This window comes from Akebia trifoliata, chromosome 5, assembly GCF_017979445.1.
Source record: "Akebia trifoliata isolate Shusen 1 chromosome 5, ASM1797944v1, whole genome shotgun sequence".
NCBI lineage: Eukaryota > Viridiplantae > Streptophyta > Magnoliopsida > Ranunculales > Lardizabalaceae > Akebia > Akebia trifoliata.
Window position 1 is genome coordinate 9,943,793 of NC_141379.1, and position 72,089 is coordinate 10,015,881.

A 72,089-nucleotide genomic window follows, 5' to 3' on the forward strand; every position below is an offset into this window, starting at 1 on the left:
ACTCGTATAAGGATCAAAGTTGGTGGTGAAGGAGTTGGTGTTGAGTTGAGTTTGATGCAAAGTGAGCTAGGGTTTGCAATCCCCTTTGACGACGGCACTCCTTTGTTTCTACAATGAATGGTGGACCTAACTCTCACTCGATGGAACCCTCGATGAAGATGTGTTAAGATTCACTCGAACCACCCGACTGGATTTTGATGGAGGATGGGGAAAACAAATGAGAATGGGTTAACAAGGAGGGTGAGGTTGTGGCTCTCGTCGCCGTCGACAACTTTGTCTTCTTCGTCAGAGTTCAACGGTCATTCGTTCTTAACGGATCTTGAGGAGAAGAGAGGAGAACCCTAGGTTTTGGGAAAAATCTGAGCTTTGGATCTTTTAGAGAAAAGGGAACAAATGAGAATAAAAGAATATTTACATTCTTTTATAAGAAGGCTGATGGCATACTTGTAATTTCCTTATTATTTCTAGTTTCGACCGTAACTTGACTATCCGGACTCGAAAAATGACAAACGAATATACCATTTCGAATAATTTTTCGTTGCGATCCTAATGGTGTAGTCGAATCTTCCTGATTCTCGCTTTAACGAAATTTCACTATTTTGGGGTCCCACTTAACGCGAAATTCGAGGATTTGTTAACTTTTCTACCCGAACTTGAAGCTTTCTTATAGGCTAAAGTATATATTTCGATCATTTTGAAACTAATGGCGAAGTCGATCTTCAATAAAAATGAACATAGCATAATCCGAGTACTTGACTCTAAATTTTCTTTCTAAAATATTCTTCAAATAAAAACTATTTAATCTCCTCGAGATACGAGTTAAAAATACGGGGTGTTACAGTTGCCTCTTTATATACCTAGATCGTGTGAGCCAATTTATAGAATTTCATAATGTCAATGTTGTTGGCATGAGCCTGAGCCTGTATAGAAGGGATGATGAGGAAGGAATGATGATGATTATAAGTAGCAGGATCATGGGACTAGAGAATAGCTAGATTATGAGAATAGAGAGCAATAGGATGAAATTGATCATGTCCAAACCAATCAATGTGATTATATTCCAATGCATGTTGACCAGGATGAGGATATGGTACGTGCAAATCTCGGGGCAAATTATTTTTCATCTTTGTTGGGTCCTCCTTATGATGTTTCACACACAATTGTATCATCACATAGATATCATATGCAGTACCCACATACTTCCTATTATGATATGCACTCATCATTTTTCCTTATAGAGCTATATCAACCTACATATGGATATCACACGCAATACCCACATATTTCCCATTATGATATGCACTTATTATTTTCTCTTGTTGAATCATCTCAGCCTTTATTTGTTGAAGATTTGGATATCGTTTTACTTAGATGTAATTCAGAAAGAAACGTGTCTAAAAAACTTACTCGAAAGCTATTTAAGGGTGATTGTATTTATTATTCATGAATTAAAATTTTCATTTGCATGTGATCTTATTATTCTAAAACGATGAATAAAAGAATGATTTACTACTCAATGAACTAATACATGTGTTAGATCTTCTTTGATATAATCGAATTATATATTTTGATATTTTCTCTTTGTAGACACCCCATTTTTGCATCCGCCTGATTAATCAAGTCGTCAACCCGATCGCAAAGGTTCCCAATGATGGATGTCTATTCCAATGCTTTATTTTGTTACTAGATATGTTTCAGAAATCCGGATGAGGTATCTCGAACTGAAAAAATTTAGAAACCACGCTACGCTAGGAAAATACTACCCCAGAAACATAGAAATCATCATCCTACAAGCCAAAAAAGAAGCTTCACGATAAAAATCACTAAAAATGATCAAATTACCAAAATACCCCTAACATCAAAACAACCTTAGAGCCTACATTACGCTTAGAAAAATCTGTTCAAATACATAAAACGACAAATCGAAACCAAATAAATCATTTCGCCAATTTTCACAAAATTTGACAAAATTACGAAAATACCCCTCATAAAATTCAAGATCATTTCACGTAAAAAATTTCATAAATGACAAAAACCAACATTCCCATTGAATTCCTTACGAAAAACTGATTTCAAAACATCCTGGAACATTGAAAAACGACTTAAAACGTAAAAAATCCTCTCCGAGGGCAAAATGGTAATTTCACAATTTTAATAATTAAAAATTAAAAATTAATAAATAAATCATTAAATAATGTAAAGTGAAACATTAATGAAATTAATTATTAAAATTTAAACCAAAAAAATTTATCAATCAGGTTTTCAAGCAAAATTGTTGAGGGTTCGCAAGATATTTCTTTAAGGACCCCTCCACTTGGGGGTCCAAAAAATTAAATATATAATAGAGAGGGGTTCTCCAAAATTTAAATTCAATCAAGCAAGACTAAGGTCAAGATATTAAAGTCAATCAAATAAGACTAAAGTCAAAATTAAAGTCAATTAAGTAAGACTAGAGTCAAGTATTAAAGTCAATCTCATAAGACTAAAATCAAAATCCTAAATCAAAACCCTAATCTAAACTAATCGAGTCAATCTCATAAGACTAAGGTCAAAACCCTAATCTAAACTAATCAAGTCAATCTCATAAGACTAAGGTCAAAACCCTAAATCAAAACCCTAATCTAAACTAATCAAGTCAATCTCATAAGACTAAAGTCAAAACCCTAAAACCCTAAAGACTAAGTCAAAACCCTAATTGAAACCCTAAAAGAAACCCTAATCAAACCCTAATGCTTCTAAAAACTTTATAAATAGGAGCCTCCACACCCTATTTTCGTATCAAAGAAAAAACCCTAGGAAAAGTAGGTAAAGAAGCCTCCATAGCCTCCCCAAAACCCTAATTTTGGAGTCCCAACTCCTTCCCTAATACCCCTACTCCGATTTTAGCCTAGAAAACACCCAAAAACCTCTCAAAAATATCCCAAAAATCCACAACAAATTCGAAGCACCCAGATCCAAGAAGGAGATACCTTACCTCGGAGATCAGGAATCCGATCCGGAGATAGAACGAAGTAAGGAATACGGTACAAGGAGCCGTTTTCACCAGATCTGAGGGAATAACACTTTTGCAGATCGAAGGTAAGTTTTTTTTTTATTATTTTTTTAATCTAGGTTTGTCATTAGCGATGTAACTTTATTTAGGATAAGTAGAGACCAGCAATGGCCGGGCGGGGTTGGTGCCTAACACCTTCCAACCCCGTAACATGATCCCCGGATTCGGATTTTCTGTAGTAGATTAGTTTTTATCCATTTTAGAGTTAGTTTGGTTCCTAGACCACAATAACTAGGTGGCGACTCCCAAACCTCAAGGGTCAAAAGCGGATCTGCGCACCCCGCGGATCGAGGGCGCTTTCACTCTTTTAATTAATTTTAATTTTGTTCTACAATCAACTTCAATGTAAGCTTTAACTGCAATTTTTTTTCAAAGTTTACAAAATAAATATAATTTCTAAATTCTTTTTAAATTTGCTTGAAAATGTTGAATACAAAAAAAAAATGACGAAGGAAAATATTTATCAACTGCAATTTTTTTTTGTTTATTTAAAATAAATGAAATATTTTTAAAATCACAAGGTCTATCTGACATTTCAAAATAATTTAAAAATCATTATCAAAGATCTCTTTTTTGTTAATCTGAAATAAATGAAACATTTTTAAACTTATAAGGTCTGTATGACATTTCAAAACAATTCAAAAATCATTCCCAAGTATCTCTTTTTTTTATTATCTAAAATAAATGAAACTTTGTTAAAATAATAAAGCCTAAATGATATTTCAAAATAATTTAACAATTATTTTCAAGTGTCTTTATTTTCTTGTTCAATTATTGAATATACAAGTGGAAAAATATCATAATTTTGGTTGTGAGCAACACACAACAAACAATATATCTTGATATTTATTTTTTAAAAATGTATCATCTAATCTTATAATAAGTAAAAATCCATTTTTAAAATAATCTATGTATGCTTTAAAGAAAATAAAAATACATAGGAAATGACTATTTTGGACTAATTTAGAAAAAAAACAAAAGTTTCCTGAATTTATTTTTAAAATAGTTTGGCAAAATAATTTAATATTTTTATATGTATTAATTTCACAGTCATGTATTTCACGATTGACTTTTTCTCTTGTTTTTCAAAATTTATATGTGATAGATACATTTTATTCATCTCCAATATCAACTATTATGAATTGGGGTGAATACAATTGATTATTCCTTACGCGAATTAAAATTTTCTCCTTTATCCAATTACTATTAGTTTGAGGATGAGGTCATGAGTCTATTCTACTCATACATGTGTGAGTTGTGTTAAACCTGCGTATTACAAATAAGTTACATTTACAAAAAAATTTAAAATATATATGTTAGTCACTGTTTGGAACATCACATTTAAATATAATCTTTTCTTTATTATTAAGAATATATTTTATTAAAAAAATTATTTGTAATAGCTAATTTTTTTTTTTAATTCGATTACATTAATGAAAATTTTACTAATATAAATATCGAATATATTTTCATCATCGTCAAACGATGAATTTAAATTGTTATCAAGAAATGCATCTACATTATTATCATAATCATTTTATTTTAGACCATTAGGTTTAGTTGAATCGTACGCAACATTATGATTGACCTTGATATTTAGTTATTAATTCAATGAGTTAGAGCCACCTTGACCATAATTTGATTGATACACTCCAAAAATTTTATGTTGTATCACAAAAATATTTATAATTTGATAATTTTGATTACTATGTAGTATATATTCTCAAGTTTTTTAGTCAAAAATATTAATTAAAATTTTTTCATTATCTAGATTGATAAGTAACCTTATCTAAAATTTTAGTCTAATATTGTAAATCAAAAGAATACGAATTTGTAATTCTGTATATGTAATTTGTGATGAAGTCTATAAAAGTCGCGTATTTCCACTAATATACGTGATACCTTCAACATAACTTCTATATCAACAAATAATTATTCTTGAAGATATCTTTGATTTAATTGAATTATAACATATTTTAAGAAAATTGTGAGTGAAAATTAATGAGAAAATTGTTAAAGAATATGAGTTTGTGTGATATGTATATATATGCAAAGAATTCAACAGTTCAAAATTTGAAAAGTATAAAAAAAACCCGATACTCTAAGTGTCGTTTTTTATTTAAAAAAAAAAAATAAAATAATTTGTTGCATTGGCATTTCAGAAAATTGTAAAAAAAATTCGATACTTTAAATGCCATTTTTTAATAATAAAATAAAAAATGATATTTTAAGTGTTGTTTTCAAAATTTTATTATTAAAAAAATGACACTTAAATTGTCGATTTGGATAGTTTTTGATAAATTTTAAAATTTCTTTCTTTTTTGATAAGTATTATTTTATTTGGATTTTATATATATATAATTTCCCCTTAAAATCCTAAACCCAAAAAATAGGAATCTAACAAAAAAATAAAATAAAATTTGAGAGTGCTAATATTGGCACCCCAACTTTCACTTATTCACAACCATTCACTTATTTTCTTTATTGGGATTTTTCCCAACATGTATACAACTTATGTGAAATTTTCGTTTTGGGCACATTGTTCATTTTAATTCCCAAAACATGTTTTCCCTATGAATTCATCGCTTTTATAATTAACAAATTCGTTGATAAAAATTACTAGCATGATCGTTAATTTGGCAAAATCGCTAGTATTTTATTTATGAATTTGTTAATATCAATAGTGACAAACTCACGAGTTTCAAAGTTTGTAGAGTATTAAAGTGGCGAATTCACTGAAAAAGCATGTTTTGGGAATAAAAATGAACAGTGTACCCAACTTGTAAATTTTCATATTCAACCCATGAAATGGAGATTCACCTTTCTTTATTTTTAATCACAATGTAACAAGTAAAACTTGGGGTGCCAGTAGCAGCTCTTTGAAAAAAATATAAAAATAAAATAAGAAAGCACATGTGGCTGCTGGGATTCGAGCCCAGGTCTCTACGGCCACAACGTAGAATTCTTACCACTAAACTACAGCCACGATTCGTGCATGAAATTTGAAAATAACAGTAATGAATAAAGTAAAGAATCTCTATTGTAGCTAAGAAAATGTCCACTTTCTTACCGTCAAAAAATTCGTAAAATTCTCCCAATAAGGGACAAATAGATTAATTTTATGAACTGATGACTTATCAATTAAGTCCAAAATATGATAACATTGTTTCCCTTTACTCTCAAAATTTTATTTTGATCAACATTCAAATCTTAAGAACTATAGGTTTTTTTTTTATAGTTTGGGGTGGGAGGAGTTGAAGATGATAGGCTTGGGTAAGAAACCCAAAAGTATCATTCGTATTTTTTTCATTTTTTTACTAAACTTTTCTAGAATTACACAAATTAATCGAATTAAAATCTAATAATTATCAACTTGAAATTTTAATATTATGAGATTTTGAAATCTTTCTATAAATTATTTGGTCCACTACGATCAAGAAGAGCAAATCCATGGACTAATAGGGAGGGCAAAATCACCACGTGGCAAAAAAATATGGTTGGAGATGGTCAACTTCGAGAAACCCCTATAGCATAGGATGCCAAATTTTACTAGGATTAGGAATCCTAACTAATATGTTTCACGTCAACCACATATAAATTTTATGATCGATCATCCAAGAATAAGTTTTAATTTAAGTTTATTTTAGGTATTTTATTTTCTAAAAAGTTTTATTAATATATTTTACTGTGTTCAACTTTCTTATTTGATAATAATTGACTCGAACGAGTATTGTTTTAATAAAAGTATAAGTGGAAAAGGGGTTGGATGTTAAATTGAATACAACTTGAGAGTTGAAAAAAAAAATTAAAATTAAAATTAAAAGTTACACAATTAGAATAGAGATTCGATTCCGATGGAAACTATAATTAGTTAAAGGATGGCGTCCGGAGGCCCTAAAGTAAACCAAGTTTTGCGCCAAATTTTATAGACTGCTAGATTTGGACAGATCTGACGAACTTGATTCTATTTTACAACTGTCGATCACTTTTAGTAAACAAAAGTTCGGAATTAAATCTAGTCCCTAGAAATCTCCAAAAATTGTCTCGTACGCAATATAGAACCCTACATGTTTCGTCTCTCTCTCTCTTTATTTTGAATTTCATTCAACGATGGAATAATTACAATGAACATCTTTTTTTTTTAAATATCAAAAATGGTACATACTAAATCTAAGTTATCTGAAAATTATTTATTTTGATTTTTTTCATGGATCATCTTGTTGTAGTTAATGTTCTTCTATGAATTCTACTACAACTAGAAAACAAAAAATCAAGTTTTCCAAATAAATTGATATTCTCCTTACAAACTGCTAGGATGATAAAGAAAAGCATGTGCCCAAATTTCATGTTCATATCAAACCAATAACATTAAAAACCTCCCCACTTTGAATTAAATAAATTTCAGATTATATCTGTCAATGGTAGTATTTGATGATAATGTGTGCTTCCTAAGATTCAACATCATAATGGAAAACATGTAGATGAGGGTAATTGGATTGGAACACTCAATATATGAGGTCCATATATATAGGAAATGGTACCCCAACATAAGTTTAAACAGATATATTGATAGGAGACCATATTTTTTATCTATCAAATAATTAAGCTATTATAAATCAATAACACCTTACATTGGCAACAAAATGTATAAATGATTCAAACTTCTTTGATTTGACGATTTGGTGAAGATCTCAATAGCATTGAAACTAGTTGGCAGATATTATTTCCTTCAAATCTAATAAGAACTTGACACATTTTTAAAATTATGTAAAACAAGCAGATTTTATTGTATTGTTCCTCTTATTATAGGAGATCCCAAATCTTTATGGAGATAACACCACAAGACTATTCACCTACTAGACTATAAGTCGTCCCATATTTATTTAGTTATCCTTCTAGTTTCTATTCCTATTTGTCAATCCTCTAAGGGGGTTCAAATCAACAATCACTCCATTTTTATTTGGTTCTTTTTTCTAACTAGTTTATTATTTGAAATTGGTTAGCCTTTTAATGGATGTTTATTATATTAGAAACTATCAAATGTCGTGTCTGATGGATGTGCACTTAATTACAACACTATAGGTACACCATCATTTACATGTTTAAATCAGATTTTCTCCATAGGAAGAACCACATTATGGGTAAAAAATTGTTACATAAACATTGTTGGTTAGATCAACTTAACCCCAATCTTGATCCACAGAAAAATAGAGAGTAAATGACTAAAGGTATTTTTTTTCCCCACTAAGTCTAAGATACTAGTGTCTGGTTGGTAAACCTCAACTTGAATTAATAATAAATTCTTAATTTAGATTACTTATTGGGGTAATTTGGATTGCAGTTATCTTGTATTAGAAAGCTCTCGCTCATTACGATGACAATTTTTATTTTTGTTAGCTCATCGAAAATTGTGTTGGTCTTGCGGAGCCAACATGTGGAGGATTTCTATTGCGATGGAGGGAAATTGTTGGAATTTGATATACCTGGTGAAAGGCCAAAAACCTGGTAAAAGCTACTACAAGCTCTGAATCTTGACTATAATGAAGACTAGTAATCTATAATGGCATGAATTCTTTTAAAATAGAAGATTTTATTTTTATTTGGTTTGTTAATCTAATTGTACATAAGTTTTACCTCAAGCAACTAACAATTACTGGAGAACCTTTTTTAGCCTATTTTTTTTGTGAATGGTGTTCTTTTGTAAAATGTAGAATCTGATTTATATAAGATTAAGCATCTTCTAATGGCAATTGAATCGATGAAGCTAGTTTATTTTTGTTTTGTCATCTCTTTGATTCTTCAAAGGTGATACATCTTCATGTTTACTATTATTATTATTTTTAAAAAAGTGTTTTGAAAGTTTGTAGTAGGAAACAATGTCTACATTCACAGAATTCTTGCTCCAGTGTTCACAGACTCCTCAGAGAGTGCCACGTCAAGCATTTAAGGGTAGTTTTGTAAATTAGGAATGCCACTCAACACATGTGGATTCATGTGATTGGTGGATCCTGAATTTTTGTGAGCAAACAATTTTTCATTTAAGTTACTATAAAAAAAGCAAACCCTTGTTTGTTTGTTTGTTTGTCTTGGGAAATATAACAATGGTTAAATGGGGAGGTAGCAAGAGTGAATAAACATCTTCTCTCAATGTAGCTAAGCTTGTGAGTATTTTCAAAATCTGTAAACAAGATTTCAAACTTTAAGTCCATTAAGAAAAGTTATTTTCATTTCGTACCATTTCCCCAAGATTTCCATCTTAAAAACATGAAAATTGGAACCTAGTCTCTCTTTACAATAAAGTAAGACCAAGATAAACTAATGGGTCCAAAGGATACCATTTTACAGTTCTAACTTTAAACCTTTTTGTAGCATTGTACTTTGAAGATGGGATGTCACTATAATAAGACCAATACTTGCAAGGATAATGATATGCCCTAGCTCCAAATTTATGCATAATACAATATAACCTCAAGAGACATGTATTGGATACGACAACGATAATATCACCTTGCCTGGTTACGACAATATTATTCATCAATTTTTGTTGTGGGTTAAGTCATTGAAAACAATTAGACAAAAAAACAATAAAACAAAAAGACCACACTAAGAAGGTGTTCACTCTCAATGCCAATTTGCAAAAGAGATAACTGCAATTAATGTGTGCACAATGGGGAAACATTGGAAACTAATAAATCCATTTTCCCTTTACCCTACTTTTCCAAAATTAGAAACGTTGGAAACTGGAAAAAAAAATAGATATAAAGGGGAGCCTTACAATGGGTCCACAATTAGTCTTATGTTTCTAAGGCAACATGTAGAACAATGATGCCATTCATATTACGAAACTTGATACATGCTAGATCAGTCAGACACATAAAATTCACTCATTTCTTGTAAGTTACAAGCCATTGGGTAGAGTTGTGATAGAGTAACATTGTAGGGGACATTGTGGAGGACATTTCTGGCATGAATGTGTCTCCACCATAGATGCTTTTCATCGAGATATCATTAATAAAAATAAAAACTGCTTGCAAGTATGTAAAATACATTCAGATAAAACTAAGCAACTCGGATTAAATGAAGAGATGACAATTTGCAGTTTCAAAGTTCACAAAGCCTACATTCATTCCCTTTTTTTTCGTAGTCATTTAAATAGATTGTCTACTCATGAATAACCAAATAACAGTGGAGTCAATATCTAGTATTCATTCACAACAAACACATTACAAGAAGAAACCTCCTCTAGAGGATGTTAGTATGTTTCAAGTTTAGAAAAAAAAAAAAAAATCAGGGTATGTTAGTATGTCACGATGTTTTTTTTTTTTTTTTATTATATAAAAATAATTATGGGATCATATTCTAACACAATCTCAAATCTTTATTAAAAATTAGGCGTTTTGTACCCATTGTTCTAGCAATAATTGTTATGGATAGTTATTCCCTTATAAAAATTTATGCTTTTATGAAGGAAAAAAAAATTATTCAAAGCCTTTTCATAAGATAATTTTAGTGGGGAAAAATCAAGAAACTGATATTCAAAATCTTTATTAGAAGATCTACTAGGCAATTGATCAAACAACTAGCATGCATTATTTGATTGTAAATTTAAAATTCCAATAAATAGATTATACATAATAAAATAGATAAATCTCTCTCGAAAATAGATAGCATGCATAAAAAATATTCAATGAAGGTCAGATAACGGTGTTGGGCCTGCAATGGTCTACCCATTAAACCTCCCTATTCAAAGAATCATAAACATCATTAACCCATAATGAAAGAAGCTCAAAACCAATAAAAAATTTTGATTAAAAATAATTCAATAGACGACAAAATGAAGAATTAGAGAGAGATACAAATCGTAAAAAGAGATCTTTTGCGACTGCTGTCGGTCGATGCCTTCGAGTGAGAAATCACAAAGAGTTTCAACTTCTTCGTGCAAAGAAGACAAGTGAATGCGAGAGAGAAAAAGAGTGACTACGAGACAAAGGGAGGAAGGGTTCTTTGTAAAACATGAATGTGAGAGAGAGGGTTTTGACTTCTCTATATATGTATCATGTATGTATAGAAAAATGATTCAAATTTATGCTGCCTTGGGCGCAATATTGCCCATCCCCTTACAACACTTGTCATAGTATTGGAAAAGGAGCTGGGAAAGAGCCTTCCGAATTTGTTTTTGGTGTGATCTGTGATCACACATACTAAGAAAATGTTCACTTTCCTACTGTCACAAAATTCCTAAAATTCTCCCAATAAGGGACAATAGATTAATTTTGCGAATTGATGACTTATCAATTAAGTGCAAAATATGGTAACATTGTTACCCTTCACCCGCAAAATTTTATTTTGATCAACATTCAAATCTCAAGAACTATAGAATTTTTTTTGTGTCAGAGGTGTTGAAGATGATGGGTTTGGGTAAGAAACACAAAAGCATCATTTGTATGTTTTTCCATTTTTTTACTAAACTTTCTCATAATTATCCAAATTAATCAAATTAAAATTTAATAATTATCAACTTCAAGCTTTAATATTATGAGATGTTGAAATCTTTCTATAGATTATTTGATCCACTAAAATCAAGAAGCGCAAATCCATGGACTACTAGGGAGGGCAAAATCACCACGTGGCAAAAAATATGGCTGGAGATGGTCAACTTAGAGAAATCCCTGTAGCATAGGATGCAAAATTTTACTAGGATAAGGAATCCTAACTAATATGTTGCACGTCAACCACGGACAAATTTTATGATCGATCATCAAAGAATAAGTTTTAATTTTAGGTTGTTTTAGGTATTTTATTTTCTAAAATTTTTTATTAATATATTTTCCCGTCTTCAACTTTCTTATTTGATAATAATTGACTCAAACGAATATTGTTTTAATAAAAGTATAAGTGGAAAAGGGGGTGGATGTTAAATTGAATACAACTTGAGAGTTGTAAAAAATTAAAAATAAAAATTACACAAAATACCCCTACTTGATTGATACCTATCACATAGAAAAATTCAAAGATTGTTAGAATAGAGATCCTATTCCTATGGAAACAATAATTAGTTAAAACAGAATTACACTTGTATTAATAAGCTAATTAATCTCTTTCAACTTATAGTCTATAACTACCGGTTATTACTATTATTTTTTATTTCAATTTTTAAAAAAGAGAATTGAAACCAAGGAAAATCAAAGATGATGTTTAAGTTGGTGGTAGTATTTTTATTGTCGATTTCTTCAATTACGTTTGGTCAAAGAAATTTTTTTTCGGCCTCATTGAAATATGGAAATGGACCAGAGAGTTTGGCTTTCGATTGCAATGGACAAGGCCCCTATACTGGCATCTCTGATGGACGTATTATGAAATGGGAAGGTCCCAATACTGGTTGGATCGAGTTCGCTGTCACTTCACCAAACAGGTAATAAATTAAATAACTATGACGAGTTAAAATGGACCCAAATCTGTTTCAACTGTTATTTAGATAATTGTTTTTAAACTTATTGAGTCAACCCAAACTACTTGATGCACTAACTCCCTAAGTCAATTAGGGATGGGTAATGTTCTTCCAAGGATTAGTACAGTTTTTTTTTTTTCTAGGAATGGGTATCTCTAGCATCTTAACCATTCATAGATCCAATGATAGAAGATTTCTATTGTTATTTAAGTCAAAATTGACTTTTATTTTATTTTTGTGTGTTTTAAAATTTTCAACTCTTACTGACCTTTGTTATCACAAAGTAAGTATACCCAATTTGGTATTTATTTATTTTTTTTTTACGAAAAGGGACTCTGTTATTTGACTGAATACGCCTTGTACCGTTGTTGTTATTTTGTCTTCAAGATGGGTATCTTTTTTAATAAAAAGATTATTAGATTTTTTTGATAAAAAGATTATTAAATTTTTTGATAAAAAGGTTATTAAATTTTTTGATACTTATTTTAAAAATGTGAACGTTTTCACTTTGATTTGATTATGAACAGGAATAGGACTATGTGTGATGGTAACGTTAACCCTGCATTGGAGTCAAGATGTGGGAGGGCATTGGGCTTGGAATTTAATAAGGTGACTTGTGACCTATACATAGCAGACGCGTACAAAGGATTGGTAAGGGTAGGAAGAAATGGTGGGGTGGCAATACCACTTGTGTCGAGTGCAGAAGGTGTGCCCTTTAGATTCACCAATTCTTTGGCCATCAATCCGGAGAATGGTGATGTGTATTTCACGGACAGTAGTCTTCGATTCCAAAGAAGGTATTATATTTGAGTATTTGTGTTATTTGTTTTTAATTGAATTAATGACTTAAAAAAAATAAAATTATTACAGGGAAAATTTAAGAATTGTCCAAACTGGAGATAATACAGGAAGGTTTATGAGATACAATCCAATAACCGGACAAGTAACAATATTGCTTAGAGATCTTCGATTCGCTAATGGAGTCGCATTAAGCAGAAACAATACTTTTGTTTTGTTCACGGAGACAACTGGAAATCGAGTTGTAAGATATTGGATAAAAGGTTCAAAAATGGGAACCACAGAACTATTTGCACAAGTCCCCGGTGCACCAGATAACATCAAGAGGAGTTGCAAAGGAGAATTTTGGGTCGCTCTCAACAATGGAAGAACAACTCCATCCTATACTAATGAAACTATAGGTCTCAGATTAGATAATGAAGGTAGGGTATTGGAGGCATTGCCTAATAATGGTTTGATGGTGTCTGTTAGTGAAGTGACAGAATTTAATGGATATTTGTGGGTAGGATCTGTGGCTATGCCTTATGCTAATCTTGCTCCGGTTTAGGAGATATATTTTTGGACTATTTTATACACTACTGATAATATATAAATTTTATAAAGAAATGGATTTGGTATTGTTTCTTTCCATTAAATTTTGGTTGAAATCGTTATGATTGAAGCCTTATATTACCTGTCGTATAAGTATTGAATGTTTCTGAATTGTTTTGGAGTGGAGTATTTTTTAGTCTAGATAGTCTCCATGTTTTGGTATTTTATTTTGAGTAGTAAACCCTAGCTAACCCAAAGAGTAGAGAAAGAAGACACTATGTGACAATTAAAAAAAAATTGAAAAGAAAATTCGACAGGTCAAAGTCCACAAATTTTAGAAATTGAATTTTGATGGCCCATGGCCGTAGAAAATTTTGATGTTCCCCAATTTGACGGCTTAGAGCCATCAAATTTATCCCATCCTCCATTAATTTGATGGTTTTGGTCATTAAAAAAAAAATTAACAAAGAAAAATTTGACGCTTTGATCCATCGAATTTTATGAAATTCGACGGCCTTGGCCATCAAATATAGGTTTTTTTCAGATTGTGAGAAGATGAGTGTAGTACATATTCATAAAAAGTGGATCAACTAGCATACACAAAGGTTTCTCTTGTGCTCATCTATCCATTTGAGACAAAGCTTTGTCCCAAATGTTGTTTGAGGCTAGAAAAGTTTGTTGATCTAATTTACAAGAACCAGATGAATTTAGTTACTATTTGATATCAAGAACCATGGTTATACAATCAGAAAATAATTAATCCATTATGTCTTCTTTTTAGTCAACGAAAAGATGTCGATGATTGAATGGAGAATAATAGAAAAATAGAATAAATCGATCTAGATTCACCTTATTTCTCTCTCTTTTACATGACTATTAAGGTTCTCCTTTACATGATTATTACGGTTCTTTTAGTCATGGTCAAATTGATTTTTTAAATTCCTCTAGATTGATGATCAATAATCTCAATCCCATATGTTAATATCACAACACTTTTTTTTTTTTATATTATAAAATAATGATTCAAATTTATACTACCTAGGGCGCAGTATTGCCCATCCCCTAACAATACTTGTCACAATATTGGAAAAGGAACTGGGCAAGAGCCTTTCGAATTTATTTAATTTCGGAGTGCCCTTGGTCGACCGTGTGGATCCCCCACAACCATAAAGCGCTAATGAACATCCATGATAATAGAAAAATGATTCAAAAAGCTCTGTAATGGGGACATTTTTCAAAATCCAACCAAACTTTAGGTCCGTTATCTTAACAACCCAATTAGGTTCTCTTAATGCTTCCTCATCCCTGTAAAATGTCCAATCATCATCTCTACAAGTTGAATTGTTGATCTAACAATCTGACGATTTATAATCGTTAAACTAGACAATTATGATGATCTTAATGATTGGATCAAAGGTTGATCACAGTTAGAATTATGGATCTCAAAAATAAATAAATAAAATTGAAAGAGTGTGTGAGGGGGCATTAAGATAGACAATGTTTACCACTTGGACTGTCAAATTACGATGAAAAAGTTAAAGGGTCATTTAGGAAGAAAATGTACCAAATCAATTTGCACCAATTTAAGACAGGAATGGTTGAATTCTGAATTGAAGGGTACAAAATGGGATCGTAAAATCAGTGTGTAGCTGAAAAGGTAAGACTACAAGTAGGTGTAGAGTAGGTCGGTCAAATTCATTTACAGTGGAGCTAGGTTTGAGGAATTAAGTAAGATTTAAAAACTAAATTTATTGACCACAACGGAACAATTTACATTTATGATTTACCTGTAACTGTAGGTCATCACCCAACCACTCGTTTTTAAATTAAAAAAATAAAAAATAAAAAAATAAATTATTTTTTACAATGGCAGGGAAGGAGTCAGGAATTTTTTTTTTTTTTTGAGTGAGTGCAAACTATTGTTAATTGTATAATTGAACAACTTGTAGATAAATGGTTTTAAAAAGAAATTCAGAGATTTTTTTTATTAGAAGTCGAAGAAAAGGATATTTAAGTTATTTTAAATTAGTATATGAGAAGGTCCGGTCAAGAGACAATGTCATCAACAACTTGAAGATAAATGGTTTTAAAGAGAAATTCAGAGATTTTTTATTAGAAGTTGAAGAAAAGGACCTTTAAGTTATTTCCAATTAGTATATGAAAGGGTCCGGTCAAGAGAAAATGTCATCAACAAAAAATTGAGGGGGGGAAGGAGTGCAAAAATTAGAGGGAGGTGAGGGTGAGGGTGAGGGTGTGGGTGTGGGTGTGGGGGGCAAATGGGGAGAGAGGTGAGGGAGTGGAGATAAATGGGACATAGTTGAAAATATAAGGGTGTCTCAAAGTTCTTTGGGGGCAATTGCGCCCACAAGCTCCTTACTAGCTCCGTCTATGTACAATGGGCACTGGAATTAGTTAAGAGAGCTTCTATTGCCACGGCATGGGTTTAAAACTTACTTCCACCCACTAATTGGTAATTACTAACTCGCTTGATTAGTTATGAAAAAAAATTGGCTAAGGTTTAATGACATTATCATATGTATTTAATTTATAACTTCTAGAACATTCATAAAATATACTTGCCTATGAATTGGACAGGACAACTTCATTATTTATGGGCATTGTTGAGTTAGATGTCTCGATTTAAGTTCTTCATCAAATACATAACTTTGGGTTACCAACCAACTTTTATAAAATAGCAAAGTTAATTACTACTTTCGAAAATACATAATGTGTCTATTGCTTGTGAAAAGAAGCACATTTACCGCTTTTGATATTAAGAATTGTATCCACAATGTATTTGTCGATTTTGAAAGCAACAAATTGTCATTTTTGAAAGTGCAATGTATTCTTTGGTTGAATCGGTAATGTGAAAGATCTTTATTTTGGAATATGAATTGTTCTAAAAAGTTGATAAATAACTTACCTTTTTGGATAAAAAGAAACCATACTTCATCGTGCAGTCAAACATTTTTTTTTTAAATTAGGTTGGAGACTCAAAACAAAATTTATTGATGACGACTATTTGCCTAACGTAAGTCAAGGGGAAGCTACATGATTTTTAATAAAATAGTTAGAAATAGACTATAATTTATTTCTAAAAAAACTAAATTGCTTATTACACCCTAATACTGAGTTTTTCCACTAAATGCCCTATATTTTTGGGTGGAAATTATTGGAAAAATCTGGAGAATTGTTAGATTTTTATGACCAAGTAGGTCTCTTTGAGCTACTATTTAAGTAGGTCCTACACTTTATTTGAGACGGGACCACTTGGAAACTTATTTTTCTCATTGAAGAAAATAATTTCATTTATTTAGCTGTTTAAAATCATTTTTGGGTGAATGAGAAATCGACTCCAAACAACTATTATTAGTCATGATTTGTTATATGTGGTTAGTAGAACTATTGAGTTTATTAGTGAAACTCTTTTGTCCCACATCAAATAAGAATAAGAAATTTATCTAATTCTTATATAAAACCTCTCATATCACTTAAGTGAATATGAGAGAGAGATTTGGATAAAGCCCACACACGCGCAAGGGGCCTATGGCCTCAAAATGGATTTAAACCATTGGTTCAAAAAATCCTTAATGCGTGCGCAGGGGGGTGCAAATTTTGACAATTTGACTTTACGTGGGTGTGTGCGACGAGTGCTTTTACTGATTTACATGTTGGGCTTGGGTTTAATTTAAAAAATCCTTAATGTGTGCGCAGGGGGGGTGCAAATTTTGAAATTTGACTTTACGTAGGTGTGCGCGACGAGTCCTTTTACTGATTTACATGTTAGGCTTGGGTTTAATTCACATTTTCTTTTGAAGGGCCACACCTCTTAATTCCTATCACGTTTTGCATGGGTGCTTGTTCATCCAATAAGGACACCTCTTTTGATTTTTGGGTTGTAAAAGACACATTTTCTTTTTTCAAGAGACATTATTCTCTTAGAAGCTTCTATTTTCAAGAGACACCATGTCTCTTGCTAATCTATAAATAGGTCATTTCAACCTTAGTTTTTTCATTCAAAATTTTTCTCTTCTCTTCTATTTTAACTTGCATTCTTTCTCATCTGCATTCCTTGAGAGTACAAATTTAGTGTTTGGTTCGCTAGGTGTAGATTGAAGTGCTAACTTTACACGTGTGATCGTTGTATCCTGAGAGACAATTGTTCATTGATCTATGGGTACCAAATTGCGGGAACAAGATTGTCTCAAAGACATTGTGTTCAACACAAGCCTCGATCAATCTTTATTTGTTCATTTCTCGGGTATCTAGCGAATAACAGTAATTAATTTATATAATTAGTAATTTTTTTAAACCAAATGCCCCTTTGATCTCAAAAAAAAAAAAAAAAAAAAAAAAATTTAATACAAAAAACACTCTATATTCATTTCATAGGATTATATTTTAGCTTAAGATACATATCAATAGAAATCCTTGCCCATGTTTGGGTGTTGAGTTAGATGTGCCTTGAATTAAGGTCTAGATGGATATTGTTCATCAACTATCCAACTCAAGAGTCCCAACAAAATTCTAATAGGAATAGGATGTATGGAGTGAATATAATTTTTTTTTGCATTCCATGAGAGTAGCTAGATTCGTACCAAGAATCTTGAAATTTTATAAGTTAGGACTATAATCATTCTCAAACATAAAAGTAAATAAACTGGCGAAATCATCACTATTAAACAGAGTACAACAATGATACTATGACTTTGTAAAAAAATCAAACAAATCGGTGTCCCTTGCTTTTAAGAATAAACAAATTCAGCACTTTCAAAGTAGTGAGTCCCCTTGTAATCGGAAATAATATTAGTTTTAAATAAATTAGTCAAATATATGACAGAAATGATAAACGTGTTTAGGAGATATTCTTTTTATGATTTTTAAGATACTAGCCAATTATTATACGTTGTTCATGAAGCGAAATATCTTCTTTGATCTTTTGAAGATCTTTATCACTTGTTTGCAATCATATTTTGTATTATATACTTCAATTCCATAATATATATTATTAATGTGGGATTGGTCTACAATCGTTCAACCGAACAAGTAATAAGAGCTTCAAGAAGGCTTTTTGATAAGGAAAAAGGATCGAAGCCAACCCTTTCATCCTTGATGCAATTTTTTTTTTTTTTTGAAATAATCTTCCATATTCTACCAATCAATCTGATTTGGCAATAATCTGTCAGAGAGTTGGATATTTTATCTTTGGAACAAGAGTTGTAAAAATGGAATTATGTTTTGAATCAGTGAAAGACTTTCACCAGAACACTTTGAACACCTCCATGACATTGCAGTTCAAAATGTGCCAACACCTCTTGAAAAACTCAATGGAGGCCTTGGAGCTCTGTTGCCTCCTAGCTCCCTCACCACCAAGAGTAAGACCTTCTCAACAACATTATTCTCCAACCATCAACTTTGGGTTTTACTTGTTTTTTGCTTGGCAAGTGAGGGTTAGTGATTACTATAGATGGGTTCAATGAGTTTGAACCATGGTTGTGTTAACATTCAAGAAGTATTTTGTTTTTAGTCATGTTTTATTTTTTTGTTATATTTAGGAATTCAGGATTTGCTTAGTATAGTCACATTCCTTTTGTATTCGATGGAAATTGATATTTAATAAAGTTCTTAAAACTTCTTCATTTAGTCCTCTTCTTATTGACAGGGGAATGCTTGTTATCAAATGAAAAAAAAAAAAAGAAAAAAAGATGAGTTGATATTTAATAAAGTCCTTAAAACTTATTCATTTGTCTAGTTTTTTTTCCTTTTATCATTTTTTAAGGAGGTAAAATAAGTTAACAAACCTAGGATAAACATATGAATATTGGAAATTTTACGTCATTCTTTTAGTTCGATTATCTATTTTCCACACAAACTTCTTTGTTATGCTTCTTTCTCTTACCAATAAATTAACTTCAACTCAAAATGAATATAGCAAACCGGGGTGAGGTTCGTGAAATTGAGACTCTTTGTTGCAATTGTTGATGTGATTGATTAACAGGATGTTAGGTTGATTGAGAGGTTATTTGTGTCATATAAAAAGAACCCAATTCTAACTTTCATTTCGAGGAAGTTGATGCAGTCTCAATATTTTAGAAATAATAGATTTAGATTCCTCCCCTTTAATTGACTCAAGCCTTACATATGTTTTTATAAACTTGCAAGTGCACATAATTAATCTTATTAAGGTAATGAGGTTGTCCTCTTGAAGAAGAGAAATAAACTAGACGCTTTAACTTATTTGCTCTTTTGTTTTGTTGGAAAATAAGTGTTGTGTAGTGGGTTCTATATTCTTTGAAATTAGGACTAAAAAGGGTTATTTCTTGCAGATCCTACTTACACCTACTCATCTTGGCATAGTCGTGGAATTTGTTGCTAGTGATGAGTTCTTTAAGAGGATATGCAATGCTAGTAGATTCAATGACAAGGTACATTTACGAGGGCATTATTCTGATGAAAACATTACATGTCAGGTTTACAGTAATCCTACGCTCCCCTTGTTGAAATATTGTTTATTGATAGCATTGATTGATAATGAGAAACTTGAAATATTGTTTATCTGAACCTTTTTGGAGGCTGCTACATTTGTATGATGTCAAATTTCAGGTGCTTCAATCTGTCCTATCCATAGCAGTTGAAGAAGTTGTTCTCTATGGAAACTATTCTTGATAAAGGTCAAGCCCTGTTGTTTATTCTTAGGATTCTATTTTATATTAGTTACCATTCTCTTTATTTTTTCTCCCTTGAACAAATAGTACTTCCCTTGAACAAAGATCAAGAAATGGACTTTTGTGAACCATAAACGTCATGTTGGTTTGCAAGAGCTCTAATACAAGTTTCAAGTTGCATTATAACTTTCAGCCACCTCTGAATAAATGTCAGCTTATAAAAGTATATGATTCATTACACTTCATGTTTTATCCCTTAATACCAATGCATGTTTTTCTTCAACCAATTTATTCCTTGAACAATATCTAGGATTGCATAGTACAGGCCTTTTTATGTATTACATAAATGTGATCCAATTTGCATTGAAGTATATATGATAACTTAGTACAAGTTTGCATGTCCACCTTGGTTACTTCTTGATCATGTGAAGCTCAGTGGTTAAAACATCAACATCACATATAAATCAGACGGGACACACATAGTTGTTGGAAACAGGGTTTGTTTTACCATCAATTACAAATAGTAGAGCCAATAGGCTGTGATATGTGCAGAATGACAGACTTCTTGGAGCTGTGCTACTTGCAAGGGAAAGGCTTCTTAAGAGACTGAGAGGTGTTTCTCTCAGTGGTAACAGGTTGGTGCTCACATTGTGATATATATATATCTGTTGGTTTGTTAATTTTCATGCTTCATAAAAAGTGGGCTATATATGCCCTGGGATTTTGTTTGAATGATAATGCCCTTACCAGAATTTGCAAATGAAATGAAGATATCTGTGCAAAATTATAGGTATCCAATGTACCACGACATGGTGGACATTTTTTTTATTAGTGTACCTAAGGTAGTGCCATTGCACTTCATTTTTACATATTAGAAGTGCTTGGATGCACCCCTAGTAGACTAGTTGGTGTTATTTTTCAGTTTCTGCCAATGGTTTTCCATGCTAATCACAAAACAATTCCCAATTAGTTCTATGCCGACTTGAGAAAAAGTATTTGTCCACATTGTTGGTCGTATTTCATTTTAGGTTATTATGCATTGTTGTTTCCCAAGTGAGCTCTTCAGAATAACAAGAATGGCCTTTGAAAGCAAAATAGAGATCTGTAGTCTGGGTGTTATAAGTGATGGTTACTATTTACACAGGCATGCATGTTGTAGATTTGGGCCAAAAGTTCGGCTAGATTCCAACTAGGTAATTCCCTAGGGGTTTACTGGAAGAAAAATGAACTTAATGGGATAATCAACATCATCTATTTCAAGCATTCTCTCTCTGTGACTTTCTACCAGATGCACTTAACTTGAATAGATTGAAACAGATCAAGTTATCTAATCGTGTTACTTAGCAACAAGAAGAAGTTATCTAATCATGTTCTATTTATGAGTTAGAGATATATTAGGTGGGACCTATCATATGGTCGGACAGTACTTGAACTTATATTAGTTTTTTAGACAATAATCGACCCCATGATACTAAGATTATTGAGATTACCTTTCCCCAGGTGAACAGTCCATTTGCATGAGGTGTGAAGAGAAGTCTCATGAGCTCTCTTTAGGGTGAGGTTGTTACCTTTTTAGATGGATTGGTTATAGATCTGTTATTAGTGTAAGATTGTATTTTTATTGATGAATATTTTTATAAGAAACTATTATATTTCTTAATTGCTTTATTTCTGTCTAAAGTTTGTGTAAGAAAAGACCAATTCATTGGCTGTTGGTTGGGAAATTTGGCACTTTGGCATATATTGTTATTTCTTTATCTATTGTTACATAACAAATAAAGAAAAACCTCATTTACTTGAGGATTCTCAACATTTTTTACTGGGAGACCAAGCACAAACATATGATTGAGCAATGTTTTGTCATTTTTTTTTGTAAGTTATCTATTTACATTATACTTATTTCAGTTCTTTCTCTTACATATTTAGTCAGTTAATTAGGAATTAAGCTTGGTTGCTGGTTTTTACCTTGAGTTTTTTCTCCAACCCTTATATGGTGGTCTAATTCTGTTTGATATTATAGGCAACTGAAATGGAGAAGAAAGATAAGAAGAAAGGAAGAAAGGGAGAGCGAGACAAAGAAAAAGAGAAAGTAAGTGTTCCTTCTAATCCCCAATTTCAAGTTTGAAACTCTATAAATGTCTTCAATGGGCTATAGAAACAAGAAGGGCGTGAACACCCCCGATATAAACCATATGTTGTTCCATCCAAAAAATCAGCAGCAAAAAGTATTGACTTCGATGCCAACGAAACATTACTGTTATAATGGTCCCCTTAAGCCTTAGTTTAAAGTCTACATTTTTAGGTTCTATAACTTTGGAATCTATCAATAAATATATATTTTTATAGTATTACTTTATTTTATTTATTTTTACTATTTCCAACTCTGCCTATGTAGTTTATTGTACGTGAAATGGTTGGTCTCAAGCTCAGATATAGCAGACGGGTCATGTTAGGTTAGCAGCTCCCCTAAAATGAATCTTAATCAAACATTGTCCAGGCATGATTGAATGGAGGAAGAATGTATATGGCTTTTTTTTTATTATTATTATTTTAAATATGAGAATTGGGATAAAAAATAACATTGTCCAAATAAATTAATGCCTAGACTTTGCGTAGGCTACATCTCAAATGAATATATTAACACTATTAAGTACATGTATGAAAAAAGTTGACTTGTTTAAGAGCATGTGAAGTGGAGACAAATGAGTTCTTAGTTACAATTTATTTGCATAAAGGAATGACCTTGAGTCTATTGTTTGCTCTAGTTATAGATGAAGTAATCATTCATATTCAAGAGAAAATATACCTTAGTATATGCTATTTGTAGATATGGAGTATGCAGAACAATTACTGAGTATGTTGAATGCAATTTAGAATTGATACAAACGGAGAGGAATGATACACCCGCCACCTGACCTCACTCACTGGTGGCTCATAACTTCTTCACCTCATCATTTTTTATAGATTGTTCCTCTGATCTCATTTTATGGTTGTATGACATATTCGTAATTTTTGGGTTTATGTGGCTGATATTTATTTTAGGTTTTGAAGCATTACACATTTGCAGAATCTGGTTATTGAAATTCTAGATTGCTAATCAAGTTAGATTTCACTTGCCTTTGATGTTTCATAGATGCCTTACCTTTATAAGGACTTTGAAAGTCATGGTTCAACTATTCTATTATTCTCTTATGCAATGGTGGGATATAATCAGCTCAATATCATGTTATGTTTTATCTTACTTTAAATGTGAATGAAAACAGAGTGGGTGAATGGGGCGACCATGTCATACTACAAGCTGCAGCAGATTCGGTATGAAATAGCAACTACCTTGTCCTTTTATTCATGAAATTTGAATAGTTCTTTAGTTTCTTGAGGTTTGTTTCATATTTTAGTGTGATTTTAGTAATTTGAACTCGAATCTACAAATGATGCTCTGTTTCTCTTCATCTTGAAGTTTTTCACTTTTTTCTACAGTCATTTGAGAATGATCTCTTTCTATTTCTTGAATTTAAGTTAGATTTTGCTTGAATAATAGAAATTTCTAACATGTAAGCTAATTTTATGGTGAAAAACATCTGTTATTGAATAGTCTTGTTAGTTATGTTTACATATCTTGATAAGTGGCATTGGCTTTATAGTTATTACAATTTCATGGTGTTTTAGGTTTTCTTCTGACGTTGTTGCCTTGCTTTCTTTTCTTAGGGTTTTGAACATGGATTCTCCTGGAGTAGACGAAGCAGAAGCACCAGAAGCTTTGCCACCACCTCCACCTATTCCACCAAATGTAGTTCCCTTGTTAGCTGAATTGGCAATGGATCTCCAAATGAGGGACGATTGCGATTTATTTGTAGTATTATGCGACATTTTGTAATTTTGATGATGAAGTACTTGGTAATTTTATAAATTATTACTAATTGTAACTTTTTTTGTGTATAAATAAATGTGATAGAGAGCCTCAATGTTCTCTAATTGTGAGTGATAGGTACGTAGAAAAAAATGTTTTTAATTAAATTTTTTTTAAATGTTTAGATATCAGTTTATGAAAACTTTAGATATCGGTTTGTAACCGATGTCTAAAATCTCATACTTAAGACATCACTCTTATAGACATTAGATTTTAATCGATGTCTAAACTGTTTTCTTTTGGTTAGTGCTTCCAGATTGGGAACGGTTTTAAGCTGTTCCAAATGCTAAGCTTTGGAACGGTTTTTACCGCTTCCAAATCCTGAGATCTAGAACGGCTCCTAGCCGTTAAAATCCATTAACGATGCCTCCATTACAGACAGACCGTCAACCGTTTCATATTGGCTTAGGAACGGTTATAATAATTACCATATTTGTTGTAGTGTGCATCTAAAACATTCTGTCACTTTTGTAAAATAATTAATTTGTCATTTCACGAAAGCAACGTATTCACAACTTGGCATGAAGAAAGCAATATAATTATTGTTTTTCTATAAAATGACTAGTGAAAACATCGAAGAGTTGCTTTCATCTGCACTTTATTTTTAAATACAAATTATGATCTAAAAAACAAATGTAATGTACATAAAAAGAATGATAGAATAACTATCATTTTTAGATAACAAGACAATGTATTTTACAATGAGAAACTAAATTAATTTTCAAAATGATGAATTTATCATTAATCATTATAAATTGTCAGAATATTCTGTAATAATTATTTAAAATCTTAAATAAGGTTGAAAAATTCGTCGTGGACACTTAGAACGTCCCTTTAAAAACATAATTAAGAAACTTAAAACTCATTCATGGGACCTTATAAATAAACATACAATGAAGTGTAGCTATTTGACTCCCTGAAAATTACATGCTTATATAAGCATGTAATGAGAAAATCCAACCACCTTGCACCCTTATATTTACCCTACTAATAGTAATGAGAAAATCCAAACTAAAGACCATGGAAACAATGCTCTTAAACTTCACTTCCACAGCGCTGTCTGCTCTTCTATCCTTCTTCTTCCTTGGTTTCTCACTTCCTTGTCTCACATTTTCTTACAATAACCTCATGGAAAGCTATGAACGACTCCAACTCACATTTGCTTTGGGTCCTGAGAGCCTAGTTTTTTATTGTAGGGGAGAAGGCCCCTACACAGGTCTCTCGAATGGTTACATTTTCAAATGGCAAGGTCACACCCATGGTTGGACTGAGTTCGCCCTCACTTCACAACATAGGTATGATCTCATCAAACCCCACTTATATATATACCAGTACGTGTAAGTTAAGCACTTAAGCTCAAATGTTTTAAACTTTGACTGAGTTGACTCGGTGGTTTGGTTATAAAACTCGTATTTCTATTTAAATAATATAAATATTTAAATTATTGAAAAAATAATTGATTTTATGAAGAAGAAATATGAAATCCTAGTTGACCATATATACCAATATTTTTAAAATATTAGATAATATGATGAGATTTTGGATGAGTCAATGTTAATGTTAAGTGTCATTCACATCGAAAATCCTTCAATGTGAAGGACGATTTCACATCGAAATTAAATCCTGCTCGTTCATGAAACTGAAATACAAGCATGCCTGCATGTTAGTATCCAATGACAAAACATTCATGGGCGCATGGATTTCGGTTCGAGATCCCATACGGTGTTGTCATCATGAATCAATGTTTCCACAAAAGTCCATTTTTCATAGAGTCGAGATCCCATACGGTGTTGCCTTTCTATAGATATAGGAAAGGTATCTCCGTGGCACAGTTTGAGTTTGATTAGGAATGCCATACGGTGTTCCCTTTCTATAGATATAGGAAAGGGAAAGGTATATCCGTGGCACAGTTTGAGTTTGATTAGGAATTCCATGACTTTGATTAGGAATCCCGTGTTCCCTTACTATAGATATAGGAAAGGTATCTCTGTGGCACAGATTGAGTTTGATTAGGAATCCTATAGAAAAGGGAAAGGTATATCCGTGGCACAGTTTGAGTTTGATTAGGAATTCCATGACTTTGATTAGGAATCCCGTGTTCCCTTACCATAGATATAGGAAAGGTAACTCTGTGGCACAGTTTGAGTTTGATTAGGAATCCTATACGGTGTTCTCTATCTATAGATATAGGAAAGGTATTTCTGTGTCACAGTTTGATTAGGAAATAAACATTGGGCTGCCTAAACAGCTTGATTAAGAGTCTGAGGTTTTTTAAACACCAACTAAAGCATGCTACATACCTATCCTGAAGCTTGATCAAGAGTTTGAGGTTTTTTAAACACCAACTAAAGGGTGCTACATACCTATCCTGAACAGCTTGATTAAGAATATGAGGTTTTGTAAACACCAACTAAAGCGTGCTACATACCTATCTTGTAGGAACGGGCCACCATATTGAATCCTGAGTCTAACAACTTATAATCTATAAATATAAATACAAGTTATTACACTTATTTTTTATTTCAATTTTTACAAAAAGAGAATCGAAATCAAGGAAAATCAAAGATGATGTTTAAGTTGGTGGTAGTATTTTTGTTGTCGATTTCTTCAGTTACGTTTGGTCAAAGAAATTTTCTTCTAGCCTCATTGAAATATGGAAATGGACCAGAGAGCATGGCTTTTGATTGCAATGGACAAGGACCCTATACTGGCATCTCTGATGGACGTATTATGAAATGGGAAGGCCCCAATACTGGTTGGATTGAGTTCGCTGTCACTTCACCAAACAGGTAATGATTAAATAAATATGACGAGTCAGAATGGACTCAAATCTGTTTCAACTGTTATTTAGATCATTGTTTTTAAACTTATTGAGTCTAGAAACTACTTGATGCACTAACTCACTGAGTCAATTAAAAGATGAGTAATGTTCTTCAAGGGATTAGTTCAGTTTTTTTTTTTTTTCTGCTACGAATGGGTATCTCTAGCATCGTAACCATTCATAGATCCAATGATAGAAGATTTCTATTTTTATTTAAAGCAAAATTAACTTAATTTTATTTTCATGTGTTTTAAAATTTTCAACTCTTATTGACCTTTGTTATCACAAAGTAAGTATACCCATTTTGGTTTTTTTTTTTTTTTTTCATATCAAAAGGGACTTAATTATTTTATTGAATACACCTTGTACTGTTTGTTCTTATTTTCTCCTCGAGATGGGTATCCTTTTTTGAAAAAAAGGTTATTAAATTTTTTGATACTTATTTTAAAAATGTGAACGTTATCATTTTGATTTGATCATGAACAGGAATAGGGCTATGTGTGATGGTAATGTTAACCCTGAATTGGAGTCAGAATGTGGGAGGGCATTGGGCTTGGAATTTAATAAGGTGACTTGTGACCTATACATAGCAGACGCGTACAAAGGATTGGTAAGAGTAGGAAGAAATGGTGGGGTGGCAATACCACTTGTGTCGAGTGCAGAAGGTGTTCCCTTTAGATTCACCAATTCTTTGGACATTAATCCGGAGAATGGTGATGTGTATTTCACGGACAGTAGTCTGCGATTCCAAAGATGGTATTATATTTGAGTATTTGTGTTATTTGTTTTTAAGATTCCAAAGATTGTATTATATTTGAGTATTTGTTTTTAATTGAATTAATGACTTTAAAAAAAAATTGTTGTAGGGAAAATTTAAGAGTTGTCCAAACTGGAGATAATACAGGAAGGTTGATGAGATACAGTCCAATAACCGGACAAGTAACAATATTGCTTAGAAATCTTCAATATGCTAATGGAGTTGCATTAAGCAGAGAAAATACTTTTGTTCTGTTCACGGAGACTAGTGGAAGTCGAGTTCTAAGATATTGGATAAAAGGTTCAAAAACGGGAACTACAGAACTATTTGCGCAAGTCCCCGGTGCACCAGATAACATCAAGAGGAGTTCTAGAGGAGAATTCTGGGTCGCTCTCAACAATGGAAGAACAACTCCATCCTATACTTATGAAACTATAGCTCTCAGATTAGATAATGAAGGTAGAGTATTGGAGGCATTGCCTAATAATGGTTTGATGGAGTCTGTTAGTGAAGTGGCAGAATTTAATGGATATTTGTGGGTAGGATCTGTGGTTATGCCTTATGCTACTGTTGCTCAAGTTTAGGAATTAGATTTCAATTTTTTAGTTTTAGTTTCAATTTTTTGAGTTTAAGTTCCAATTTTTTAATGAGATATATTTTTGGATTTTTATTTTATTTTATACACTATTGGTTATTTATAAATTTTATAAAGAAATGGGTTTGGTATTACTTCTTTCCATTAAATTTTGGTTGAAATCATTATGATTTGAAGCCTCATATTACCTGACCTATAAGTATTGAATGCTTCTGAATTGTTCTAGAGTGGAGTATTTTTTAATCTTTATAGTCTCGATGTTTTTGTATTTTATATTTAGTAAACCCTAGCTAACCCAAAGAGCAGAGAGAGAAGAAGATGAGTGTAGTATACATTCATGAAAAGTGGATTGATTAGTATACACATAGGTTTCTCTCGTGCTCATCTATCCATTTGAGAAAAAGCTTTGTCTCGAATGTCCTTCGATGCTAGAAAATTTTGTTGATCTAATTTACAAGAACCACATGAATTTAGTTACTATTTGATATCAAGAACCACAGTTATACAATCAAAAAATAATTAATCCATTATGTCTTCTTTTTAGTCAACGAAAAGATGTTGATGATTGAATGGAGAATAATAGAAAAATATAATAAATCCATCAAGACTCTCCTTCTTTTCTCTTTCTCTCTCTTTTACATGACTATTAAGGTTCTCCTTTACATGATTATTAAGGTTCTTTTAGTCATGGTCAAATTGATTTTTTGATTCTTTTAGATTGATGATCAATAATCTCAATCCCATATGTTAATATTAAAACACCTTTTTTTTAGTATTGCCCATCCCATTACGATACTTGTCACAATATTGGAAAAGGAACTGGGCAAGAGCCTTCCGAATTTATTTTCGGAGTGATCTACGACCACCCTTAGTCAATCGTGGGAGGCCGAGGGGTGTGAAAACCACCAATAAATGGTTGTGAAGGATCTATCTTGTAAGATGGGATCCCCCACAACCACAAAGTGCGAACCAACATCCATGATGATAGAAAAATGATTCAAAAAGCTCTGTAACAGGGACATCTTCCGAAATCCAACCTAACTTTTGGTGCGGTATCTTAACAACCCAATTAGTAATTTGTTTGTGTTCTATTAATGCTTCCTCATCCCTGTGAAATGTCAAATCATCAATCTCTACAAGTTGAATTATTGATCTAATGATCGGACGATTTATAGTCATTAAACTCGACAATTATGATGATCTTAATGATTGGATCAAAGGTTGATCACAGTTAGAATCATCGATTTCAAAAAACAAAAAAATTTGAAAGAGTGTGTGAGAGGGCATTAAGATAGACACTGCAAACTATTTGGACTACCAAATTATGATGAAAAAGTCAAGGGGCACTTAGAAAGAAAATGCACCAAATCGATTTGCACCAATTTAAGGCAGGAATGGTTCAATTCTGAATTGAAAGGTCCAAAATGGAATCATAAAATCAGTGTGTAGTTGAACAGGTAGGTCTACAAGTAGGTGTAGAGTAGGTCCGTCAAATTCATTTACAGTGGAGTTAGGTTTGAGGAGTTAAGTAAGATTTAAAAACTAAATTTATTGACCACAACACAACAATTTACATTTATGATTTATCTGTCACTGTCCAACTACTCGTTTTTAAATTAAAAAAATAAAAAATAAAAAAATAAATTATAACTTACAATGGCAGGGGAGGAGTCAGGAAATTTTTTATTTTTTTATTTTTTTATTTTATAGTGAGAGCAAACTATGGTTCACTGCATAATTGCAGAATTTGAAGATGAATGATTTTAAGGAGAAATTCTGAGATTTTTTATTATTAAAAGTTGAAGAAAATGATAGTTAGATCATTTCCAATTATTATATGAGAAGGTCCGATCCAGACGCAAAATCATCAACAAAAAATTGAGAGGGGAAGGGGGGACCAAAAATTGGAGGGAGGTGAGGTTGTGGAAATAAATGGAACATGTAATTAGTTGAAAATATTGACGTGTCTCAAAGTTCTGTCGGGACAATTGTCCCCACCAAATCCTTATTAACTCCATCCCTGGAGTGGAGGGGGCAAAAATTGGAGGGAGGTGAGGTTGTGGAAATAAATGGAACATGTAATTAGTTGAAAATATTGACGTGTCTCAAAGTTCTGTCGGGACAATTGTCCCCACCAAATCCTTATTAACTCCATCCCTGGAGTGGAGGGAGGTGAGGTTGTGGAAATAAATGGAACATGTAATTAGTTGAAAATATTGACGTGTCTCAAAGTTCTGTCGGGACAATTGTCCCCACCAAATCCTTATTAACTCCATCCCTGGAGTGGAGGGCGCAAAAATTGGAAGTAGCTGAGGCTCTGGAAATAAATGAGACATGTAATTAGTTGAAAATATTGAGGTGTCTCAAAGTCCTGCCAGGGCAATTGTCCCCACTAGATCCTTATTAACTCCACCCCTGGACAATGGGCATTGTAATTAGTTAAGAGAGCCTCTATTGCCACGACATGGGTTTAAAATTTACTTCCACCCACTAATTGGCAATTACTAACTCACTTGATTAGTTACGTAAAAAACATTGGCTAAGTTTTAATGAGATTGTCATATGTATTTAATTTATAACTTCTAAAACATTCATAAGATATACTTGCCTATGAATCGGATAGGACAACTTCATTATTTATGGGCATTGTTGAGTTAGATGTCTCGATTTAAGTTCTTCATCAAATGCATAACTTTGGGTTTCCAACCAACTTCTCAAAAATAGCAAATTTAATTACTACTTTTGAAAATATATAATGTGTCCATTGCTTTTGAAAAGAAGCAAATTTACCGCTCTTGAAATTAAGAATTGTATCCACAATGTATTTGCCGGTTTTGAAAGCAACAAATTGTCATTTTTGAAAGCAATATAATCTTCAGTTGGCTCGGTAATGTGAAAGATCTTTATTTCGGAACATGAATTATTCTAAAAAGTTGATAAATAACTTACCTTTTCAGATAATAAGAAATCGTACTTCATCGGGCAACCAAACATTTTTTAATTAGGTTGGAGATTCAAAACAAAATTTATTGACGATGACTATTTGCCTAGCGTAAGTCAAGGTGAAACTAAATTATTTTTAATAAAATAGTTAGAAATAGACTATAATTTGTTTTATAAAAAAAACGAAGAAGAAGCAAAATTACTTATTACACCCTAATCCTGGGTTTTTCCACTAGATGCCCTCTAGTTTTGGGTGGTGATTAATTTATATAATTAGTAATTTTTTAAAACTAAATGCCCCTTTAATCTCAAAAAAAAAAAAAATTTAAATACAAAAACACTCCATATTCATTTCATAGGATTATATTTTAACTTAAGATACCTACCAAGAGAAATTCATTGCCCATGTTTGGGTGTTGGGTTAGATGCACCTTGAATTAAGGTCTAGATGGACATTGTTCATCAAATATCTAACTCAAGAGTCCCAACAAAATTCTAATAGGGATAGGATGTATGGAGTGAATATAATTTTTTTGCATTCCGTGGGAGTAGATTTGTACTGAGAATCTTGAAATTTTATAAGTTAGGGCTATAATCATTCTCAAACATAGACGTAAATAAAGTGGCGAAATCACCACTATTAAACAGAATACAACAATGATACTGTGACTTCGTAAAAAAATAAACTAAACCGGTGTCCCTTGCTTTTAAGAATAAACAAATTCAGCACTTTCAAGGTAGCGAGTCCCCTTCTAATCAAAAAAAAAAAAAGAAAAAGGATAAATTCTTCACTTTTGGAAGTGATGCATCTAAAACATTCTATCACTTCTGTAAAACAATTAATTTGTCATTTCATGTACGAAAGCAACGTATTCACAATTTGGTATGAAGAAAGCAATATAATTATTGTTTTTCTATAAAATGACTAATGATAACATCTTCGAGTTGCTTTCATCTTAAAACAAATTATTCTAAAAAACAAATGTAATGTTCATATAAAAAATATGACAGAATAACTATTATTTTTAGGGAATGAGACAATGTATTTTACAATGTCAAACTAAATTAATTTTGAAAATGATGAATTTATCATTAATCATTATAAATTGTCAGAATATACTGTAATAATCATATAAAATCTCAAATAAGGTTAGAATAATCGTCGTGGACACTTGGAATGTCCCTTTAAAAACATAATTAAGAAACTTAAAACTCATTCATGGGACCTTATAAATAAACATATAATGAAGTGTAGCTATTTGACTCCCTGAAGTACATGATTATATATGGTAGTTAGTTGTCTTACCAACCACCTTGTAGCCTTATATTTACCCTACCAGTAGTACTGAGAAAATCCAAACTAAAGACCATGGAAACAATGCTCTTCAACTTTACTTCCACAACACTGTCTGCTCTTCTATCCTTCTTCTTCCTTTGTATCTCACTTCCTTGTCTCACATTTTCTTACAATAACCTCATGGAAAGCTATGAACGACTCCAACTCACATCTGCTTTGGGTCCTGAGAGCCTAGCTTTTGATTGTAGGGGAGAAGGCCCCTACACAGGTCTCTCGGATGGTCGCATTTTCAAATGGCAAGGTCACACCCATGGTTGGACTGAGTTCGCCCTCACTTCACAACATAGGTATGATCTCATCAAACCCCACTTATATATAATATACCAGTAAGTGTAAGTTAAGCACTTAAGCTCAATGTTTTAAACTTTGACTGAGTTGACTCGGTGGTGTGGTTTTAAAACTTGTATTTCTATTTAGATAATATAAATATTTAAATTATTAAAAAAATAATTGATTTTATAAAGAAGAAATATAAAATCCTAGTTGACTATATATACCAATATTTTTAAAATATTAGATAATATGATGGGATCTTGGATAAGTCAATGTTAATGTTAAGGACAATTCACATCGAAAATCCTTCAATGTGAAGGACGATTCACATGGGAAATCCTGTTCGTTCAAAATGACTCTTTTATTTTAACACGACTCTTGTATTTTATCATGAAACTGAAATACAAGCATGGGTGCATGTTAGTCTCCAATGACAAAACATTCATGGGCGCATGGATTTCGGTTCGAGATCCATGAAATGGTCACAAAATCATCATGAATCAATATTTCCCACAAAATCATAGAGTCGAGGTCTCATAAGGTGTTGTGTTTCTGTAGATATAGGAAAGATATCTACATGACACAGTTTGATTAGGAAATAAACACATTGGGCTGCCTAAATGGCTTGATTAGGAGTCCAAGGTGTTTTAAACACCAAAGCGTGCTACGTAGACACCTATCTTATAAGAACGGAATACCTTATTGGATCTGAGTCTTTTTCATATTGTTTGAAGTTTCGTAATGGATTGAACCCTCATGATCTAGAACGGTTTCCCGTTCCAATAAAAACGTTAGATGGTACATCTTTGTTTGTAGTTCAAACACATTAGCCTCTGGAGCGGATTTAGAGTGGGGGTACACGCCCCACAAGAATTTTCAAAGTTCTATGAAATAGTGAGCTATTGTGATGGATTTTAGTGGCAGATAAAAAAAAAGAAAAGGACATTATTGCCCTCACAATTTTATTTTTTTTCAATCTTAGTTGCCCCCACAACTATTTTTTTTTCACTCTTAGTTGTTCCCACAAAAAAAAAAAAATTTCTATTATTGATTGCTCCCACATGGACAAAATCCTGGCTCCGCCCTTGATTGGCCAGCTTACACAACTTGGTTAAGAACACTAGGTGTTTTAAACTTCAAAAAAATGTGAGTTATGCTAGAGTGACCTCAACGGGGGACACCTTGACGTGGTGGGGTGTGCATATTCGTAGATGTGTTACTCGCATCTCGAAGAAATGCATCTATGGGCATTCATCCGCCACCACGTCAAGATGTCTTACACTAAAGTCACTCTAGCATTAATAAAAAAATGTGACATGTAGACATCTAATCTTTATTATAGGAACGAGACACGATCCTAACTCTACTTTGCTCTCGAAACACCACACATGTTCTAAAGGGCAATGCTAAAATGACTTCCTGCAACATGCATGCAACATTGAGCAAACATAGAGTTGTGCATGGAACCATATGCGCTTTCCCTCAAGATACAAGTGAAAACATCTATGATTCCGTCCACATTGATCTCCGCATCAGCTCAGTGGTAGATAGTCAGTTTAACACTTTCCTATTCCAAATGAAGCATTTGAGATAGCCTTCTTCAGCCATAAATATATCTTACAAAGGATAACCACTACTCTTTGAAATAATATTTAATGTTCCGAGACAAAACTAGTATAGAATCGAAATAAACGTGAGTAATCCATATCACTATTTTATTTTATTTTATTTTATTTTTTTATAAATAGCATTTCATTTGAAAAAAAAAACACCAGGCCAGTCGAGGTGACCAACCTAGCAAAACCTTATAAATAAGACGCTACTCACGCGAAATACACAAAATCCCATCCCAATTATAAAGAAAATCATTGAAGAAAATCCCTCTAAACTCTTTATAGACTTTGGACCAACAAAAAATAAGACCCAAAATAGATATAATCGTATCTGTACAATCTCTCTGTTTCCCTTAAAAAATGTGCCTATTTTTCTCGAGCCACACCCCCCAACAAATTGCAAATGGTGTAATACTCCACAACAACCTTATTGAGCCACCAAATGAGAAATCAGTTGTCGACCAACAAGTGAATAGATCCTTCACTGTTCTAGGTAGGCAAGTTAATACTCCATAAAACTTAAAGAAGTGAGTCCAAATACCATGTGCAAATTTACAATGAAGGAGAAGATGATCCGATGATTCTTCATTATCCATACAAAACACACAACAACTCGTCCCGTACAGACCACGCCGCATCAAAAAGTCCACTGTTTGAATTCTTCCTAAAGACACCGTCCATGTAAAGAAAGAAATTTTACTTAGTACTTTCGGCCACCAAATTGAAACATGAGGTAATCCATATCACTATCATAATACAAAATTAAAGGCAACTCGTTTGCAAGATCCAAAAAAGAACACCAATACTCTTCAGGCTTGTTGGATAAGGAACGCCAATACACCAAAATAGAACTTCTTCTCTCGATCAAGTCAATAGGGCAAGTTGCATGATTATTGAAAGATTAAAAATCGCATTCTGTAATATATCTGCCTTTCTACTATTTTTCAATGCATTTCATTGTGCCCGAGTGATATTTACTTGATCCATCTGTTCACGTAAGTTTGATCAACAACTTCCCAAATCACCTGATATTCAAACAAGAACTTCATTTGGTTCCTTTTGTACTCGAAGCTTTTCTCGTCAAACTTCAGAAGTTATGACTGAAACGAGCCATTCATCATAAGTAATAGTTCTGATACTAATAATAACTTCCAGCAAAAGCAATTTCTTTGTATATACAAAGAAGAAAGAGAAATGAAGAAAAAGAAAAAGGGAAGAAGAAGAAGACAAAGTAATATTATTCAATAAATTAATTTTCCCGACTACACAAAAATATGGTACGATCCATACCAACTCTTCTCTTTACATAGATTTAAAAAATAATACTTTTAATCAAATAAAACTACTAAAGACCATAGAAAGATTTGATTAGGACAAAGAACTTGAAGGAATTCTACTCCTAATAAAATGTAAATTTCTAATAAATAGTACTTTAATTATTGATTTATTTGTTTTCAAATTTCATGAAGATTTATCCATTGGCAAAGCAGCTCAACATTTAAAAAAATTGATAAACATTGAGCTTGTCATCGACTAGATCTTCACAAAATAATCGAAATGCATATATAACAATAGCAAAATAGATACTTAGACCAAAACTTAGTTCTAAATCCTCAAAATTATGATCATTTTCCGTTCATCATTCTCCATCATAAATTATCAAAATAGATCACAATTATGATTAAAGAACTTACGTAAGGTAAAAGAGGTGAGAAAATGTATTTTGAATGCTTTAAACTTTTGTTAAGGTGAGGAAGCATTTAGATAGATAAAGTTCACTAACTAAATTGTTAACTGTAGATGCATAAATCTTACTCTATCTTGAGATCTGCAATATTTGTTGATGTATACTTTGCTCCTATGAAATCTCATGCGTGTGCTTGTACCATAATAGAGCCTTTGATGCCCAAGTCAGTCCATAAAACAATTTTGGCATAATTTTGGTATAGAGTTTTGCATACATCTCGTTTGAGTGTGCATACCCACTCTATAACGATTGGGATAAAATCCCCCTTTCCTAGACATTTCCTAATGGGTAGTGTTAAAGGCACTTCAATTATTACCATGGGCACCTCACACCATAAGAAATATTTTTTCTCTAATGTGGGTTAAAAATTTAGGAATGGGGTTATTTTTAATGAGGAGGATTTATATGGTGAGGAAATCATCCTCACCAAAAATCAGCCCATTCCTAAGTTTCTAACCCCATCAAATGTGGTTTATAAAAAAAAATGGACAATTTACAATTCTTCAACTTATTTTGATGGGGTTAGAAGTTTTGGAATGAACTGATTTTACCAAAAATCAACTTATTTCAAAACTTTTAATTCATATAAGACGAAACAATTTGACTATGGTGTGAGGATTGTTAAGAAAATAAGTGCAATCGAAATAAGAAAACGAATTGAAAAATCAAACAAAAAATACAATCACGCAAAGAAACATGGAGATTTTACGTGGTTCTGTTTAGATTGAGGTATGTCCACAAATCACACCAATTCCACTATGAAGTAAAACTCGCAGTTACAGATTACACCATTTCACCAAAAAAGATAAATACAAATATCCTAGGAAACCTAATTAGGATTTTACATAATATTAGTGAAATTACGAAAATACTTGAGCTCGACTAGCATGAATGGGTGGCTTGATTTACAGTGCCTCCTTGTTGACCAATGCTATCAGGCTTTACCCTAATACTACCCTTTCCTAATCCATCTTTACCCTAATAAAATAACCTTATTAAATTAATATTTCCTTCTTTAGAGTCGTTTTTTTACTTGGTAACCTTCCAACAACGGGATCCTTTTAATTACACATAAAAATCAGGGATTTGTCGTAGGACATCGTTCAAGAACATGCATTTTCCCCGACTTTATGCTTTATGGTTACTTTCTTTACTTCCTCAGGCTTTAAGCTATCCTTTCCCAGAGCTCAATACCCTTGGCTAGATTAGATTTCCTGTATCCCTATGTCACATTTCAAATTCTGGGCTTAGACCCAAAACTGGGGGTTATTTAGAAAGAAAATCCCATATTAGGATTCATTAAGTAATTTTCCATAGAATTTTTGTTTTTTTAAAGGATAATTCCACTACTTAAGCATCAAGTGCCACAAAAACACATAATAGATCATAACCCCGCTAGTTAACACCCTTTCAAAATAATCATACAACACTCTCCCTCATAATTAAAAATATCGACCTTTTGGCTTCACCGCAAACTCAATTGGTGTGACTAATTTGCATCATACCAACTGATCTATGACTCCTTAATTTTAAAGAGCAACAGTATACTTAAACTTTGATTATTATTATATTGAGACATAATTAGAATTCCATAATGATACTTAATTGAATGATTAGGAAAAAGAAATTAATATGTCCTATTGGTTGATTATAAATAGGAGCAGGGAGATGTGTGATGGGTCAAAAGACCCTGAATTGGAACATATATGTGGAAGGCCACTGGGTTTGAAATTCAACAAAGTGACATGTGATCTCTACATCGCGGATGCTTATTTTGGGCTGTTGATGGTCGGGCAGAATGGTGGGGTAGCCATGCAACTTGCTTCCGGTGCACAAGGCTTACCCTTCGGCTTCACCAATGCTTTGGATATCGATTCCAAAACAGGAATTGTATATTTTACAGACAGTAGCATCTGGTTCCAAAGATGGTACGATTTTCTTTCATTGTCTCATCATCTTCTTTAATTAAATTTGAATTGTTATGTTACATTTTTTATCTTCAAATGTTAAAAAAAAAAAAAATCAGTGGTTAATGAAACTTGAATTATTCACTTAAATGGATTATATATGTGGTACTAATAAATGTAAAGTAGGGGGATATCATGACCCTGGAATCTTTGTATACTAGTTTTCATTTGATTTAATTAAATCACTTGCTTAGCTAAAAAATAAAAGATGATTGATTCAATGCTTCTGTTACACTAATTATTTCAACAAATTCTTGTAGGGCATACATACCACTGATCCTAAGCGGGGATAACACGGGAAGGTTAATGAAATATGATCCTCAAAATAGAAAGGTGACCGTCTTACTTGGAGGCCTCAAATTCGCAAATGGAGTGGCATTAAACAAAGATAACACTTACATTATTGTCGCGGAGACCACCACTTGTCAAATTCTAAGGTATTGGCTTCGAGGCCCAAAAGCTAAAACCATTGAGGTTTTTGCCCAGCTTCCAGGACACCCAGATAACATTAAGAGGAATGCTAAGGGAGAATTCTGGGTAGCTATCAACAATGGACAAGGGAGACTTGTAAAAGGTTCAAATACAATTTCTACACAAACAATGGAATCATCGTTAATGAGTGATGCAGTAGCACTTCGGCTTGATCAGGAGGGAAAGATTTTGGAGGTGTTGCATGGTAACGGTGGAAGAATTCTTGAATCTGTTAGCGAAGTCGAAGAAAATAATGGGAGTTTGTGGATAGGATCTGTGGTTATGCCTTATGTTAGTATTGTCAAGGATTAAAATCTCCAAAATATAGATTAATGTACCTCTTAATTTGGATTGAGATGACATCATATTCCTGAAAGAACTATAAGGATTATATAAAGTGAAGTGTCTTGTAAAGTTTTGCAACTTTGCCTCTGTTTGGTATGTCTGCAAATAAGTATAAATTTAAATCCATTAAAAACTTGCAATTCTGACCTACCGAGTATTTACAAGTAAAAAAGTTATAAATTGGCACAGTTTTGTATGGTCAATAACTTACAGTGATTTGCAGTCACTGAAGGTGAGCCAAGCACAAACAAATTGCGAGGAGACAATTTGGTGTGTCATACCCCATGTAAGACCCATGATCCTCTTATATTCATAATTCTCCCCTGCTCCAACAGATCGGTCTTCTGGAGTAATTTGTTGGTTAACATGGTATCAGAGCATCAGATTCGTGTAAGTCATGGGTTTAATTCTTTCCACCCTTATAGATGAGAGGGGGAGTGTAGAGTGTATATTTTTCTCCACTCTCGGGTATTTGGAGTAGTTGGTTCGTTAACACAATTAACCTGCAAATATTTGTTTAATTAAGGCCAATTTACTACGACCATTTGTCATGTATATGAAAGAGAATTTAAATTATAAATTAATTTTTGAAGTTTTTTCTCAATCTTCAGGACAATGAAATGGCGCCGACATTAGATAATCATGCGGAGAAAATTCTAATTTTGATGGAACTTAAATCCATATATCATGGAAGAAGTAGCCTCAATCTTTTAGGGCCAAAACTATATTTAAGGATTATTGAGGATCCTACAAAAATAATTACATAACTAATAAATCCTTAAATAATCAAAACAATTTAAAATTTAAAAAAATAAATAAATAAATAAGAAGAAAAGATTCTCATCTCTACAGTTACTCCAACCCATTAATAGTCTACAAAACTTCTTGAATAACGGACTAATCGGCCCTCTATGCTCTCAAAAACCAGTCCAAATGCATCTATCCAGTGCGGGGTCTTCGTGATGCTGTGCAAATTGGGTCTTCAGCCTTCAAAACTAGGAATCTTGAAGCTGAAATTCAGATATCTTCCTTAAGAGCTCTTAACAATAATTATAAGTTTTGTCCACCACTACGTTTGTGATAGATCCACATCATCAAAGTCTTATCCCAAAGATTTGAAGCCAGCCAAATGAATTATTCTCCTCCATAAATTTTTATTTATTTTTAAGTATAAATTTATTTCGAAAAACAGAAAGTACAAAAAGGCCATCAAGATGACCAACGAAAGGAGAGAAAAAAAAAAAAAAGAAAAGAAAAACGCCCAACTCTTGCACAAAGAAACCCGTCTAAAAACAAATTCCTAAAAATTACACCCTTCAACTCCAGACAAAGCTTACACCAGTAGAGAAGCAATTCCAGAACAGCTAACAAAATCTCCTGACTTGTGGAGACTGCATCCTTGAAAACTCTCTTATTCTTTTCTACTACAAATTCCAACAAACTGCAAAAGAGAAGAACCTCCACAATATTTGTTTTCTTTCGAAAAACAAGGATTGATCCCAACTCTGGAAAAAGTAAACGCCAAACTAAGGGCCCCTCAAGATATCTCAAAAAGGGAAAACAAATGAGACCAAATAGACACCGAAAACTCAAATGTGCAAATAAGATTTGGTCCATTGTCTCCGCACTCAATTTGCACAAGAAGCAACAATTTGGAATTACAAGACCCCCTATCGAGGGCGACTAGCCAAATGAAAAAAAAGCACTTTCAAAGGAGCATTCAAACCCCAAATAAAAGCGAGAGGGAAATGAGCAACAGGATTAGAAGGAGTTGCCAACACTGACGCAAAAGAGCTAACAGAAAAGGTTACCTTTAGTGCGACTCCATTCCCTCCCATCCTATTTTGTGATGTCTCTGTGAGCTTGATCAAGCTGAATTGCTAGATCAACAAGCTCTTGAACCTCCCAATCATTGAATTTCCTCCTGAAACCCAAATCCCACCCAGGCACACTCCCCTCAAGGCTCAACATAGCAGACAAGACAACCCCTTTTTACCAGAAAGATTGTACAGTTGGGAGAAGAGGAGAGACACCTCGATAAATGTTATCTAGAGCCACATCTTCTATTATTGGAAGTGCGTTCATATCCAATTTCACAATATCAATCAATGTTCTTTTGGGTCTTCTTTTGCTCTTTAGAACATTCAACTTGTATCTTCTTTCATATCTATTGTTGTATATTCTTTCAATTGATTTTCTCTTACTTCATCTCCTACATTTTCTCGAATATGTTCATTTCTAATTTTAATTTATCTGTCTTTAATCTATCTCATTATCCTCATTCTGCTACACTCAATCTATTAATACGAACTTCTTGACTGCCCAACATTCAATTCTATAAAGCATATCCAGCCATACCATCATCTTGTAAAATTTACCTTTTAATTTGATTGGTATGCTTAGGTAACACAACACTCTAGAAGCACACCTCCACTTTAACTATCCAACTCTCTATTTTATCATGGGTGCCATCTTCCTCAATCTCTCCATCCTAACTGGTATAATAGACCCAAGTAAAGAAATAGATATTCTGGATTTTCTAGACCATCATTTTTTTACTGGAGATTCCTCATCATGGATATTAGTACTAAATTTAGACTCTAAATACACAGTCCTGGTTCTAATTATTCTAAATCCCTTGGACCTCAACACCTCTATCCATAACTCCATCTCTAATCTCATCAACTAATACTACATTATAAACAAAAATCCCACCTTCACACTGAAACCTATCAAAATTAGAAAGTTAAGATTCAACAGGTCCTAAACATGTATAGTGTTCCCGTCTGTCAGAAGATGCACTCACCAGGGATATACCAAAAGAACCATTCTTAGAGGCACAAAGAATTCTATGTTTTCAAGGAAATGTTTCAGGAATCCTCCCTAGATAAGAAAGTACTTAATGAGTCCTATTGACAATTTGTTTCCCTATATTACATGCTTCTATGGGCAAAGTTAACTCTTAGGTTTCATTATTACCATAGAATGAATGACTAGAATGTTAACAAAAATGTTTCTATTGTCCAACAGTAATCAGAGTTCATGTTCCAAAAAACAATAGAAAGCAATACATGACCGTTATGAATGATCAGTATTAAAACCAAGTCACAATGAGGATTATATGATGGATACATTAGTTTACACAATGATCATGAAACAGGAGTTATGGAAGAAAGGTGGCAGGCTTGCTACTGAGCAGCTACCTCTGGAGTATGGTATAAGAACAGTAACTAATCAAACACATTCAGACAGCAATGGCATCTGGTCATCAAACTATGCTCAAATTGCCTTCTCCAGCCATCTTGGCAGTCTCAATGAAGACTTCTGGCCAAGCCTGGTAAAGAACACAGCGTAAAGAATGTGTAGCAAGAACACAAAGAACCCACAGTTGAGCAAAAGCTGTTTCAAGATTGAGAAACATATTTTAGTTTGACTCAAACTACACAAATGAGGAACTATAACTCATAAGAAGGAAACAGGATATTACCAAAGTGCCAAATATTGCATATATAGAATTCATCGATGGTATTGTATTTACACCTATGGTTGTGAGCAAGTAAGTGAGAGAAGCATGAATGTTTATGGTGATCTGCAAGCAAACGGAAAAACTTTAAAATAAAATAAAAATAGTTACCAAAGCTAAATCACCATTGAGATATGGGATAATCAGTTACCAGAGCAAGAATATTTTCTCTTATTAAGAATGAGGAGAGTAGAACATACCCCACCGCACCCGTTGCTCGAACCTGCATATTAATTAAATACATCCTTCATCAGAAGTACAAAAACAACACAAGGGTAAAAAGTAACCAAATAGGTATGAAGAACATAGGCTTAGGGAAACAGACAATACAGCTGTGCACAAAGCGATCGAAAGACCCCAATTTGCACCCAACCTGAGAAAGAACACAACCACCATGAAGTTATTAATGGTGGTGGAAAGAATTGAGAATAGAATAACCCTAAAGAATATTTTTTTATTTAAGAAAAAAAACATGCCAAAGATATTGCTTAATGGTTTCTAAGTTTCTAAGTCACAACAACTTGACCAAATCACAGTAGTTTCAGTTGGTACATCACTTGTGTAAGCAATTAGATTGTTCCTCTCCAAGCCCTACTAGTTCGGTCTTGCTGGCCAAGTCGCATATTAAAAGAATGCTTTCAAACTTGATCAAGGACCAGAAATAAATAATAAGGATTTCAATAACATCTTCATTACATACCTCCATAACGAACCCATGGCAAGACCAACTAATCCATGCATAAGCTGCAAATTAAAGAAATTCACAAAAAGCAAAGAGCAATTCCATTATTTTGGTAGTAAATTTACCTAGGCCAAAATCAAAGCACTAGCTCACAATATACGAAACCAAAGAACCACAAAAACATGTTGGTTTTGCTGGACAAAGAACCTTTTTTATCTCACTAAAAAGAAAAGGGATATAAAGTGTACAACGAGGAAAAGCTATAAGTGATATTCTCTTGACACATTACAAGTACAACCCTAATGTTAAAAAACTCTAAATTATACAAAAAAAAAAATCTATATATATATACAATGTATCCAACTTCAGAATTAAAATATATGAGCAATCATTAAATAGCATAATATATATACGCTTACTAAAGTAATTAAAAGTACATATATCCAAATGAGGTATCACACTAAGAAACCATTGCCTCATCAAGTACAAGTGTTATGTTAATAAAACTATAACCACCAAGTATTCATATTCCAATAAGAATACAAAAAATTAAGTGTCCATTTGGTAGCAGCCTGAAGATAATAACATAATATATATATCAAGCAGACTTTTGATCATGACGACTTGAGCTGAAGAGAAGCTAAAGTTTATGAAAATATTGAATATGTCATTGAGGAGAAGGAAAAAAATACAGACCAAATAGAAAGTTTCTTAAGTCAATTCTCCTTTCATATATAGAAGAAGGCGAATGGATGTAATCAAAATTTTCAAGTAAATACATTGTATCTTCACATTTCATTTCGGTGCTCCACAATTGGAACAAGAAGAAGAATCCTACGATGGATTCTATTTTTGGAATTCTTAGTTTGTATCTATTTTAGAGTTTTACTTAGGGTATGAATTTTCATTGGATTGAGAAACCATATATATTTGTACTTTTCTTTTCAAAATCAATGAATATACAGGTTTCACAGAATTTCTAACTTGTCTTCAGTTTGATAAGCACAGGGATCTCTCTATTCTCTACTATTAGTTAAAACCTGAGGGGCCAAATCACCTTATTTATGTAAGAGAGATTTAGTTGGCAGACCTAACTGACGCATTTTTATAACAAAAGTCCAAGGGATCCTACTTTATGAAGTTTGTTACCCAGCAAACCTGGGAGTAGGGATCCACATCATAAAATTCAAATTGATGTGGTTAATTTGTTACGCAACAAACCTTGGAGTGGATCCTAACTGCATCAATTTGTGGCATCCAAAAATACGATCTGATGCCATTTGGTTATAGAGGACAAAATTCAACGAACTTTGAAAAGAAAATTTCAATATAAAAGTTAATTTTCACGGTTGAATTTTATTTTAAACAACACCTTGGATCAAACTCAAAAAGGATTTCTTTTTTATTTTTATTTTTATTTTTATTTTTTTGAATCTGAGTTTTTCCATGAAATTAAGAAGGTTTTGGTGTTGGATTGCCAATTTGATAATCCATGTGCTAGGAGGGGCTTTGTTATCATTTCCCTCATCTCTACAACCTTTCATTAAAAAAAAAAAGGATGGCATGTGCTACTTTCTTGATCCTTAAAGGAAACGAACCTGTTTGGGACTTGGGTTCTAGGAGGGGCTTCAATGACTGGGAGATGCAGGACCTACAAGAACTTACAACTCAGCTTGATCAAGTTAATTGGGTGAATACGGAAGAGGATGCAAGGGAATGGATCCGCACTAAAGGTTCTAACTTTACTGTGAACTCATTCGCTTCAAGTATGAAAATTCCTATAGAATACACATTGCAATTCCCTTTTAAGTTCATATGGGGTTCAAAAGCTCCCACTAAAATTCATTTCTTCACTTAGGCTGCTTCCCATAATAGACTTCTGACTCTTGAATTCCTTACCAAAAGAGGATGGGTGACCCTAAATTGTTGCGTCCTGTGTTATTCGAATGGAGAGTCGGTTGACTATATATTAATCCATTACGATAACTCTTATCTCATTTGGTACCATTTTCTGCGTTTGTTCAAGGTGTATTGGGTCAACCCATATTCGACTTTGTCTATGTTTGAGGGTTGGGATTCTACCTCGGTTTGTGGGAGAAAGAAAATCCTTTGGAACTTACTTCCATTTGCAATTATTGGTTGAAAAGGAACAAAAGGATTTTCAAAGGGGTTGAGACTTCTTCTAGAGATAATGTTCTGAATGTTTTAGGACTGTTATTTTTTTGGTGTAAGCTTTATCCCGATTTTAAAGGGGGTTTTTTCGAGGAGTTTGTATATCATTGGGATTCCCTGTGTGCTTGTTGATCTTTTGTTTCGTTTGGTCACCTCGACAGATCGTTGTATTCTACTTTAATTAATGAATTTATCCTTATCAAAAAAAAAAAATTTTGATAATCTATGTGGGCCCAATGAAACCTTGTAAGATTTGAAAACTTAGTCAAATCTTACTAAGTTAGTCATACTAGCCTAACTCATAAAGTAAGGTTAATTCAGTAACAAACTTGATAAAGGGAGTTTTTGTATTAAAATTGGAACAAATAAGTCTCTCTTTATTTAATTTTTATCATGTTGATCCTAGGGATATATATGTAGTTGTTTTGAAAAACACAGGAGGGTATATCTATATACATAAAAATGAGGGGGCTAATCACTCCTTTTTTATTTTTAAGTTCAGTGGGGACTATAGCCCCTACTCATCCCTATGTAGCTCCACCCCTAGACTCCAAGATATCCTTGATCTCCTCTATCAACATATTACTTGAGGTAAGTAATGTCTGCTACTTTCTTTCTCCAACTTTTAACCTGCTGTACTTATTTTTTATACAGACACCCAGCCGAATCTCATAACTGCCATATACCCTAATCAAACTGCTTATAGCACCCTCTATGGCCGCAGAAATCTGATTCTCCTGCACTATATTAGAGCAAAGCCCATCCTAATCATCAACTAACCCCATCACCCCTTTCCTCTTGAACCAAAGCACCTGGCCAGTCTTCCACTGATGCTAAATCCCCGACCAAAGTGCATAGAATCATCTCCTTGCAGTCAGAAATGAATTGTGCTGCATAATAGTTTAATGACTAGATTGACCCAGTCGAAACCCATGGGCAGCCCAGAACCCTGCTGGTCCTGTTTTCTGACTATTTTGAAATCCCATAATCCATATCCCAGTCCTATTATCAACCCTATACCACATACAATTAGCCAATAAACAACTTATTAGGGTAAAATTGAGCTCATTACTGCTGGGTCTTTGCTGAATGCTTACTTCATGCCCCTAATTGATTCCTTCTAACGTATAGTCAATTGAGATTGTTGAAACCCCCACAATGACCAATTAAAACTCTTTGGGCCTAATTAATTCTTGAAATCCTTAAAAAGATCAATGAAATCCAAATTAACTATTGAATTAAGACCCTAGGCTAGTGAAATTACAGAATATTTACTCAAACACCTCTTTCCATATCTTTTGGATTAGCCTTGTAGGACTATAATTAGCCTAGAACTCTTTCTTAATTACTTATTAGATTTTCTCTTCAATTTAAGGTAAATTTTGCTTCTTTATAGTTTTTTGTGTCCTTGGTAATTTAGTTTGATCTCAAATTCATCATTGTAGGTTAGTTGCATCGTCCTACATCAGGTTTAGAAAGAACAAATACAGTAACTTGGGTGTAGATTTTAAAAGTAATAGAGTTTGTCCATGCTTGCGGCACGGGCATCCTCTTTAGGGTTAAAGGGGTAAAAAAGGAAAGATAGTAAAGTTAGAGGAGTATTATTGAAAAGGGGCGAAGGAGATGAAAGAAAATAAAGTTGAAGGGAGGAGAGGAGGGAAGGCAAAAAAGTGGGGTTGTCCTTTGTCTCAACTTGTATACCCTACATAACTTTAGCTGAGTAGTCCACCATTGTGTTTTATTATAGATAGAAAAATCGGAATCACTAAAGCTATTTTAAATATTGAGAGTATATTGATGTCGCAGGGATGGACCTTTTTCCATCGGTACGTCTCTAAGGGAGAGAGTTTCAACTATCATGGTTTTAATTAAACTAGAGTAGACCCCAAATCAAGTTATAGTAACAACACATGTTAACATTAGCAAGAACATTTCCTAGTATTCGAATAAAGACACCCAAGGCTCCATTCAAATGCTAAAATCTAAACCATTAGAACAACTAACTATTCTGAAAAAGAGAAGTATCAACCAATCCAAAATACAAAACACAAGACTAATACTTTTTTTTTTTTGGGGAAAGCTCCAAGAATACTCACCAGATAGGTAGATGCCTTCACTGGACCGGACAAAGTAAGCAATAGCATAGCAGTGGCTACCTGGCAAAAGACAGTGTTAGGAGACCACAAAACCCATTAATATATCACATTTCTAGGCTCGAGTGTATCACTGAATGAAGTATTGGGTTCAATCTCATCTTTAAAAAAAAAAGTATATTATTCTAAAGTAGGCATATTTAAAGCAAAAGAACATGAGGAAGAGACAAACCATAGTTTTTCTACCCTCTGGAATACCCCATCTCAATGAGGAGATTACTATTGGCAATGAGAAGAAACAACCAAAATAATTCTGCACAAAATCAAAATCCAATTTTAACTTTGTTTCAATTAAGGTAATTGACAACTTTAAGAAATGAAAACAACGAACAATATACCGGAAAAAAAAGCCATGTTAACAATGCCTTAAACTATGATTGTTGCACCAATAAGCAATTAATTCAAATCATTGATACAACATTAGTGTACAAAATTATAATTTATCGCATCCACGAAACCCCAAAAAATTACTAAATGAAAAACACCAATTTTAGCATCCTAAAAATTCTAGAAATTAAAAATATATATATATGCTATATCTAGCAATGTTAAATTCTAAAAATTGGATTGAAACATAGTGGAATAATTTATAGATACTTCTTATGTTTACGTCAAGGAAAATTAAAAAGGTCAATTGGAAATCTATCTAGCAGTTGCAAAGAATCAATTTTGGACCCAAAGTTGACAAGATTGAGAAAAACAAAAAGATCAATCAAACCTCAATTGCAAGAGAATTGCTCAAGAAATACGCTAATCCGGTAACAGCGGCGAACATTGAGCACTCCACCAACCTCAATGTCTTCTTATAAACAGCTCCATCAATCGCTAAATCCTCGAATTCCCTCGAAACATCATTATTTTCTACTTTTTCTACTTCAACGCCCCAAATTGGAGCTTCTTTATTAGAAATTCTGGTTTTAGGGTTTCTGTATTCGAGCTTAGAGAAGGAAATTTGGGGAAAAGAGTAGAAAGAAGAGAAGGCATAGTGAGATAGAGAATTTCTGGAGATTACAGAGAGGGAGAGAGAGGTTATTCTGGGGGAAACAATTTGAGGTAGAGGGGTAATTTGGGAATAATATAAAGATGGAAGACGAGGGTTCAAAAGATTCATAGAGGACCAAAGAGAACGGAAAGCTATGAAATGAGAGATTATAGTTGGGAGTTACGAGTTACGACTAGAATCTGTTATCTTTCTTGCGAGAGCGGGAGATGGGATTATGTGAGAAAATTACGAAAAAGCCACTTTTGTCTTGTACCCACTTGAAGTACTTTTTATAATAATAATAAATAAATAAAAGTCAAACACAAAATTTTGTGTTTGCAGAATTTTGCATTCATTAAATTTTACGTAATTTTGCGATATTGGTGTTTTGGTTGTGTCCAATTCAAATTTTTACATTTGCTTGGGTATCCCGCAAATGCAAAACAACGTAAGTTGAAAAATATCATTTTTTTCATGAAAAGTTCTGTTTAAAGTTAAATAATATCTTACATATGACTCGATATCATTTTAAAACAAATCGAAAGACTACAAATAAAATATTTTCGTATAGGATTGACAAATATTTGTTCGTTATCCTGATTTTTTTATTATTAATATAATGAAAGACATCATTCAACAAATCAAAATTACATAAGTTGGATAATCATGAAAATTAAATCTCCTCCAACCTTGAAAAATGTATGACAAGAATATTTTAAAAGTCATAAATGAATATAAAAAAATCAACCACCATTCAATTATTTTTAACTGAAAAAATCATAATTCTATTAAGTCAACACAATAAAAGATAAACATAAGATAAATTAAATCATTTCAACTAAAAGTCTCCTAGAATTGCTTAAAATTCAATAAATTAAACTCCTATAATTATTCAAAATCCAATAAGATGAGTTAAACTAAATTTCAAAAAAAAAAAAAAGTCTCTTATAGTTCCCTAATCTCTTCACGTAAGGACTCCAATTCTTTTTTTTTTAATATATTTGTCATTTTTCACGATGAATATTTTTGTAGTGTAGAGATCCTTTCTTATGATTTCAAAAGCAACCTCTAGATAATCTTCACTAAATCCTTATATTTTCATAATTTTCTTGTACAACTTTTTTGTTATAGAAGCACCTTCATATTTTCATTACTCGCTTGTATTATCTCCTTAACATCTTCAACCGTTTGTGACTTTTTACCATACTGTCTCTTTTTCATAAAAGATGATATTTTTTTTACCATAATTTTCAACCATCACACTAACAACTTCTTCAATATCTTTTAAGTTTTGATTTAGTTGTGTAGTATCATGTCCATCATCATTTAGATCTAAATCCATGTATTCCATATGTAACGCTATAAAATTTTATTACATATATTGAAGAATTAAATCAATTATATTGACGTATTTTTCTATTTAAAATTTAAAAAAAAATATTAAAAATAAATTATAATATTGTCGAACTAAAATAAGGATTTACTAGAAAGAGAATTTGACAAATGAAATATACAATTCAAGAAATCTTATCATGATTATGATCAAAGAATTAAAATATTTACTTGAAGTAGATAAAATTTAAAATTTTATAGGTAGCTTTTTTGGTCAAACGGGCGTTATCATTGAGTTCAAAAACATCAAAAAACATAATTTAGAGTGTCAGCATGTTTAAATCCGAGTTTAATATGATAAGTTATGAAAATATTAATTTTATAAAAAAAAAAAACTTAGAACGTAACGAGTATGTTGGTCAATAGAAAAAAATCAATAAAGAATTTTAAAAATTCGAGATACTCAATTCGAATTAGTCTAATGTAAAACATAACGAAAAAAAATATGAAAAAAATATTATTTAACTATTATTTTTATATTATTAAAATATTAAAAATAAATTATTTTTATAAAAATTTGGTTGAAGTGTAATTAATATAAAGAAAATTATTATTATATTATTATATTATTATATTATATAATATTATAATATATTATAAGTTATAAATGAGTTAACAAATTAGGTGTATTCGTTTTATATATTATAATATAAGTTGATGCTCATTCGTATATGCGAGAAGAGAAATAGAGATGAGTGAATTTTGATAATGGGTTCGTGTACATTATCTTCGATTGAGATTTAAATGTGTTTCGAACGTGAATTAAAATCCGACACTGAAAAATAAAATATTCACGATGATAAGATCTACTTAATCACCAAATTATTTTGTCAAATCATTGATAAAATTAGATTAAAAAAATCATTTTAATGTCGTAAGGACGCGTAAAACCCAACTGCAAATGTAAGAAACTTATAATTTCAAATTCATAGTATAGTTTTCAATGAAATATGTTTTATTTTAATTTTGATAATTACTTTCAAATTTATTATTGATTTAAATTCAAAATTAATGCATCAAATTGTAGAATAATTCGTTTTATATATGTACCTTGTCATTTTTAACAAATACACCACTAGAATTTATATTCTTATAACATGTTTATATTTATTTTATTTTATTATGAAATGAAAATATTTCATTAATACTTTATTAAATATTAGCATGTTTCGAGTGTTATTAATTTTTGTTTATTTCGTTAAAAATTTACATCATTTATAATAGATTAACTTGTTTATCCATTCATATTAAGATTATTAATTTGAAATGTGAGTTTTACTGTTGAGTGATTTCTCTTTTACTTATCCTACCAATAAAAAATTACATATGTCCTAGTTATTGAGATGTCTATTATTGATGAAGAACATTATATAGAAAGATCGCAAGATCAAAATGATAAACACTATTTATGCTATATGTGAGTTGAGATTGGAATTTAATGCAATTATTTTGTATAGTTTAAGATTTCTTTGTATATATTAGAATCATGTGTATTGTATCTATTTGTATGTATATATTCAAAGAGTGAGAATTAATGCTTATGACGTGGACAATTATTGATCAAATGAGATATGTAATTGATCTATATACACTTTTAGATTGTAATTATAGGTATGTTTTTTTTAGAAATGTATATTCGTTATTATATGGTGGTTGAAATACAGTGAATATATGAATTTTGACCATATATGTACATTTTTACAAGTTAAATGTGGCGTCCCGCCAAACACTAACACAAATCCCCATGTTAGATCTCGAGGTACTAGGTGGCACCTCAAAATTTCGGCATGATCTTCTCTGTTTATGTTAGCATTCCAAGGTGTTCAACCTGCTCCTGATAAATGATATACAATCCTACATATAAACAAACAAAATATAATACTAGCGGAAGCCTATATACGTCTAATAACGTATAATAAATCAGAGTGCGAAAGAAAAGAATTTATATACAGGATTATAGAAAAATTTCTAACTCTAACAAAAGTCCTAACGCTCAGAACAACATCTATAATACTCCTTAACAAATCAACCCACTAAGGGGTGTAGCCCCAATACTCACCAGGTAACGAGCTCTGATTGTCTATCTGACCCACCAGATGATCATCACTCGTGCTCTATACCTACCTCGCCAAGCTCTGAATCTGAGACTAAAAAATGGAGAAGGAAAGGGTGAGTAACAGTGGTTACCCAGTAAGGAAGAAAATAATTTCTGCCAATAATCTCTCCTAACATAAATGAATAAACATACTGAATCATTTTAAAATATGCAAAGTTTTACAGAAGAAACTACGATTAACTGGTATATATAGTTAGGGAGAGCAACTAAACATTTTAAAACTCACATTACATTGATCAACAATACTCACTATAACATTATTTTTTTATACAAATCTAATTTATCAAATGAAAACATTAAACATACATTTCATTTTATATATCAAAATAAGACAACAGATACATAGTACACAATGGTTAAGTATTGGAATTAGAGAGTTAGGATTCACGACTGAATTGCTTCCAGTCGGGACATGATGCTACAATTCTTTTCTGACTTTTAGTTCATGATTTTGTGGCCGGTCGCTGCACTTACCACACTTGGTTGACCATTTATCCGGCTTAAGATGGCCGTTTGACGTGACCGTAAGCAATGGGTCTCTTTTCGATGTGTTTGAACGTTCGACTATTATAGATTGTTAGTGATCACTGACTAATCATCTTCGTCTATGCCTATCAGGCGTGCATGTGATTCCTAAATATACAAATCATTCGTATACGACCACATTTACTTACAAATTCATTGGTAAAGATAGAATGGAATAAATCTGAATTCCAGTTATGACTCCACTCTCATACGCATCCTATACCACGTATGAGCTTGGTGGTCCCTACCGTATATCTCAGGATAGTACACCATTCCAGATGATGTGACGCACTATCCCTTCAAGCATTCACAAACTCTTTAACAGCTCACAAAATAGATACATACATATATATATAATATATATATATATATATATATATATATATATATATATATATATTATTTTCATTTGAAAACAAAAGAGAAATTAATAATACAAGGTTGAGCATGGATATCCAGTTTCCTACCATGCAAGTGTGGTCAACCGCCCTAAAATAAATAATAGAACGAAAACGTAAACAGCGTCTCGCGCTAACAGAAAGTAAATATACATGCAACCAATAACATTATCCCTGTATACCCATTCACTAACTTACAAACACAACACAACAATGTAAAATGCAGACATCACCCCTCGAGTATGATTATGACATATTACAATTTTCATACCATTTTTCTCTTTTTTCGAATTTTACAATTTTCAATCTCTCAAATAAAATATCCACTTTCTGATATTTGAAAGCGCCCTCGATCCGCGGGGTGCACGGATTCGCTTTTGACTCTTGAGGTTTGGGAGTCGCCACCTAGTTATTGTGGTCTAGGAACCAAACTGACTCTAACATGGATAAAAAGAACTAATCTACCACAAAAAATCTGAATTCGGGGATCATGTTACGGGGTTGGAAGGTGTTAGGCACCAACCCCACCCGACCAAAGTCGGTCTCTACTAACTTCTCAAATATATCACATTGCTAAAAACCTAGTTAAAAATAAAAAAATTACATACCTTTCCGATAGCAAGGATTTTGTTCCCTCAGATCTGACAAAAAGAGCTCCTTGTACTGTACTCCATTGCTTCGTTCTGTCTTCGAATTTGACTTCGGATCTCCTAGATCAAGGTATCTCCTTATTTTTAGATCTGAACTCTTCAAGTTTGTTGCGGATTTGGAGGTGTTTTTGGAGGGATTTTAGGTATTTTCTAAACCAAAATTGAAGGAGGGATGTTAGGTAAGGAGTTGGGGCTCCAAAACTAGGGTTTATGGGGGCTAGGGGAGCTTCTAGACCTACTTCTCTTAGGGTTTATGATTTGATACGAAAATAGGGTGTGAGCACCTCTATTTATAGATATTTTTAAGGGTTGATTTGGATAGAGTTAGTGTTTAATTAGAGATTTTTTAATTAGAGTTGTGTTTTAGTTAGACTTATTTTAGGTAGAATTGTGTTTTAATTAGAATTGTTTTAGGTAGAATTGTTTTTAAGTTAAAACTCTATTAGATAGAGTTATTAATCAATTATAATTCTATTATGACTTTTAGTCTTATTTGATTGACTTTTAATGTTTTGACTTTAGTCTTAATTGATTGACTTTTAATATCTTGACTTTAGTCTTGCTTAATTGACTTTAATTTTGACTTCAGTCTCACTTGATTGACTTTAATACCTTGACTTCAGTCTTGCTTAATTGACTTTAAATTTTGGAGAACCCCCTTCCATTATTTCTTTAATTCTTTGGACCCCCAAATGAAGGGGTCCTTAAAGAAATATCCCACGAACCCTCAACAATTTTACCCGAAAGTCCGATTGATCGATTTTTTAGGTTCAAATTTTTAAATTAATTTCATCAATGTTTCACTTTAATTATTTAATATTTTATTTATTAATTTCGAATTTTTTAATTATGAAAATTGTGAAATTACCGTTTTGCCCCCGGAAAGGACTTTTCACGTTTCAAGTCGGTTTTTAATGTTCTAGGATGTTTTAGAATCGGTTTTTCGTAAGGAATTCAATGAGAATGTTGGTTTGTGTCATTTATGAAAATTTTTATATGAAATGATTGTGAACTTTATGAGGGGCATTTTCGTAATTTTGTCAAATTCTGTTAAAATTAGTGAAATGATTTATTTGATTCCGATTTGTTATTTTATGTGTTCGAGAGAGTTTTTCTAAGCGTAACGTAGGCTCTAGGGTTGTTTTGAGGTTAGGGGTATTTTGATAATTTGATAATTTTTTAGTGATTTTTTTCGTGAAGTTTCTTTTTGGTCTACAAGATGATGATTTCTATGTTTCTGGGGTCGTATTTTCTTAGCGTAGCGTGGTTTCTAAGGTTTTGTCAATTCGAGATACCTCATCCGGATTTCTAAAACACATCTGGTAACAAAATAAAGCAATGGAATACACATCCATCATTGGGAATCATTGCAATCGGATTGACGAATTGATTAATCAGGCGAGTGCAAAAATGGGGTGTCTACAATATTCATCAACTCAATATAAGTTAATTGAATATTAATCATTTTTCCAATTATGAAATTCATTTTTATCAATAACATTGAAAAAGTACAAAATTTAAATCAAAACGGGGTCCGAGCGGTGCACAAGACCCAACTGTCGGAAATAACCCAGTGAGATATCCTACCCACGTATATTTTGTTACAGTTAAACATATCAAACATGTAAGTACTGGTGTGAATTTGAAATAATTAATTGAATTCTATATTTTTAAAATTCACCACAAATTTTTAATAAAATCCTAAATGCAATTTTCACAATCTACGATTACTAATAGAAATTGAGAATTCCTTACAATCTCTATGCGAGATGAACGAATTACGTGCACGAAAATTGAGAAAAATTACACAAAAATCGAGATAGATCGAACTTTGAGACAACTGATTTTTGAATTTGGCCCGGTGGTTTTGAAAATCTCGACGCCGTCATCCTTTGTCCCTTCTGCGACGGAGGACGGTTTGACCCCGAAACCAATGAAATTCGAGGTCGAAGTTTCGAAATTCTCGTATATAAATACGGTTAATTTTTTACGATATCAGGTGAAAAAGAAAATGAAACAAAAAAAGGTTGGGTGGATTTTTTAGAGAATGAAGCTACGGACGTTTCTTCCTTCTACATCAATTGACGACGATGAGCCATTTGCGAGGGATCTGAGGTGAAAGTTTAAAAAAAACAAATTTTTTTTAAAAACGTTGGTTGTTGGACGGGTTGGAGAAAACGAAGTATATAAAAAAAATTAAAATTTTATCTATATAAATTTTGGGACGAAATTGGTATTTTGCCTATTATTTCGTTTGACAATAACTTGACCATCCGGATTTCAAAACTGACAAATGAATATTTTATGTTATCTAATTTTTCGTTCTAGATCTAATGATATGGTCAATTTCTACAAATTTTGTCTCTAAAAAAATTTATATTTTTGGCCTGAGGTAACCCCTAAAATTGACGTCGTTTTCGTTTTTAACGATAATTCGACTTCCTGACTCCAAAAATGACGAATAAATAGTCATTGTTCAATAATTTTTCATTACGAACCCAATGGTGTAATCGACTCTTAATAATTCTTGCTCAAACAAAAAGTCACTATTTTAACTTGATCCGATTCGGTAATCGAGGATTTTGTAACTTTTCTATTCAGATTCGCATTTGAGCGTGCTTAGAGGCTAAAGTATGTTTTCGATCATTTTGAATCCAATGGTTAAGTCGGATTTTATTAAAAATGATCAAAAACATCCTAAAGTTTTACCCCTAAATCCCACTTTCAAGATTTTCTCAAAATTCCACTATTTATTTTCTCGAGAAACGAATTGAAAACTCGGGATTTTATATTAAATTTTTTTATAAGTCTAATTTTTAGGAGAAATCCTATTGAAATTATTTGAAAAAAATTTATATCGTATTTAAGTTTTGAAGATCTTAATTTTGATTTTATTTTTATTTTTTGTTCCACCCTTGAAATTTGGAAAAATCTAGATCCTTACTCGGAGGCTTTACAACGTGGTATTAAAGTGTAATATTAGGTCCATATGGGATATAGATCTGCTCTATTTTAAAGATTTAGTTGATGCCACAACATGATATCAAAGCATAGCATTTGATCCGTATAAGATATAAATTCGTTCTATTTTAAAGATTTAGCTACTACCACAACATGAAATCAGAACGCAATATTAGGTCTGTATGGGATATAGATCTGTTCTATTTTAAAATTTTAATTAGTACCATAATGTAGTATCAGAGCATATCATATGATCTTAATGGGATATAAATTCATTCTATTTTGAAGATTTAGCTGATACCACAATGTAGTATTAGAACACAGTATCAGGTCTGTATGGGATATATATTCACTTTATTTTGAAAATTTAGTTAATACCACAACGAGGTATTAGAGCGCGGTATTAGGTTCGTATGGGATATAGACCAGCTCAATTTTGAAGATTTAGTTGAAACCACAATATGGTATTGTAGACACCCCATTTTTGCACTCTCCTGATTAATCAACTCGTCAACCCGATCGCAAAGGTTCCCAATGATGGATGTTTATTCCAATGCTTCATTTTGTTACCAGCTATGTTTCAGAAATCCGGATGAGGTATCTCGAACTGACAAAACTTAGAAACCACGCTACGCTAGGTAAATACGACCCCAGAAACATAGAAATCATCATCTTGCAAACCAAAAAGAAGCTTCACGATAAAAATCACTAAAAATGACCAAATTACCAAAATACCCCTAACATCAAAAAAACCCTAGAGCCTACATTACGCTTAGGAAAACCCATTCAAACACATAAAATAACAAATCGAAACCAAATAAATCATTTCATCAATTTTCACAAAATTCGACAAAATTACGAAAATACCCCTCATAAAATCCACGATCATTTCACACAAAAAATTTCATAAATAATAAAAATCAATTTTTTCATTGAATTCTTTACGAGAAACTGATTCCAAAACATCCTGAAATATTGAAAAATGACTTAAAACGTAAAAAATCATTTCCGAGGGCAAAACGGTAATTTCACAATTTTAATAATTAAAAATTTCGAAATTAATAAATAAATCATTAAATAATGTAAGGTGAAACATTAATAAAATTAATTATAAAATTTAAACCAAAAAATTGATCAATCAGGCTTTCAAGAAAAATTGTTGATGGTTCGCAAGATATTTCTTTAAGGACCCCTCCATTTGGGGGTCCAAAGAATCAAAGATATAATAGAGGGGGGTTCTCTAAAATTTTAAAGTCAATCAAGCAAGACTAAAGTCAAGATATTAAAGTCAATCAAATAAGACTAAAGTCAAAATTAAAGTCAATTAAGTAAGACTAGAGTCAAGTATTAAAGTCAATCTCATAAGACTAAAGTCAAAACCCTAAATCAAAACCCTAATCTAAACTAATCGAGTCAATCTCATAAGACTAAGGTCAAAACCCTAAATCAAAATCCTAATCTAAACTAATCAAGTCAATCTCATAAGACTAAGGTCAAAACCCTAAATCAAAACCCTAATCTAAACTAATCAAGTCAATCTCATAAGACTAAAGTCAAAACCCTAAAACCCTAAAGACTAAGTCAAAACCCTAATTGAAACCCTAAAAGAAACCCTAATCAAACCCTAATGCTTCTAAAAACTTTATAAATAGGAGCCTCCACACCTTATTTTCGTATCAAAGGAAAAATCCTAGGAAATGTAGGTGAAGAAGCCTCCACAACCTCTCCAAAGCCCTAATTTTGGAGCATCAACTCCTTACCTAACACCCCTGCTTCGATTTTAACCTAAAAAACACCCAAAAACCTCTCAAAAACGTTCAAAAAATCCACAACAAATTCGAAGCACCCAGATCCAAGAAGGAGATACCTTACCTCGGAGATCAGGAATCAGATCCGGAGATAGGACGAAGTAAGGAATACGATACAAGGAGCCGTTTTCACCAGATCTGAGGGAATAACACTTTTGCAGATCGAAGGTAAGTTTTTTTATTATTATTTTTTAATTTAGGTTTGTCATTAGCGATGTAGATTTATTTGGGATAAGTAGAGACCGGCAATGGCCGGGCGGGGTTGGTGCCTAACACCTTCCAACCCCGTAACATGATCCCTGGATTCAGATTTTCTGTAATAGATTAGTTTTTATCCATTTTAGAGTCAGTTTGATTCCTAGACCATAATAACTAGGTGACGACTCCCAAACCTCAAGGGTCAAAGCGGATCCGCGCACCCCGCGGATCGAGGGCGCTTTCAGGTATTATAGCATAACATTAAGTCCGTATGGATATACACACGCTCAAATTTAAAAATCTAGATATAAAAGTTTCTATGTTGGAAGTTAAGACCAATTTTATAGAATTAGGAGAAAGCTGTCAAGTGATGTTGCTCATGTTTATGCTTTAAGAAAATTAAAATCTCATAAGAAGAATTACCTGATTCATGATCTAGATTTAACATCACTTATTTTTGCTTTGAAGATATAGAGACATTATTTGTATGGTGAGACATTTGAGGTATACTTTGCTCATAAAAGTTTTAAATATCTATTTTTTTTTCAAAAAGAATTAAATATGAAATGAAAGTGTTGGATGAAATGTTGAAGGATTATGATTTTTTACAACACTACAATCTTGTTAAAGCAAAAAAGAATGGTTGATGTGTTCAGTCATAAGAAATGAAGTCTACCTCATTTAATGATTTAAGAATGGGAGACCTTATAAATTGTTATAGGTTTTGTTTTTTATAGTTCTACAATTAAAATTGAGTCAAGCAATTATCTAACAAGTATAAAACTACAATTGACATTGAAGCAAAATATTAAAGATTCGCATTATATAAATGCATATGACCCTAAATTATTTAGAGCCTAGAGCTCAAATATCCATCCCACACCCCTAGTCTTCTAACACAAATATCTTTGAATGAAACAAAAAAGATTCCTTAGGATTTGAAATAATAACCTTCATTATAAAGGTGAATGTTGTAAAGACGGACTCAAAATTATTTTCATTTGAATAAAAACTTATAAAGATTATCAGTGTAGGCACAAAAATCACTCGTTAATACCAAATACCGCTATACTTTCAAGCTCCTATAATACATCTCTTGACTAAAATAAATGTGCCAATTTTTTTCTCCTTCGTGAGTTTTTACAACATCCATTATACTTTTAAGCTCTTATGATACAACTTTTGACAGGGGCAGATTTAAAATGGGGGCAATTGCCCCCACAAGACTTTTTAAAAATAGTAAGGAGGTGGTAACAATTAAAAAAAAAAATTTAATACTTCTATTGGTTTGCCCTCACAGAATTTTTGAAGTTTTTTATATTAGTAATTTGCGCCCACACTTCTACTGGTCTAAGTCTCTTCTCCAAGACTCAACTCTGAACTCCTTCTCAGTCTCACGAAGTATAAGCCCTTCTACTTCCACCACCACTAACTGTTACTAGTTTAAGTTTCTTCTTCAAGACTCAACTTGTGGCATCCTGTTGAACACTAACACAAATTCCAATGTCAAATCCTAAGGTATCATATTGTACCTCGAAATTTCAACATGGTTCCCTCTGTTTATGTTAGCGTTTCATGGAACTCGAAAATCTGATAAGCCAATAATCAACAAATCCTGTATAGAAATATGTAAAGACAGAAATAACAACAGAAGACTAAATACATCGAATACGTAAGTAGATCAAAGTACGAAAGTTTCACAATATACAAGATTACAAAAAAAATACATTCACTCTAACATAGACTTAACACTCGTTTCAAAATCTATATACATCTTGGACAAAACTGACAACACTAAAAGGTGTAGTCTTAGTACTCACCATGCAACAAAATCTAGTCATCAATTTAACCAACTAGATACTCCTTACTTGTCGACTCCGCACCTACCTTGATAACTACAAGTTCTGAAAAAAAAAATAAGAAGAAAAGGGTGAGTGACATGGTTACCCAATAAGTCCACAATTAATTCCTACTAATAACCTCTCCTAGATATGATCGATTAAGTATACTGAACATTTCAATACATGTATTGTTTTACAAAGTAAACTACGATTAACTAGTATATATAGTCAAGGATGAGGAGCTAAATAGTTTAAAAATCCACATAACATCAAGCATCAGTACTCACTATACATTTTCATTTTTATATAAATATAATTGACAACGTTAAAATAATAACATGCTTTTCATTTTTATAAATCAAAATAGAACAACAGATACATAATACACAATGGTGGAGTAGTAAAATTAGAGAGTTGAGATTCACGACTAGATTGCTCCCAGTCAAGATATGATATTCCATAATAAAGTCATAGTTCCTAATTTTAGAGTTGGTCATTGCTTACCACATTAGCGGTACAATTTATCTGGCTCAGGCTAGTTGTTTGACGTGACCATAAACAATGGATCTCTTTTTGATATGTCAAAATATTTGACTACTCTAGATTGTTAGTAATCACTGACTAATCATCTTTGTCTATGTCTATTAGACATGCATGTGCTTCCCAAAAATACAATCATATTCGTGTACGACTACCTTTATAATACAAGTTCATTGGTATGGATAGAGAGGAATGGACCTGAATTTCAGTTAGGACTTCATTCTCATACATGTCACATACCACGTATGAGCTTGAATGTCCCTACCGTACATCCTAAGATAGTACATCACTCTGGATGATACGTCGTATTATCCCTTCAGGCATTTACAAGTTCTTTAACAATTCAAAATATAGCTTCATATATATATATATATATATATATATATATATATTATTTTTCTTTAAAAAAATAAAAAAGAAATTAACATTACAAAGTTGAGAATGGATATCTAGTTTCCTACCATGCAATTGTATTCACGCGACATAAAATAAATAACAGAATAGAAACATAAACTATGCCTCGCACTACAAAAAGTAAATAAACATTCAACCAATATCATTATTCCTAAATATAAATTTACTAACCTACACACAATACAACAATGTAAAATGCAGACATCACCTCTCGGGTGTGACTCTTACATTTTACTATTTCATTTATTTTTCCATCTTTTGACATTTTTACTTTTCATTTTTTCAAGCATAACACCCCTTTCTCAATCTTTTAAATTTATTTGGATTATTCAATCGAAAAACTAGCAAAGTTTATTCAAAATGAGGTCCTAGCAATGCATGGAACCAAAACTGTCAAAATTGTGAAAGTTGGTGAAAATTTAACTAAGTGTCAAAAACTCGATTTTTCAAAGTTCTTAAAATTGAAAATAGGTTTTTGGAAATAAAAGCCTTGAATACGATATTCGACATCATATAAATTTTATAGTTCAATTCAAAGTAATGCAAAAGATATTTGATTTTAAAAATGTAAAAATTTACATTTTGTTCTTGAAACCAAAAATTGGATTTTGATCCTTTGAGATTTGGATTTTGACACAATTCCTATTATTCCGAAATGAGGGTAAAACCTTAATTTCATTAAAAAATATAAAGATGACATTTACTTAAATGTTTTTAATGAAATAAAAGGTGAAATACACCTACAAGTGACTGGGAGTTCAAGGCCAAACGAAAAAGCTGTTTCTGTCAACATTTTTCAGAGCACAATAGGACTGTCAACAAGTTGCCAACTACGTAAAATTTGATTTTTCACCAATTGTTTTTTTAATTTTTCGTTCGTTCTTCAATTATCTAATCCACCCATATAAATGTTAAAATAAAATGAAAACACATCAAATAATGAGGGTTTTTGCATGATTTTAAAAATAAACGAAGTAACATTCTACGATTTAAAAACACACAAGTTTGTTAAAAACATAAATGCACGTTTTCGAAATATACGACTACCAATAAGAATTGAGAGTCCCTTACATGGTTTGTAGCTATCGGACACGATGAACTAGTTCGAAAATCACGGATTGACAGTGAGAAACTCGAGGTGAAGTGGGTTTGGTAGCGAACTAACGATAGTTGGCGAAGATTCTTGTTGACAACACTTTCATTTCCCTTCTACGATGAAAAATAGATCTAACTCATAACTCGATGAAGCCATTGAATGGAATGCGTTGAGGTTCACTCGAACTACGCAGCTAGATTTTTATGAAGGATGGGGAAGATGAACGAAAATGGGCAAACAACGATAATGAGGTTGCAATTTTCAACAAGATTCAACCTAGCCTCGCTCACAACGGATCTTAAGGAGAATGAGTCGAAACCCTTGGACTAAGAATTAGTTGGGTTTGGGTTATTTGGAGAACAAGATAATGAATTAAAAAGAAAGTAAACTTTCTTTTATAAAGGGTTAGGGGCATTTTTGATATTTTTCACTTATTTATATTTTCGATGATTACTTGACTATTTGGACTTGAAAAATGACAAATGAGTATTTCATTTTGAATAATTTTTTGCTGTAAACCTAATGGTGTAATCAGATTTTTCTGATTCTCACTCTAACATAAATTCACCCTTTTTAGGTCCCACCCGACATGAAATTCGATGATTTTATAATTTTTTCATGTGAACTCTAATTCGAGCGTGCTTACAGGTTAAAGTATGTTTCTTGACCATTTTAAATCTAATAACAGGATTAGTTTTTGCTAAAAATGAAAACAACTAAATCTAAGTATTTTATCCTAAGTCATTCTTTTAAAAAATTTCTCAAAATTTCACCATTTGATTTCTTCGAGATAAGAGTTAAAAATTCAAGGTATTACACAACTCCATCTCACAATTTACAAGCCTTAGACGACTCCGTCTCCATCACCACCAACTGGCAAAACGAGAAGAACCTTATGAATTTGAACCTAGAAGAGTTTTTAATGGGTGATGTCTCATCTGTGCTCCATTGCTTTTAGGTATGTAATCTCTCTCTCCATTATGGATATTGTGATTTCATGAGAGGTTCTCTATGTATGAAGGGGGTATTCAAACCCTGGATGAAAATTGAAGAGTTTATACATATTTTTATAGGAATTGAATTTTGGGAAGGGTGAGGATTAATGGAACCTCTTCATTATAAAATTTGAGGTCTCATTTTGGAAATTGATTTGGTTTCTACTTAGGATTTGATTTTTGGATTGGGTTTAGATTAGGTTTAAAACAATGGACCAAAAATATGTTGAGTGGATAAAATATAATTTTGAATAGAGGTTGAAGAACTTGAATATGACATTTTGGAAAGAAAAATCGAATAAGAATTTTTAAAAAATTTTTAAAAAAAATGGAATTAAAAAAGATCTAGAATTTTTCTACACGGGGTTAAAATTAGGTTGAAAATGATAGATTAAAGATATATGAAATTGAATAGATTAAAAGTTCATTCATGGAGGAATTTTTCAAATCTAGGATTTCTACTCGAATTTTTAAAATCAAATTAACATGTTTAAATGAAATATAGTAGGTCTTTTCATTTTTATGTTATTATTTAATTTTTTTTAAATTTAAAAAGTTGTATTTTAATATAAGTTTGATTAGTCTAGGATAGATTTTTTTCTGATTTTAGTAGTTATCTTTCTCTCTCTAATTCAAATCCTCATGAGTAAAATTATAATTATTAGTGATATCAGAGTTTGATTCTTGTATTACGTCAAATGTGTTTGATGATTTGTGTAAGATAATAATATTTTTTTAAATACTGACTAATTTCAAAGATGAACCAATTTTGATGTTGGAATCTTTTATCTTAAGGTCGGTGTATTTACAAAATCTAAATTTAGACCACAATATCATGTTCTACAGTTGGAATTAAGATAAACCTTATTAAATTGTTAATAAATATTTCCTTTAAATTTATTGTATTTCATTTTCATCATTGCATAAGCATGGGGTGTGAAAAAGGCATTGGTGTGTTAATATTAGTCTTTAAAATAAATGATGTGCATATTTTCCTATCTAGTGTGGAATAAATAATTCAATTAATTCGTGTGCTACCAGTAAAAGTTGGTGTGCATATTTTAAAAAATTTTCTTAATCTTTTGATTAATTACTTTTTATATTTTTTACTCAGCTAAGTATAATTTTGCAAGAATTTTTTAATTTATCACCTAACCTAAGCCTTGATTAGTCACCAATCAAAACTCTTCCAATTTTGTTATTCAAACATCGAAATTAACTTCAAACTTCAAAAGTATTCACTTTAAACTCACGTTGTTATTTCTTTTTATAAATGTATAAGGGGCAGAATCCTATTATTTACTTATTGATGAAATAATATTATTTTTTTTATGAATATACAGGGGTGGAGCCCTATTATTTACTTATTGATAAAATAATATTATTCTTTTATAAATATATAGGGGACAGAGCCTTATTGTTAACTTATCGATGAAATATTGAATATACAAGGGGATGAAATCTTATTATTAACTTATTAAAGATTTATTGTTATTCCTCTTATGAATATATAGGAGGGCAAATTCTCATTGTTAATTTTTGATGAAATGTTATTCCTTTTATGAATATATAGGGATAGAAACTCATTTGTTGATTATTGATTATGCTTATGAAATTGTGATGTTATTAACTTTAATTTTTATTGTTCATTGAAATTATTGATTACGCAATTAAGATTAGATTAGTTTTTGTTACCTTTCTTTTATATGTAAAATTATTTTTTAACGTTGGATTACATAACTTTTTAGGATAGAATAATAGACAATTTTTAATATATGAAATATGTTAAAAATCTTGATATTTAACTAAATAAATTAAATTTATGAATTAGATATTGATAAATTTCTTATAAGAAAGTCAAATATGGAATAACCATTCATTACTTGAGCAAGGAATGATCTTAGTGATGATGACATGCGGCAATGTTCAAAGCATAATCATGTTAAAATCAACCTAGAAGATCTTTTTTTCAGATCATGGGTTGCGAATCAAAATTTTGGATTATAATTCTAATGATCAAGATGAAATTCGAAAAGTATACTTACAAAAAGGCCCATGTTAATCTCGTGAACATAATTTTCCACAAAGAAAGTTTGGAAAGGTGTCACGATGTTTCAATTCAATTTGATTTGATATTTTTGAAAATTGGTTAGAGTATAGTATTACGAAAGATGCTACATTTTACTTGTATTGCTATCTAATGAGAGTTGATTTTGAAGAGCAAGTCGATGACAATTATTTCTTTACCGTGAGATTCACAAATTAAAAAAAAAGATTTCAAATCCATGTTGGAAACCCAAATAATGCCCATAACAACTCTTGGAAGAAATGTCAAGATTTAATGAATCAAAATCGACACACTAAAGCTGTTTTTTCTTGATAATTTGATCAGGCTAGAAATGAGTATTAGATTCGTTTGATTGCAACAATTGATTGTATCTGATTCTTTTACGACAAATGTTAGCCTTTCGGGATCACGATAAATTCGAATATTCAATAAATCGTGAAAATTTTATTGAACTTCTACAATTTATTTCAAATCATAATGAAAGTGTCCAAAATGTCATGTTAAAGAATGCTCCCAAGAATCTGAAGATTGTATCTCATGATACACAAAAAAATATCGTGCGCTGTATTGTAAGTGAAACTACCAATACAATAGTCAATGATTTATTTTTATTTTAGTTGATGAATCTCGTGATGTATCAATCAAAAAATAAATGATAGTTTTGATTCGTTATGTAGATAAAAGGGATGTGTTATTAAGCAATTTCTCGATATTATCCATGTTAGTGACACAACGACTTTATTGTTAAAAGCAACAATTGAAGTATTATTCTTAAGACATAGATTAAGTATGTCAAGGTTACATGGACATGGTTACGACAGGACTAGTAATATGAGAGGAGAATTTAATGGTCTCAAAAGTCTCATCATTAAAGAAAATCAATATGTTTTTTATGTTCACTATTTTGCTCATCAACTGGTACTTGTAGCTATTGAAAAAATCGTAGTCAAGTTGCTAATATTTTTATATTCTCGCTAATTTGTTGAATGTTGTAGGAGTTTCGTGGAAATGCCAAGATATTCTAAGAGAAAAATACGCTAGGTCAAATTTCAAGTTGACGTGGTTTGAATAAAAAACCTAGTATTCTAAGAGAAAAATACGCTAGGTCAAATTTCAAGTTGACGTGGTTTGAATAAAAAACCTAGCCTCCAACAAGTTGGTGATACACGTTGGGCCTTATATTATGGTGTTTGATGAACTTGATTTATATGTTTTCTTATGTGGTTGACGTGTTTATGACTGTTGAAGAGGATGTCACAAATTTTGAGCAAAGAGGTGAAACAAATGCCTTATTAGATTTAATTCAATATTTTAACTTTGTATTCATCATGCACTTAATGAAAACTGTTTTAAAATTTTCAAATGAATTGTTACAAGCACTACAGAGGAAGATCAAGATATTGTAAATGTTTTGGCCTTAGTTAATGTATCTAAGCAACGGTTACAAACAATGAAAGATATTGGATGGAGATCTTTACTCAATGAAGTTTCTTCTTTTTGTGAAAGACTTGATATTGTTATACCTAGTATAAATGACATGTCTGTAATTCGAGGGCAACCACAACGTAATGTTGAACAAGTCACAAATCTACACAATTATCGTGTTAAACTATTTTGTACGATGTTAGATTTGCAACTTCAAGAGTTTAACGATCATTTTACAGAAGAAAACATCGAGTTACTTCTTTGTGTGGCATGCTTGAATCCATGTGATTCATTCTCTACTTTTAATAAGGATAAGTTGATTCATCTTGCTCAATTTTACCCATCAAAATTTTCTAACATGGAATTTATGGCACTTGATAATCAACTTGAGACTTATATATTTGATGTGTGCTCTGACAGTGAATTTTTACAATTTAAAGAAATCGATGTCCTTGTAGAGAAGTTAATTGAGATAAAAAAATGTTATATATCAATTGGTGTATTTGATTGTGAAACTAGCTGTGATATTACTAGTGGCAACTGCAATCGTTGAAAGAGATTTTTCAGTAATGAGCATAGTAAAAAATTGATTGCGTAATCGAATGGGAGATCAATGGATGAATGATTGCTTGGTTACTTATACGAAAAAAATGTGTTTGATACCATTAATAATGAGATGATCATTCAACACTTTCAGAATATGAAAACTTGACGGGAACAATTGTGAAGATTTATATATATGTATTAGTGATTAGGTTTTTTTGGAAAGGACATGAAAATTTTATGTATATATTACGAGTTTATACTTTTTGTTAGTGTCAAATTATTAAAAATACATATAGTAAAAGTTACTTTTTGTATATTTTAAAAATCAAAATTTAATATTATTAATGATTTCATAGTTACCTCTAAGAAAATAAAATCCTAGCTCCGCTCTTGACTCTTGACTAAAACTCAATTGTCATTGGCACGCATTATGACATTTTCACATAAAATGTTCATTAGAAATCATATCAAAAAAGTAACCTGTTACTACCAAGTACCACTATACTTCCAAGTTATTATAATAATACATCTCTTGACTAAAACACAATCATCATTGGTTGACATTGAAATGGTCTTGCATTAGCTCAATAGAAATCTTGTCAAAAGACATGATAAATGATGTTAACAATTTTATTAGAAAGCAGATATTATTGGCACCCCAACTTTTACTTATTACACCCCAATTTATTAAATTATTTATTACACCTCAATTTATTACTTCAACTCTACAAAGGATTATAACGCATTCAAACAACTTTAGCAATTGTTTACAATGAGATTAGGCTAATATAAAATCTTAAATCTAATTAATAAAATATCTAAGAGATAAAGAGTTTTTATTGGCACTCTACCAATTACTTATTACTTATATTTATTTTTTTTTTAATTGGGGTGTAATAAGTAAAAGTTGGGGTGCCAATAACAGTTCTTTATTACTAACAGGCATGAGATGAAAATTGAGTTATAACATCTGGAATTGTTCTAAAGGCATTCCTAAAATTGGAAAGTGGAACTTAAATATAAAAAAAGAACATCACTATAAATAGTTTAGCTCTAACACTTCTTGTTAATCACTTTGAGCATGATCAACATGGGTTGATGGTTATAGTCTAGTTTTTTTTCTTTATAAATTTCTAAACATTCTTCATATTTTTCGTCTAAAAGGTAGTTACTAGATTTAGGCTACGATTTTTTTTAACCAAATACATTTGTGAGGATTTCAACTGATTTTCATTTGAAACTTTTATAATGGCTGAAGTGTTGTTAACTTAATTTAATATTTCTTTCCTCAACATAAGAAAAGGGGGGCACTAACTTAGTTTGTGTGCGTCGTGGTTAGGGACTTGTGATATCTTTAGAAGTTTCCATTTAATAGATATTTCAACTAATCATTTTATGTTTTGAACTTCTTTCATGGAAACAATTAATTCTGAATCATTCTTTTAATTAAGTTTTTATCCATTATCTATATTAAGATGTAAATCCATTTAAATAATAATTGATTGAATCAGATCAAAACTAATTTGATACGAAACATATTAAAAAACTTCATACATTTAAACCAAAGTTTAAACAACAATAGTAGTTGGAACTTGTGATTGGGTTTGGTGATAATTTTCAAAGTTTCATAAGACAAGGAAAATTTTATCTATTAGAGATTGATCACAAGTTGCAACATAGTCTCTCATCTACAATCAAACAATACAATGATAAAAACACAAAGCTTTTCAAAAAGAATAAAATTGAATTACTCAAATGAATTAACATGAAAACAAATCAAGACAATAATATCACAATTAATTATAGATCAACACATTTTTTTTGTGCTAAATGAATTCTAACAACCACATATTTGAAAGAAGAAAAAGAAAATCAACTCAAATGATCCATGTGTCCGATGAAATATTTAGTTAAAAAAGAGTTCACACCAACTATCTGTACACGCATCAAAGCCTTATCCCAACTATTTGGGGTTAAGTATTTGAATCTTATTATGACATTCTATTCAACAAGGAAAATACTTTTTGAAAGCGCCCTCGATCCGCGGGGTGCGCGGATCCGCTTTTGACCCTTGAGGTTTGGGAGTCGCCACCTAGTTATTACGGTCTAGGAACCAAATTGACCCTACAATGGATAAAAAGAACTAATCTACTATAGAAATCTGAATCCGGGGATCATGTTACGGGGTTGGAAGGTGTTAGGCACCAACCCCGCCCGGCCAATGCCGATCTCTACTTATCCCAAATAGATCTACATTGCTAATGATAAACCTAGATAAAAAAAATAAAAAAAATTTACCTTTGATCTGCAAAAGTGTTATTCCCTCAGATCTGGTTAGAATGGCTCCTTGTACCGTATTCCTTACTTCGTTCTATCTCCGGATCTGATTCCTTATCTCCGAGGTAAGGTATCTCCTTCTTGGATCTGAGTGCTTCAAATTTGTCGTAGATTTTTAGGATGTTTTTTAGAGGTTTTTGGGTGTTTTTTAGGCTAAAATCGGAGTAGGGGTGTTAGGGAAGGACTTGGGGCTCCAAAATTAGGATTTTGGGGAGGCTATGGAGGCTTCTTTACCTACTTTTCCTAGGGTTTTTTCTTTGATACGAAAATAGGGTGTGGAGGCTCCTATTTATAAAGTTTTTAGAAGCATTAGGGTTTGATTAGGGTTTCTTTTAGAGTTTTAATTAGGATTTTGACTTTGGTCTCATGAGATGGACTTAGTCTTTAGGGCTTTGACTTAGGATTTTGACTTTAGTCTTATGAGATTGACTTGATTAGTTTAGATTAGGGTTTTAATTTAGGGTTTTGACTTTAATCTTATGAGATTGACTTGATTAATTTAGATTAGGATTTTGATTTAGGGTTTTGACTTTAGTCTTATGAGATTGACTTTAATACTTGACTTTAGTCTTACTTAATTGACTTTAATTTTGACTTTAGTCTTATTTGATTGACTTTAATATCCTGACTTTAGTCTTGCTTGATTGACTTTAAATTTTTGGAGAACCCCTCTCTATTATATCTTTAATTTTTTGGACCCCCAAATGGAGGGGTCCTTAAAGAAATATCTTACGAACCCTCAACAATTTTGCCTGAAAGCCTGATTGATCGATTTTTTTTGTTCATATTTTAAAATTAATTTTATTAATGTTTCACTTTACATTATTTAATGATTTATTTATTAATTTTAAAAATTTTAATTATTAAAATTGTGAAATTATCATTTTGCCCTCGGAGATGATTTTTTACGTTTTAAGTCATTTTTTCATGTTCTAGGATGTTTTGGAATCAGTTTTTCGTAAGGAATTCAGTGGGAATGTTGGTTTTTGTCATTTATGAAATTTTTTGTGTGAAATGGTCGTGAATTTTATGAGAGGTATTTTCGTAATTTTGTCGAATTTTGTGAAAATTGGTGAAATGATTTATTTGGTTTCGATTTGTTGTTTAATGTGTTTGAATGGGTTTTCCTAAGCGTAATGTAGGCTCTAGGGTTGTTTTGATGTTAGGGGTATTTTGGTAATTTGGTAATTTGGTCATTTTTAGTGATTTTTATCGTGAAGCTTCTTTTTGGTTTGCAAGATGATGATTTCTATGTTTCTGGAGTCGTATTTACCTAGCGTAGCGTGGTTTCTAAGTTTTGTCAGTTTAAGATACCTCATCCGGATTTCTGAAACATATCTGGTAACAAAATGAAGCATTGGAATAAACATCCATCATTGGGAACCTTTGCGATCGGGTTGACGAGTTGATTAATCAGGCGAGGGCAAAAATGGGGTGTCTACACTTTTTCTTAAGTGTCTTCAAATATTCTTTCATTTCCCAATCAAAGTTCTTCTCAGATATCATTTTATTTGGAGTCTTTACCTTGCATAGGGTAGTAATCTTTTAGGCACATGAACTTTTCTCAAATTTATTATGACACAAACATATAAAAGGCCCCTCCATGAAAGCTTTAAATTTGATACAATCACTATTTTTTTTTTATAGTTTGACAGAATAACTTTCCATATAACTAGAAGATAATAGCCACTTACTTGTGATGGTACATCTACCAACAAAGCAAATATGAATTCATATCATTTTAACCAAGGTCTGAAAACACTTATCCCAATGCGAAACTAAACTTCTTAGAGTTCAGATTCCCAGAACACCACTTTTACTCTAAAGTCTAAAAAAACCAACCTAAAAACACAATCTATTTCCAACATCAATAGTGTACGACTTTTTATTGTCATCAAAACACCATAGATTAACAAGGACATGGTGTAAACATGAGATTTTCAAGTTCGAAGATCTCTACTACTTGGATTTAGAGTT

The 72,089-nt window shown here is 31.9% G+C and overlaps 4 protein-coding genes and 1 non-coding gene across 5 annotated transcripts; 3 read left to right on the top strand and 2 right to left on the bottom strand.

Annotated features, from left to right (window-relative positions):
• Window positions 1-5,966: 5,966 nt before the first annotated feature.
• On the bottom strand, window positions 5,967-6,038 carry TRNAH-GUG (transfer RNA histidin (anticodon GUG)). Its single transcript has one exon. It is a non-coding gene; the product is annotated as a tRNA-His (tRNA).
• Window positions 6,039-12,179: 6,141 nt separating this feature from the next.
• Window positions 12,180-13,933, top strand: LOC147401437 (protein STRICTOSIDINE SYNTHASE-LIKE 10-like). Its single transcript, XM_086441571.1, has 3 exons — window positions 12,180-12,464; window positions 13,028-13,297; window positions 13,371-13,933. Exons 1-3 carry the CDS (start codon window positions 12,241-12,243, stop codon window positions 13,843-13,845), a joined length of 969 nt encoding a protein of 322 aa, XP_086297697.1. The 5' UTR covers window positions 12,180-12,240; the 3' UTR covers window positions 13,846-13,933.
• Window positions 13,934-26,937: 13,004 nt separating this feature from the next.
• On the top strand, window positions 26,938-28,660 carry LOC147401438 (protein STRICTOSIDINE SYNTHASE-LIKE 10-like). The gene is made up of 3 exons (XM_086441572.1): window positions 26,938-27,190; window positions 27,709-27,978; window positions 28,089-28,660. The coding sequence occupies exons 1-3, from the start codon at window positions 26,967-26,969 to the stop codon at window positions 28,561-28,563; spliced, it is 969 nt and encodes a 322-aa protein (XP_086297698.1). The 5' UTR covers window positions 26,938-26,966; the 3' UTR covers window positions 28,564-28,660.
• A 4,133-nt stretch (window positions 28,661-32,793) lies between these two features.
• Window positions 32,794-39,368, top strand: LOC147401439 (protein STRICTOSIDINE SYNTHASE-LIKE 10-like). Its single transcript, XM_086442757.1, has 3 exons — window positions 32,794-33,161; window positions 38,166-38,435; window positions 38,735-39,368. The coding sequence occupies exons 1-3, from the start codon at window positions 32,887-32,889 to the stop codon at window positions 39,255-39,257; spliced, it is 1,068 nt and encodes a 355-aa protein (XP_086298883.1). The 5' UTR covers window positions 32,794-32,886; the 3' UTR covers window positions 39,258-39,368.
• Window positions 39,369-42,236: 2,868 nt separating this feature from the next.
• Window positions 42,237-49,019, bottom strand: LOC147401440 (uncharacterized). The gene is made up of 8 exons (XM_086442758.1): window positions 48,539-49,019; window positions 47,993-48,073; window positions 47,764-47,823; window positions 43,514-43,557; window positions 43,144-43,186; window positions 42,965-43,036; window positions 42,778-42,879; window positions 42,237-42,689 (listed from the first exon to the last, which is right to left on the bottom strand). The coding sequence occupies exons 1-8, from the start codon at window positions 48,929-48,931 to the stop codon at window positions 42,570-42,572; spliced, it is 915 nt and encodes a 304-aa protein (XP_086298884.1). The 5' UTR covers window positions 48,932-49,019; the 3' UTR covers window positions 42,237-42,569.
• Window positions 49,020-72,089: the final 23,070 nt, after the last annotated feature.

Excerpts from the sequence above, each read along its gene's own strand:
- LOC147401438 (XM_086441572.1), top strand. The coding sequence starts at position 26,967 with ATGATGTTTAAGTTGGTGGTAGTATTTTTGTTGTCGATTTCTTCAGTT. Across the intron at positions 27,191-27,708 it reads GCTGTCACTTCACCAAACAG|GAATAGGGCTATGTGTGATG; the intron begins GTAATGATTAAA and ends GATCATGAACAG. Across the intron at positions 27,979-28,088 it reads AGTCTGCGATTCCAAAGATG|GGAAAATTTAAGAGTTGTCC; the intron begins GTATTATATTTG and ends AAATTGTTGTAG.
- LOC147401437 (XM_086441571.1), top strand. The coding sequence starts at position 12,241 with ATGATGTTTAAGTTGGTGGTAGTATTTTTATTGTCGATTTCTTCAATT. Across the intron at positions 12,465-13,027 it reads GCTGTCACTTCACCAAACAG|GAATAGGACTATGTGTGATG; the intron begins GTAATAAATTAA and ends GATTATGAACAG. Across the intron at positions 13,298-13,370 it reads AGTCTTCGATTCCAAAGAAG|GGAAAATTTAAGAATTGTCC; the intron begins GTATTATATTTG and ends AAATTATTACAG.
- LOC147401440 (XM_086442758.1), bottom strand. The coding sequence starts at position 48,931 with ATGAATCTTTTGAACCCTCGTCTTCCATCTTTATATTATTCCCAAATT. Across the intron at positions 47,824-47,992 it reads CAGAGGGTAGAAAAACTATG|GTAGCCACTGCTATGCTATT; the intron begins GTTTGTCTCTTC and ends GTCTTTTGCCAG. Across the intron at positions 42,690-42,777 it reads ATGCAATATTTGGCACTTTG|CTTTTGCTCAACTGTGGGTT; the intron begins GTAATATCCTGT and ends ATCTTGAAACAG.
- LOC147401439 (XM_086442757.1), top strand. The coding sequence starts at position 32,887 with ATGGAAACAATGCTCTTCAACTTTACTTCCACAACACTGTCTGCTCTT. Across the intron at positions 33,162-38,165 it reads GCCCTCACTTCACAACATAG|GAGCAGGGAGATGTGTGATG; the intron begins GTATGATCTCAT and ends GATTATAAATAG. Across the intron at positions 38,436-38,734 it reads AGCATCTGGTTCCAAAGATG|GGCATACATACCACTGATCC; the intron begins GTACGATTTTCT and ends AAATTCTTGTAG.